At 38.4% G+C, this 62,486-nt stretch overlaps 1 protein-coding gene across 1 annotated transcript; it reads left to right on the forward strand.

Annotated features, from left to right (window-relative positions):
• The first annotated feature begins 25,260 nt into the window (after positions 1 to 25,260).
• On the forward strand, positions 25,261 to 53,546 carry lrrn1 (leucine rich repeat neuronal 1). The gene is made up of 2 exons (XM_007239278.4): positions 25,261 to 25,589; positions 49,504 to 53,546. Exon 2 carries the CDS (start codon positions 49,779 to 49,781, stop codon positions 51,939 to 51,941), a length of 2,163 nt encoding a protein of 720 aa, XP_007239340.3. The 5' UTR covers positions 25,261 to 25,589; positions 49,504 to 49,778; the 3' UTR covers positions 51,942 to 53,546.
• The last annotated feature ends 8,940 nt before the right edge of the window (positions 53,547 to 62,486 follow it).

The following is a 62,486-nucleotide window of genomic DNA, read 5'->3' on the forward strand; positions in this document are numbered from 1 at the left end:
TATAGTGCTTGTTCTGCCATCTTACCGGTGATTCTCAAACACCTACGCTCTGTGTGTGTCTGGAAGATCTCCAAAGGGACAAGCGCTATTCCCAGGGTTGCCAGGTCCAACAAAAATACCCAGCCCAAAATCAGTCTAAAACCCGCCCCTCAGAATCGATTTTGGGACATTTTAAATCGATTCTGAATCGTAGTAAATGAGAATCAAGATTCTTATGTGAATCGATTTTTTGGCACACCTCTAATGCTAAGCTAAGAGAGCACTTCAGTTTCTGAATCAGTTTCTCTGATTTTGCTATTTATAGGTTTATGTTTGAGTAAAATGAACATTGTTGTTTTATTCTATAAACTACAGACAACATTTCTCCCAAATTCCAAATAAAAATATTCTAATTTAGAGCATTTATTTGCAGAAAATGAGAAATGGCTGAAATAACAAAAAAGATGCAGAGCTTTCAGACCTCAAATAATGTAAAGAAAACAAGTTTATATTTATAAAGTTTTAAGAGATCAGGAATCAATATTTGGTGGAATAACCCTGGTTGGTTTTTAATCACAGTTTTCATGCATCTTGGTATCATGTTCTCCTCCACCAGTCTTACACACTGCTTTTGGATAACTTTACGCCTTTACTCCTGGTGCAGAAATCCAAGCAGTTCAAGCTCTTAATTATATTCCAGAGTTTTTCAATTTGGTAAAATCAGAGAAACTCCAGAGCTGTGCTTAAATATTACTGTATATACAGTATAATAAATAAAACTGAAAATACACAATACATGCATTAATTGGCCTCTTTAAGTAGCTTTGCATTTTTAATCATTAAAAGCTATAAAAGCCTAAAGGGCTGTATATTATCCTCTTTAGGATGGAACTATCTTGTCTCCATCCTTTTACTGTTTTAATTATAGAACTTGCACACAGCAGTCTGCAAACATCCTTACAGTATTTAATTCATCATTTCTGCATCATTCATGGAGCCTTTTATTCTAAACCTCAACCAGAGTTGTCAAAATTCCTGTGTGGCTAATAAAATCTGTGTTTGGAGTTAAATGCATGAATGCATGGATGCTCTGTGCATTTCATGTAAATGCTCCTGCATAAATATGTCTCCCATTAGCCACCCTAGATCCATTAGTTCAGCCTGATGATTTCAGTCTTTGCCCTGCAGTAACTTGCTGGCTGTATAAATAGAGAAGAATTTATCAGCCCCAGAAGCAGACATGATTTTAAGCTGGAGTTCAGTGAAAAATCTCATTTACACATCGTCCCTTTAATGTATGTTGTACATGAATGCTGCACATGATGAAACTCTTCCTCATTCTCTGCAGCAGATAGTAAAAGAAAATATTCAGAAAAACGAGTCGATCAGGAAAAGCACCGTGTCTACATCAGCCCGTGAATTAGTATTCATGGCCCCGCCCACCTCGGGACCGCCCACAGGCAGAGCTGAAGCTGAGCAGCGACGCCGTCTCGTCAGATAGGAGCTAAATAACAGCACTAGGAACAGCATGCAGTTCATTCCTGTGTTATTTGCGCGAATAACACATCAGTGTTTATATACTTTACCCAGTAATTCAGAGCTAAGAAACAAATGGTTAGAATTAGTCTATGAAGGAAAAACACCACCAGCCAAGTACAATTGAGATAGGTAGGTGTATGTTTAGAACAGTTCTGTTTACACTAGTTAAAAGTAAAAATCCACAAAATTCCCAGGGTGGATTTTTACTTTCTGGACCTGGACTACCCACCTCTGTGTGTAAGTAACTATAGTTTTAAATAGGATCTCCGGTGGATTTTGTGTTTTACAGAGACTCTAAGACTAGGTCAGTGTCTGAACTGCACTTAGCAGGGTTATTACACATGTTGTAAAGTAACATATGACATTGTAAAGACTATTATTAGTGTAAAAAAATCTTTATTTTAAAATGTTTATAACTGTTGTCCGTCTCGCTGCATTACAGTGCTTTTAGCCAATCAGAGGCAATATGTTTGCATGTATGAAATCTTCAGGAGCTAGAACCGAAATCCTATCATTTCTCCCCACCCCACTCCTCCACTGGACTAAAGCAGTGTTACACCGCATTACCGGATCACATTATTTTTTTCTCACAAAAAACAGCTCACATAGCATTCATTCATACTAGAGACCACAATTAGACATTTTAAAATGTTTGATTAATAAAACTAAAATATGTAGTAAGCTGAAACTTGACAAAAATGGAGATACTTGTTTTTAATTTTTCCAGCGATAATATATACAGCTCTGAAAAATGAAGAGAGCACTTCAGTTTCTGAATCAGTTTCTCTGATTTTGCTATTTATAGGTTTATGTTTGAGTAAAATGAACATTGTTGTTTTATTCTATAAACTACAGACAACATTTCTCCCAAATTCCAAATAATAATATTGTCATTTCAAGCATTTATTAGCAGAAAATGAGAAATGGCTGAAATAAGACCTCAAATAATTGCAAAGAAAACAGAAAAAGTTCAGAAATAATCAATATTTGGTGGAATAACCCTGGTTTTTAATCACAGTTTTTTATGCATGTTGGCATCATGTTCTCCTCCACCAGTCTTACACACTGCTTTTGGATAACTTTATGCTGCTTTACTCCTGGTGCAAATATTCAAGCAGTTCAGTTTGGTGGTTTGATGGTTTGTGATCATCCATCTTCCTCTTGATTATATTCCAGAGGTTTTTAATTTAGTAAAATCAAAGAAACTCATCATTTTTAGGTGCTCTCTTATTTTCTTTTCCAGAGCTGTATGGACTGTATTTAGCTGCATGGTCATAAAATCATTTAAATTAGTTACAAATACATTTTTCAGATTTTATTTTACTTGGTCCTAAACTGTCAGGCATCCCTCAGAAGAGCATGGATGGAATACAGATGGAAGGAAGAAGGAGGAGAGAACAGGAAACACGGTGAACGCTCCACCACTGGGAGAAAGAGAGAAGATCCTTCAAGCGAAGGAATTCACAATTCACTCAGCACTCAACGTCAAGCTCACCGATCTGCCTGACAACGGCGGCTCTAAGAGCTCAGCGCTCTGTGAGGGACCGTGTGAGAATTTTTCCTCCCTGAAGGATTCCTCTCTGTCCTGTTTTAACCTCGTATCTCCACCCTCCCCTGATCTCTATAGAAGAGGTCACCACACGAACCCCCAGCGAGGTCAGCCCACTGACCCCCAACACAACAGACCCTACCCTGAGCCCCAACTCTACATCAGCTGTTTCGGGGGGAGGTGTGTGAGAACGGAGGGCTTGAATGGTAGGCACACACACTCTTTCACACACACACACACACACACGCATTCACACACATTCACAAACAAACAGCAGGACCCAAAACAATGTGAATGTTGACGCTGGGATGAATGGTAGTCATTAGAGAGAAGGCAACAGCTGATCTGAGCAGAGCTGAGAAACATTCACTTTTCACTCTCACTTTTTATCTGCTTTAATCTCAGTGCGGAGGAGATTCCAGTCTTTTTTTGCTTAATTTAAGCATTTACGTCTGAATTTACATATTTTTTCTACACAGCAAATTTGTAGAGTTCAAAAATATGCAATTAACCCTTGTGTGGTGTTCGGGTCTGTGGGACCCGTTTTCATTTTTCATCAAATGATACAAACAATATATTTTTTCTAACTCAGGCCCCGTTCACATGAAGCCGGATATTTCTAAAAACGGAGGTTTTTGTCTCCGTTTTTAAAAATATCTTCGTCCACACGAGCAGCGTTTTCAGAAATATCTCTGTCCACACGGAAACGCTATACCACTCAACAACGCTGAAGTGAACAGGGATTCTAGTCTAGACACTTAGACATTAGACTACTTATTTTTTTTAATTGTCCCACCAATTTTTTCCCGTTCGCGATAGGGTCTGTACCTCCGGACAGGAGGATCGGAAAAAACTGCACACAGCGCATTTTAGTAACGTTACCTCCGCTGTGTTAGGTAATGTGAGAGTAACGTTAAATTAAGCTGTGAACATGTTATTAATCCACACATTGCAGAGAGAAACAAACCAATTTCAGGACGAATCTTAACGTGGCTTAATGTACTAAACAACGAGAAACAAACACCAAACATCTTATTTTTTCACTGCATAATAAAATCACTATAACCCACATTACTGACCCGCTGTAAAATCCAGAGAGATGGGGGAGTAAACAGGCAGGATGAGGAGCTCCAGTAACAGTAAATGATGTATTTTGAGTTTGCTGGTGTATCCAGGGTGGTGTTGGAACAGTATAATTAAAGCTCATACTGATAGAGTAGTGTGTAGAACAGTCAAACACAACAATATCACTGGTCTCAGCAACACTGGTAAAGCGTTTTACTGCGTTTAAAGCTGGTTCTGTGTAATTCCGCGCTGTTCAGTCAGAGAGGGCAGTTAGTTCATTAGTTGGATCAGCTGGGTGTAAAAATGCTTTAAACGGCTGGAGTTCGCTGTTGATGCGCCGAAAAGAGTCCCCTCCAGCTCGCAAACGAAAAGCAGACACACGCAGACTCGCTGTGTGACATCAGCGTTTTCAAAAACTTCAGTTTTCCCCGTTTTTTGCACAAGAAATGCGCACCCTCTCCGCTTTTAGACTCTTTGGCCCATTTTTTGCACAAGAAATGCGCACTCTCTCCGCTTTTAGACTCTTTGGCCCGTTTTATGCACAAGAAATGCGCACCCTCTCCGCTTTTAAACTCTTTGGCCCGTTTTTTGCACTAGAAAAGCACACTCTCTGCGCTTTAAAACTCTTTGGCCTGTTGTTTTGCACTAGAAATGCGCACTCTCTGCGCTTTTACACTCTTTGGTCCGTTTTTTGCACTAGAAAAGCACACTCTCTGCGCTTTAAAACTCTTTGGCCTTTTGTTTTGCACTAGAAATGCGCACTCTCTGCGCTTTAAAACTCTTTGGCCTGTTGTTTTGCACTAGAAATGCGCACTCTCTGCGCTTTTAAACTCTATGGCCTGTTTTTTTGCACTAGAAATGCGCACTCTCGCCGCTTTTAGACTCTTTGGCCCGTTTCTGACACCTGGCATTCAAACTTTGAATCTCACATTATAAAAACCTGTTTAACAGCAGGCCAACTTTCATTCTATTTCTAAAATACCTCGCAGGCCGTAGTTTGGACACCCCTGGTATAATGGATTTTTTTGCAGTGTCTTGTGGAGCAAATGCTTTAATCATTAGAAGCTGTTTCATCAATATTACACAATAAAACCAGGCTGTTTAACTCTGTTTAAGAATAAATCGAGGTTGGAAAGTGGTTGTATAACTGCTGGAGGCTGTTGGAAATAAACACAATCCAAGCACAAATGTTCCAGAGTGGGTTCCTGACCGGAGGCTGAACACTGAAAGAACTCGCGCTCTCTCCTTCATCCTCGTTCAAAGGAACAGTTTAGCAGGTGCTTTCAGGAGGGAGCTCTGAATCGCTCTGGGTTCAGCCGTATTTTAATCTACTCCTCCACTAGACCTTGAGCCGAGGCCACAGAATCCCACGCCCTGTAATCCTTCTTCATTACAGCCTGTGATGGACAGAGGGAGGTGAGGGAAACGTGGGCCGGAGAGCAGGAACAGAACCGCAGTGGCCTCAGGTAGCAGAGAGAACATGAATTACGCTTAACGTCCGGAACCGAACGCCCAGTTCTGAACTGGAGCTCTTAATTCAGGTCAAACAGGGCTGTAGAGAGGAAGTGAGCCGTGTTTGCTGGGAGGTGGGAAAGAGGTGTGTGTGGAGGCTTTGAGGTATGGTGGGTGGAGTTGAAAGATGGAGGGACGCTGTAGAAAAAAAAAGAAAGGAAAAATGTGAGAGGAGTGCTCTGGGCCGTGGAGAGAGGGCATATGTAATGAGTTATGTAAATTGTGCATGAGAAGAGCTGTTTGTGAGTGTTTGTGAGATGCTATTTGGAATATTTAGCTGAAATGGGATAAGATCTCATTACAGCAAGACTGGTGTATCATTAAAAAGTTACTTTATTTTCAGTAATTCAAATGTTCAAAGTGCTGCCTAATATACTGTATCCACCTTTGACATTGAAACCTGTTCATCAATGCTATTTAAATCACCTGTAGGTGGATTTAATATATATAATTTGCATAAGAGTAAATAGTAATATCATGCTATTCACACTAAGGCAATAAAAATAAAGAGCTAAAGCAGGGGTGTCCAAACTTTTTTTGTTGGGGGCCAGAAGGAGAAATATATTTGAAGTCACGGGCCACAGACTCTATAATAAAACAAATAATGAAATATACCACTTTAAATAATACATTTTCCTGATTACTTTCATTTACACACCATTTTACTTGACTTACTATCTTTATCTTTGACAGTGTTGTGTAAACTAAGATTTTTCAAATTGATGTTTCATTTCATGATGTCTCTTAATATTAAACTCCTTAATTACGGCAACTTTTGGACTCTTTTTGCCCTTTTTCCGCACTACAACTTCACCCTCTCCGCTTTTAGACTCTTTTACTCTGTTTTTCTGCGCTAGAAATGCACACTCTCTCCACTTTTAGACTCTCTCCCCGTTTTTCTGCGCTAGAAATGCGCACCCTCTCCGCTTTTAGACTCTCTTCCCGTTTTTCTGCGCTAGAAATGCGCACTCTCTCTGCTTTTAGACTCTTTGCCCCGTTTTTCTGCGCTAGAAATGCGCACTCTCTCTGCTTTTAGACTCTTTGCCCTGTTTTTCTGCGCTAGAAATGCGCACTCTCTCTGCTTTTAGACTCTTTGCCCTGTTTTTCTGCGCTAGAAATGCGCACTCTCTCCGCTTTTAGACTCTTTGGCCCGTTTTTCTGCGCTAGAAATGCGCACTCTCTCCGCTTTTAGACTCTTTGGCCCGTTTTTCTGCGCTAGAAATGTGCACTCTCTCCGCTTTTAGACTCTTTGCCCCGTTTTTCTGCGCTAGAAATGCGCACTCTCTCCGCTTTTAGACTCTTTGCCCCGTTTTTCTGCGCTAGAAATGCGCACTCTCTCCGCTTTTAGACTCTTTGGCCCGTTTTTCTGCGCTAGAAATGCGCACTCTCTCCGCTTTTAGACTCTTTGCCCCGTTTTTCTGCGCTAGAAATGCGCACTCTCTCCGCTTTTAGACTCTTTGGCCCGTTTTTCTGCGCTAGAAATGCGCACTCTCTCCGCTTTTAGACTCTTTGGCCCGTTTCTAACACCTAGCGTTCAAACTTTGAATCTTACATTATAAAAACCTGCTTAACAGCGGGCCAACTTTCATTCTATTTCTAAAATACCTCGCAGGCTGCTCTAAAAAAGGAAACGGGCCGCAAGTGGCTAAACCATCATTTTTTTTTTGCCGATAAAGAGAAATACTGTGCTCTAAAACATAAATGCAGCACATATTTTACTCTCCATAAAATAAAATGTAATATTAGGTAGTTATCTAGTATTTTGGCTGAACAAAAAAATGTGTTGATGCATTTTACTTTTACTTAAATTAAGATAAAAGACATGTACATATTTAACCTAGATTTGGTTGGTATTAATATTAATATTTATGGCCTAAATTGTTTTCTAGCACCAACAGTAACATCACAGACCTCACCGTTCACCACCAAAAACATGCTAAAAATCTGAAGTGCATTGTGTATTGGTCTGGCACTTGTGGAAAATGTGAAACTCATATATTATATAGATGTATTAAACACAGAGTGATCTATATTAAGTAGTTATTTCTTTTATTGTCGATGATTATTATGGCTTACAGCCAATGAAATCCCTAAAAAAAAAAAATCAGCATCTCAGAAAATTTGAATATTATATATTATCGAAGACCAGTTTGGTGCTTTTGGCAGTGTGGGCAGTGTGCCAAGTCCTGCTGGAAAATGAAATCAATAATACATCTTCATAAAAGTTCAGCTCAGTAGAAGAGGGAAGAAGCATGAAGTGCTGTAAGATTTTGTGGGAAAACAAAACTGCACTGACTTCAGACTTGATAATAAAACACAGTGGATCAACACCAGCAGATGACACTTTTGTCAGTGTGGGCAGTGTGCCAAGTCCTGCTGGAAAATGAAATCCGCAGATGACATGTCTCTCCAAACCATCACTGATTGGTGGAAACTTCACACTAGACCTCGAGCAGTTTGGACTGTGTGTCTCTCCACTCTTCCTCCAGACTCTGATCCCTTCATTTACAAATGAAATAAAGTAAAATTGACTGATGATCAGTGATGGTTCATTTTTATCTTTTATGGAGATGAAGATTTTATTTTCCAGCAGGACTTGGCACACTGCCCACACTGCCAAAAGTACCAATTAGTCTTATATAATATTCTAATTTTCTGAGATACCAACAATAAAAGAATAAACACTTAAAATAGATCACCCTGTGTGTTTTAATGCACCTATATAATATAATGAGTTTCACATTTTGAACTGAATTAACTAAAATAAAGTAACTTTTCAATGATATACGTGTGTGTGTGTGTGTAAGAGAAAGAGAGAGAGAGAGCTATAGGAGTCATTAGTTCAGCTATAAGAGAGATATTGTTCTATTCAGGGATCACTGAATGAGCTTCTTAATGGAGACAAATCTGCTAATGATTAATGCTGGGTGATGTTAAGGATGCAGCTGCACCTGGGAGCCAGTGTGAGAAGCGTCTATACTGGCTTTAAATAGGCCTCAGATTTGGATCCAGACCCAGAACCCCCAAATTAGTCCATCCTAACCCACAATCCATAATCAGAATTTGGGATTTAAAACATATTGAGACACATGCTGTTAAATCCTCAGAGCTCTCAGCCCTGAATGCAGCATATCTTTTAATCTACGTAAAATAAAATGTTATATTAGCTAGTTAACTAGTATTTTGTCTTAACAATAAATATATTGATGCATTTTAGATAAAACACATGTACATATTTAATCTAGAAAAGCATAACATGTTAGAAAAACAGCATAATTACCAGTTGTTGTTTTTTTGGGTTGATATCAATATTAATATTTATGACCTAAATTGATTTCTATCTCCAACAGTAACATTACAGGCCACACTGTTCACCACCAAAAAGATGATACAAGTCTGAGGTACAGTGTATATCGGTCTACACTTTATTTTATATTGATTCCAGCAAAGAATCCAGGTAATAACTGGATATAAACACTACATTCCGCTTTATTTTCCAGTGTGAACTAGAAAACAGTACTTCCATTTACTTCCATTGTTAACTCAGCACTAAACGCGTGTATAGCCATGGCCTATGGGTTTGAGAAGCACGCTCGCTTAAAAAAAAATGAATATTGGTGGAGTCTAGCTTTCTATTACTCCCTCAGTCTCAGTTCATCAGTTAATCAATCACTAATACATTTTGCAGATCTCACTCACCTGAGTACTGATCAAGTTCACCTGTGGTTATAAAAATGTTTATTTGGTATTATATTTCCTTTGTCTTGACCCTTATCTTTTATTAGGTTTTATCTTTTCTTGTAATTTATCCCTGAATTTATTTTGAATTCCCTTTTTTTCCCTTTGTACACCTGCTAATATAGTTGGGGCCAAATTAAAAGGCTTGGAAGTCCAGATCAAAGCCTTTAATTATGTATGTTATGTAAAGTTACAAGTGTTTTGATCCACTGGACCAGTAAAAAGTAGGAATTGGGATGTTTTTTATCCGTTTGCCAATTAAATGCACTTCTTCCTTGGGTACTGAGGGGGCTGCCCACTGCTCTAGATGTGTGTTATTACACTAAATTTAGTAGTGTACTAATAATGTACTGCAACTGTGGCTTGCCATAAATTATTCATAAATTAATAAGTAAGAAGCAGTTTTCTGCAGGGTGTACAGGGGTTGGAGAATGAAACTGAAACACCTGGTTTTAGAGCACAATAATTGATTGTGGTGACGGACAGTTCTGGTGGAAACAGGAGAGTTGAGGTGAACATTGAATTCTGCGTGATTTGATCAGCCGTGGTTTTATGTTGTTTGGATACAATCCGGGTTAGCACCCGAACATCCCTTTCAGACAGCTTCCTCTTACAGCGTCCACAGTTAATCCTGTTGGATGTGGTTGGTTCTTCTTGGTGGTATGCTGACATTACCCTGGATACCGTGGCTCTTGATGCATCACAAAGACTTGCTGTCTTGGTCACAGATGCTCCAGCAAGACGTGCACCAACAATATGTCCTCTTTTGAACTATTTAGAGCAGAACTGTGTTCTTACCCTGCTAATTGAATCTTCACACTCTGCTCTTACTGCTGCAATAATGTGTAATTAATGAAGATTGAACACCAGGCTGCTCCAATTTAGCCATGAAACCTAAAATCCCACACTAAAATGATGACAGGTGTTTCAGTTAGTGTTGCAGTACAGCTGATATAAATACACATACAAATGTGTAAAACGTTTGCACAGGTAAATGCAACCATCTATGATAATTTGCACATTAGTGGGTGATTTTCAGGGGCTTTATTTACCTCAGTAGAGCCACTTTTCCTCGAGTAGATTAAAGAACTCGAGGGCATCTTGAGATACAGCTCAGCTCAGAGTAAAGAGTAGCTCGCTGAACTCACCCATATGCTGCTGTCTCCTTTCCAAAGCATCACAGCCTCCTGCCGTCGCTGATGCTCAGCCTTTCTGACAGAGTGACCTCTCGGGCTTTAACACACACACACACACACACACACACTTACACACTCACGCACTGCCCCTTAACCCAAGATCACTGACCACAAACACTCACCCCCGGCTACCAGAGCTATTCCCCACTTAACCCTGTTAAAGAGCCAGTTTGTTGGGCGGGTGAACTGAGGTCGCAGAGCTTACTGTGCATTTAGACACTCAGAAATCTGATATGTTGCCATTTATACACATATATTATAAAGCACTGAACACGTACAGTACCAATCAAAAGTTTGGACACACTTTCTCATTCAAATTAATAGGGAAGTCATCCAGACTATGAAGAAATGTGTGTTCAATACACCAAAATGTTCTGTTATCAAAATGATCTCAGGAGCTGTTAACTTGTGGTTTCTGAGGCTGGTAACTCTGATGAACTTATCCTGTACAACAGAGGGAACTCTCGCTCTTTCATTCCTGGGGCGGTCCTGATGAGTGCCAATTCCATCATAATTTTTTGGTGGTCTTTTTGTGAATGCACTTGAGGATACTTTCAAAGTTCTTTACATTTACTCCACTGCTGTACATATAAATTACAATATGAGAGCTTCTTTCAGGGACATCTATCTATCTATCTATCTATCTATCTATCTATCTATCTATCTATCTATCTATCTATCTATCTATCTATCTATCGGATTTGAGCTCTGAGAGGTCTTGTGCAGCTTCACCAAAGTTCCACAGTGCAGTAGTAGCGTGTCAACCTGCATTTTCCCTTTTAAAGTAACAGTAAACCAGCAACATAATTGTGAAGCTGAGATGCTGAAGTAAAGATGCTATGTAATGTGTCTGTATAAAGTTTTTTAACTGTACACATTTCCTTTAAAAACATCAAATTTCCTCCAAAAGGTCTCATTCTATTTTTTTTTCATTCATTTTAAAATGTTTAGTTGTGTCTCTAGTATGAATGAATGAATGCCATGTGAGTGCTCAGGTGATCCGGTATAACACTGCTTTAGTCCAGTGGAGGAGTGAGGGGGACAATATTCATACATGCAAACATATCGCCTCTGATTGGCTAACAGCACTGCAACATCAGGAGGCAGCAAGACGAACAACAATTAGAAATGTTTTAAAATAAAGACATTTTTACACTAATAACTAATAACAGTCTTTACAATGTCATATGTTACTTTACAACATGTGTAATAATGCCCTGCTAAGTGCAGTTCAGCCACTGACCTAGTCTTAGAGTCTCTGTAAAACACCAAATCCACCGGAGATCCTATTTAAACCTGTAGTTACTTACACACAGAGGTGGGTAGTCCAGGTCCAGAAAGTGGTGGATTTTTACTTTTAACTAGTGTAAACAGAACTGTTCTAATCATACACCTACCTATCTCAATTGTACTTGGCTGGTGGTGTTTTTCCTCCATAGACTAATTCTAACCATTTGTTTCTTAGCTCTGAATTACTGGGTAAAGTATATAAACACTGATGTGTTATTCGCACAAATAACACAGGAATGAACTGCCATGCTTTTTCTAGCACTGTTAGCTCCTATCTGACGAGACGGCATCACTGCCCGGCTTCAGCTCTGCTTGTGTGTGATCCAGAGCCAAAGTGGGCGGGGCCATGAATACTAATTCACAGGTTGATGTAGACACTGTGCTTTTCCTGATCGACTCGTATTTTCTTTTACTAGCTGCTGCAGACAATGAGGAAGAGGTTGAGGAAGAGTTTCATCATGTGCAGCATCATAAACAACTCAGAGAAACCTGCTGTATTTTAGAATAAAAAAGAACAAGAAAAAGAAGATTTTAGCGGAAAGAATCGATGTGTGAAGTGATTCTACTAAAACATATTAAACTGCACAGAATTGTCTAGGATATTCTGAATTCTTAACTGTTCTAATTTAAACTTTATTGAACTTTTTTCTGAAGCTGGTTAGGTTTCTGTCGAGTCATGTTGAGAAGCAAATTAAATCACAGCGCTCTGCTGTTTTACTCCGGCTGAGAGATCCCTGAGGGCGGGTTTAAGATTTAGAGGGAAACCTCCTCCGAAGACGTGGAGGAACTTGATAAATGATACTGTTTACTGCCCGCCTTAATAGGGCTGATCAATAGCAGCTATTAGTATGTTTAAATACAATATCCTGGGCATTAATGCAGGGCAGCCTTCCAGAAGAGTTCATCACTGCCCCCGTGAGCGTGCCTGGTGTAGAAATCGCCCTCGTTGCTCTGAGCTATTAGAAGCTCACTGTGATCCACAGACCTCCTGAAGAGGAATCCAGTCAATCCTGTCCAGTTCTGAGAGGAAACCGGGTTGGAAACGAGACCCGACTGCTTACTGTTTACTTTCCTTTATATCCTCACCAAAACACACCAGACCATTCACACCACGGCGAGAGGCCTGCAGATACTGTTAGACTTATTGATGTTTTCTTCTTCTTCGTGCAGCAGAGCCCTGTGTGAAGTGGATTTCTCCTATTGATCTGTATGTGTGTGTGTGCAAAATCTACACTATAGCGGAGAGTGGGGTGATTTGTGCCAGTTTTTACTTAACCCTTGTGTGGTGTTCGGGTCTGTGGGACCCGTTTTCATTTTTCATCAAATGATACCAAAAAAATATTTTTTATATATATTTTAACTCAAACTCATTGGCATTGGCTCATTTTTTGTGAAAAACATATATCAAAACACATTTTCGATAAACACACACTGTACTGTACTGTACTGTGTGTGTGTGTGTGTGTGTATATAAAGGCATCTCAAATGCTGCACCTACCCACTTAGCATGTGCAGAGCAGCATTAGCCTGAGTGAGAACATTCAGTGTGTTCACTTCACTTCCCACACACCTTCCCTCACACACACACACACACTGACATCTGACAAGCCACCCATCTGTCTTCATGTGTCTGCCGGGGAAGCATAGCTAGCAGCAGATGAGATTGGGACACCCACCTGTTCTGGATGTAGTTTGAGAAAGCACCGGGAGAAATGGGATCGTTTAACTGTTTTTCCAGCTTCTCCAGGCGAGCTGAAACGAGATAGCAGAAGATTAACTGCAGCACGAGTCGGGGACGGTGGCAGAGAAGTGAAGACGGGTTTTGTAATAATGTGACGTCGTGGTTTTTACTTTAAAAAGAATGTAATTCTCACAAGACAACCTCACAGAATGAAGTTCAACTTATTAAGCACCTTTCTAGAAACCCAAGGACACTTTACAATTTACCTGTTTTACACACAACCATTTATACTCAGCACTCATCCACACACCGGTAAGAAGAGGCAGCCAATAGTGCACAGCGTACTCTCAACCGGAAACCACCGTCTACCTGGAGGAGGACTGCATCCAGCACTACAGCATTTTATCCAGGACAGAGTGACAATCCATATCTGGGCACAGTCATGCATATATTTACACACACACACTTACATACATACCACACACTTACACATACACACCAGATCAATTTAGAGTATCTAATTTACCAGATCTCCATGTTTTTGGACTGTGGGAGGAAACCCACACAGACACGGGGAGAACATGGAAACTCCACCCAGATAAGGACTTCAACCCAAGACCCCAGTGCTGGGAGGCTACCGTGCTAACCACTAAGCCACCGTGCCACCCAATGAATGACTGAGTTATCTGTCTGAAAGAGGTCTTTAATTCTATAGCGATTTATTGCAAAAGTCCACTGATGTGTCCAGTTTTCGTACTATTCAAAAAGTACTTAAAGAAGAAATCCAGTGTGAAATTGACTTTTGATGGTAAAAGAGTACTACTAACCTTTGTTAAATAGCTCACCCCTGTTCTCCTGCAGCTTTCTGAGATCCAGTAATTTTGTGCTTTTCGCCCAGCACTCTTTACAACGGGCACTTCAGGGCATCATCCACTTGCCCCTGATAAATCGCTTTTTACACCGTTATCCAGGCTTAAAGTAGCTCCACACCTCCTTACTTGAATCCCTGAAGCCCTAACATTTAAAACGAGGCATTAATAACTTTAGAAGTGCACAAGAAGCTTATTAAAAACACAGTTTACATCCCGTAGCATTAGCTACAGCTCTGGGCACTGCCATATTAAAGTAAAGACATGATCATTACAGTGATTAGGTTACGGTATGGATTGTAAACAGTGTTCTATAGATTAAGTCAATATTCATTGTGGTCTGGGGGAGTGTCATGTGATGCGTCATGTGAGGGGGTGAAGGAGTGATGTCAGTGTGTGTTGCATTCTGGGCAATGGAGTCCAGAACTGGGAGATCCCTGATTGACACAGGTGCAGTAGGAATAGAAGCACAATGAGCTTAGCTAGGCCTTAATTTGTCTTAAAATATCTATTTAAATGAATCTTTCTCCCAACAGTCTTAAAAATGTCACAGACATACTGTAAACATGTGCACATTTAACAAATGTTAAAGTGGACCATATTTTCAGTGTCAGAGCAGTTAAATCTTTATTAATTAAAAAAATTGTAAAGTCTGTAAACTTAAGCTCTATCCGTATGGGATTCGTTTCTCAGGGGGTTCTGGGGGTAATTTTCTCTTTTATGGGGGTTTTTATCCTCTGTGATTTTATTCCTGTCCAGAACGATCATGTTTGTGTTTTTCTCAGACGTCCTCTGAGAAAATTACAGGCTGAATTGTCTACTGTTTTTCTCTGAACTCCGTGGTCCTCCGGTAATTTTAGTCCCGTCCGGACGCACATCTCTGAGTTTCGTCTCCTCTCGTTTAATAAAATAGCTATTTGTCCACTGCCGCACACCGCAATTACACTTTAGGCACGCCACAGTTTCCACAGAGATCTATGTTAAAAAAAAACAACAGGGAGTGGAAATGGAGGAGCTACTGAACGCGGTGATGTCATGTGAGCTTAAAAAAAAACTCACTGGTCCTCCTGTTTTTTTGTTTTTTCAATTGCAGTCCGGATGCAGGAGTTTTATCACTCTAAGAGTAGAAGTGTGAAATATTTTCACAGATGTCCCCCTGAGAAACTAATCCCATCCAGATAGGGCTTTAATATTGATAATGTGGGCATTTTCCCATTTTGTTATTTTGATATAAAAAGTCTTAAAGACCCTAATTTATTTTACTTTAGTATAATACTGAAGAGGCATCTTCTGAAAGTGATAATATAAACCAACTAACACAACAAAGCATTCAGACCAAACCTGAACATAAAAGCTGCAGTGTTTAGAGCAGAAGCTCTCTCAGAAAGCTCTATAAATACATCCCGGAAGAAGATGATTGGTTTGAAGAGCTCTTGATGATACAGGACCTCTCAATCCCTCACTCTTCCCCTGAATAGCTTCTATATACTCACATCTCGATAATGTTAGCATGGTGTGTTTTGACTTCTCGCTCTCACTCCCTCCAAAAATATTGGACCATCGAGACCAATCCATTTATTTCTGCTGTTGGCTAAACCCATTTGGGTTTGACATTAAAAAATAAATTAGAGACAAAAAATAATAATTTTAGCTTTGGTTGCATCTTTCGCTAAATGGAAAGGCAAAATGTTTCTGTTGACTTCTGACTTTATTTTACATCAATGAAGATTATTGAGCCTGTCTCTAAAGAAGCAATCCAAGCTCAAGCCAAGACACTACCTCCACTGTGTTTAACAGATGAGCTGGTATGTTTGAGATCATGAGAAGATCCTTTCTTTCTTCAAACTTTAGCCTTTCCATCACATTGGTAAAGGTTAATCTTGCCTCATCAAGCTATGAGAAAAGAGATTAAAAGTAGATATCTGTATACCTGTTGTTGGAGTTAAACTTTGGAATGATGCTAACATAGGTTTACGACTGTGTAGGTCATTTTCGATTTTCCCAAAAATAGAACAATTTTTGAAGGTCACAAGTGTTCATTGTTTTGTTGGAAAATATCAAAATTTAGCCTTGATTGCAACTTTCTTAAAACTGACATCTGAAAATGTTTCTGTAGAGCTCTAAATTAATTTTACATAAATTAAGTTTAATGAACCCATCCCAGAAGACGCCATGCAAGCTCAAGCCAAGACACTACCTCCACTGTGTTTCACAGATGAGCTGGTATGTTTGAGATCATGAGCAGATTGTTTCTTTGCTCAAACTTTAGCTTTTCCATCACATTGGTAAAGGTTCATCTTTGCCTCATCAACCTAACCTATAATCAGTCCATAGGACTGTCTCTGTACTTCTTGGCAAATTCCAGTGTTGTTTTTCTATTCTTCTTATTAATTAGTGTATTTCATCATCTGTGAAGCCTCTGTACTTATGTTCAAGAAGTCTTGTGTGAACAGTAGATTGTGATTCCTTCAAGCTGATTTAGGGTTTTTCTTTACAGCTCTCACAATGTTTTATTCAACTGCTGTGGTTTTTCTTTGATCTACATGTTTGACATCTGTTACTTAGTACACCAGTGACGACTTTCTTCTTCAGGAGATTCCAAATGGTTGTACTGGCCATGGGCAGTATTTGTGCTCGAATGGCTCTGATAAATTTTCCATTTTCTCTCAGCTTTACAGCTGTTTGTTTTTCCACCCACAGACTCTTACAGCTCTCTCTGGTTTTCATATTGATTATTCCTCTAACAATAAATGCCCAAATTTGAAACTGAACATTCAGACATTTAACACTATTTCTTGTTTAAATAATCTGTGTATCAGGACACACCTGGGCAACAAAACACACCTGACACTCCAAATGTTCAGATAAAAGGTGCTACCTTATGAACTGTGTATAAGAAAGATCCAGATGTAAAGATTTCTCAGATGCACACTTTAAACTGAGGAGTATATGAATCACTATTAAAATGGTGGAACAAATGCCACCAAAGAAATCCACAAATTTCAGTATTTTCCTTGTTAAAAGTGACGATTAGCATTAAATTTTATGTCTGAATTCTTCATAACAAGCCTAAAACAGATCGCTAGCAGTTTGTCTCAGTAGTTAGCTAGCTAGCTAACCTTGCGGTTCCACCTTAAATAGTGTAACAGACAGCAGGGGCTGCAGCATTTAAGGCGGAACTGAAAAATAAAACCAGATAAACGCTAATGAAAGCTAATTTCAGCTCTCCATCACAGCAGGATTAAGGAATGCACAATAATAATGATATATAACAATTTCTGCACAATCTCCCCCCTTTCTGAAGATATCCTCGTATGAGGACATTACATTACTGCTTCTCTTCCGCATAATACTTCATTTTTTAAAAGGTTGACCCTTTAGCCTCATTCGAAGACACCGCCTGTACTATCTAGTGGTCACATGACAACATTGTAGTTAAGTGATTAAAAACAAGATGGCCGGAATCCCAGTCAAAAGTTTCTACATCCAGTCCAGACAGAAACACAGGACACGTAAAAAATATCAAATATCAACATCAAATTTTATGTTTGAAACTAGGTTATGCAATTTCTGTAGAAAGCAAAAAATTAGTTTTTGCACTAATTGGGTCCTTCTGATCCAAAAATGGCAAGGATACATTTTAAAATGTTAACATGAGTACCCTTAATTTTTTATTTTTTGCAAAAACGCTTCCTATACAAAGAGAAAGTTTTTTTTTTTATATATTTTTTTTATACTTCTTAGGTCCTCCGGAATACCTAAAAGAAACTACTAATGCACACCATCTAAAGTCCGGGTCTCAGGAGGATATAAAATAAAATATGGCCTAAAATTAACTACTTAACCAACAATTCTTAGGGGGAGGATTTCACCCCTTATCCTTATAACTCTGTTCCAAAAGAAAGGGTTACACTCAAAAAGAAGAGAGGTAGGGGTAAATGGTAGAGCCAAGGGGTAAAATTGGATTGGGCCTATATAGTATATATTTAATATTTGCAGTGCGTGAAGCAGCAATTTTACTTTCTCATACATTTTTTTTCTGCAAGTCAAAGAATATCACACACACAGATATGAGTTATTTTATGGTGTTTTTATTTCTCACCTGAAAGAGTGGTTTATATTGGCTGCCTGTAATAGATTCAGAAAATGAGGCCATCCTCTCTGTGGTATTAATATCTTTTGGTAGCTGTGTGTGATCATGCAGTTTGCCAGTTGATGGGTGTCATGCCGTATAAAGAGGCTGAATCCAGCTGCAGACAGAATATTGAAATAACATGTGATGAAAGAGTCCAGGGTCAAAGACACAGACAAACAAATAAAGCAAAAAAAAAGCAAAATGCAGAATTAAATGTCAAAGAAACAAGAACAAACCAGAAATACAGAGCTAGACTTATAACAGACATTCGCGAGATCAAAAGTGAAACAGAGAAGCATATTGTGGGAGGTCTTAGGTGCGCATGGTGCTTATTGGTTTTAAATGACAAATGGCAAACCTTTAAATTAACAATAATAGAATATTAAATAAGCATTTATCTAAAGTATAAGCTCCAAAAAAAAAGACATTTTGACCTTGACAAATGTTTGTAACAACATTTAATGCAGATATTCATTCAGGAGAAAAGAATAAAGTAAAGAAATGTCCATTATATGGCAAAAATACTTGTCCATTATAACAAATGCATTATTAAACCATTAGATTAGTAGATGAATATTGTATAAACTGTGGTAGAAAACATTTGGGCCCCCCTGATCATTTTCATTATTTTCCTTTTTAAATCATTGGTTGTTGGGATGAGCAATTTCAGTTAAATATACCATAAAGCAGTCGAACACAGTGATATCTGAGAAGTCAAAATGAAGTTTATAGGATTTACAGAAAGTGTGCAATAATAATAAAAACTAAATCAGGCAGGTGCATACATTTGGAAACCCCAACAGAAAATAAATATATCAATATTTAGTATTAGATCCTCCTTTTGCAGAAAAAAAACAGCCTCTGAACACTTCCTGTAGCTTCCAGTTTAGAGTCTGTTTTTGCTTCTGGTTTATTAAGGTAATTTTGACCATTCTTCTTTACAGAACATCTCCAGTTCAGTCAGGTTTTATGGAGGACCAAATCTGCCAAAATTAAAAATAAATAAATAAATAAATAGAAATATAAGTAATCACGCAATAAAAGTAATATGGTGATTAAAACGGTAAAGAATAATAATGATTAATATAAAAATAAATATCTTAATATTTTGTTATTAATGGGTTTTTCTATATTAACATTTCTTTTTGATTTATTTATTTATTTACATACCTATTTATTTTCTTCATTTATTTTTTTCCAGATTAATTTTTTTCAGTTTTTCCTTGTCCTTATACGATAATGATACAATATTTATTTATTTATTTTGAATTTTTGGTGGCTCACTACAGATCGCTAAAATAGGACCCTTACCCTGCGTTCACACTGGAACGCGACGAGTCGCTTGTGTCGCCCAGCGTTTGTCGCTTGTGGGCGTGTCAAGCTCAACGCCCGCGTTTATCATGGTCCAGCCTCCGACAAGAAAAAAGGCACAAAAAAGGAATCACTTGGCCACTTTATTCTCCAGCTATAACTCCCAAACTTGCTGGACTCTTGTGCGTTTCTGTGATTTAACTGCGCTGGAAACGCAGCCGTTCCCACAGACTGATGTGGGTCCACCCCGTTCAACAGAAAGAACCGGGAAAAAAACTAGAAATTCAGAGAGCAGGAGCTTGAGGACGTCGAACCGCCTTGTTTGTGATTGGTCCAAAGAAAAGCTAGGAGCCAATCGGGTTAGAATGTCGCTTCACCGCGTCATAACTCATTTGCATAGAGTTGAGAAAAATTCATCTCCGTGTCGCTTGTCGCTCTGTCGCTCTGTCGCTTTGTCGCCTCTCGCGTGTCGCGGCGACAAATCGCGCCCTGCCATAGGAAATGAATGGTCGCCTGTCGCTTTGTCGCTTTCCAGTGTGAACGCAGGGTTAGTGTTAAACTAATGGAACAAGGTATTTGTATCCGTACAATTCAATAATCTTTGACCCAAGTAGAAGGAGATTGTTGGGAGAGTAGATGAGAATATTGACAGTACAGACAATGATAAACTGATTGATGCAAAGCAATCTGCAGGTAGCCAATCCCCTTAAAGAAGAGGCAGCTGTGGGCTGGAGGTCAGAGGTCAGTGGACTTTTGACTGCAACAATAAATCTTCTTAACTGTCATGATACAACCTGAAGCACTTTACTAAAGCAAGCTACCTGTATATACGTGTGTATTCTAGTGTTGGATTGAATCCTGAGATTGAGCCGATTCTTTTTTGTTTTTTGCCGCACGTGATTGGTGTGTCTACACTGAGCGAGAGCAGAAGGGGAAGAGGAGTGCTCTTTTTTGAGTGCTGGATAAACATGCTTTATTAGTTACAGTTATACAGTGTATATCTCGTTCAGTTAAAAAGTGTAGTTATGTATATAAAGTGTAATTATCGGTTACCATGCTGTCAAACTGTTTTTATATATATTTAAACTTTTATTCAAAGTTTTAAGATGATACATATAAACCAGAATAGAAGACACCACAAAAAATATACATTAACAAAGAAAAAATATAAAAAAATAGAGAAATATTAACAAGAGGCCAGTGAAAGCTCAGTTTTTAGGTATTTCTTATTCTTAGCTATTCTAAAGGATTTCAAAAGTAAAGTAAGTCCAGTAAGAATATATCAAATTTTCATATTGAAGTCAAGAATTTACAGTGTTGAATGTAGTATTTACATAATAAAATTAAAATATTAATAATATACGCTATATCAAGGTCAGTGTATGAAAAATAATGCATTTTGTATTGTAGCAACATCTGTCCTCTCTTCCAAAACAGGGCAGATCATAACAAAAACAGAATTAAGCCCTTAATAATGAGCTCCTTTTTTTAAATGCCAATCTTTGCTAAAGTTTGCAAAAAAAAAACATCACCTGGATGCTTGGTTTCTTTTTGATTTGCACATTTATTTATTTTTTATTTTGCTGAGTGGCACTTTGTTGATGTTGTTCGGTGCTATTTGTTTGTTTCACTGTATATATAGTTGCAAATTTACAAATATATACACATTTAGAGATTGGACCTGTTTGTTTAATTGAGATGGGCCTTTGTTTTTGTATTTCCTAATTTATTTTTGTATAAATAAATCCATATAAATAATATATATTGTATAAAATGTATGTTTTAACACTAGCATATCATCACTGTCCAATGAAAAACATGTATCTCCAAACCAGTAAATTTACAGGAGAGAGATAAAACATTCTTTCTATGGAGGTCAATGTAAAAATAGAGTTTATTTCAGGCGATTTTGTACAATTTCTATTTGTCCTTTTCTCAAGAAATGTTGATACAGTGACATTAAAAATAACGGCATAGTATCTCATAGTTATGACTTATCTTATCTTATGACTATCTTACAATTATAAATTAGCATCTAATAAATATGACCTATTGTCTCATAATTATCACTTAGAATCTTAAAATAATGACTTTGTGTCTCTTAATTATGACATAGTATATCATATTTATGACGTTGTATCTCATATTTATGACTTTGCATCTCATAATTATGACTAGGCATCTCATATGTATGACTTAGTATCTCATAATTATAACTTAGGATCTCAAAATAAAGAGTTAGTATCTCATAATTATGACTTAGCATCTCACAATTAAGACTTAGTATATCATAGATATGACAGCATCATGACAGCATCTCATATGTATCTCATAATTATTACTTATCATCTCATATTTATGACTTAGCATTACATAATTAGGACTTAGTATCTCATAATTATGACTTAGCATCTCAAAATAATGACTTTGTATTTCATAAGTATGGCTTCACATATCACAATTATGTATTAGTATCTCACAATTATCACATAGTATCTCAAAAATACGACTTATAATCTCAAAATTATGACTAAGTATCTCACAATTACGAATTAGCATTTTATATTTATGACTTAGCATCTCATAATTAGGACTTAGCATGTCTTAATTATGACCTAATATTTCATAATTATGACTTAGTATCTCATAAATATGACTTAGTATTTCATAAAATTATTATTAAAATTAGTATTTCACACTTAGTATCTCAAAAATATGATTTAGAATCTTAAAATAATGACTTTGTGTCTTTTAATTATGACTTGGCATCTCATAATTATGACTTTCTGTTTCATAATTATCACTTAGCATCTTATATTTATGACTTAGCATCACTTAATTATGAATTAGCATTATTTATTTAGAACCTTATATTTTCCAATTGGTGGAATTGTGCTTCCATAAATATGCTTTTAATATAAATGATAAAATCTTAAAGACTGCTGCTTTAAGTTTTGTATTTTTTGTATTTATAAGCATAGACAACACAACTAATTTTTAACAGCAAGGTAGCAAATAACAGATTGCTGTAGTAGAGCAGTGGGTACTGGGACACCAGGAGTCTGTTCTCTTCCATCACCAGACCAAGAAAAGAAGAGAAGAGGAGGATGAGGAGAAAAAGGAGGGGGAAAGCCTCGTGGAGGAGTCTGAGTCTCTCAGCTGTCACTACAGGAGAGCATCGTTTTCTTTGCGTTTTTATCCTCCATCCTCCACACCCTGCGTTATTATACCCCCTCCCCTCGACCTGCGTTATTATACCCCCCAACCCATCCCCGCGTACCCACCCAACCACCCCCTCCACCCTCTCATCCACCCCCACTGCCACCTTTGTTTGGATCATACTTTGTTTGGAGTGAACCTCGAACAGATGGTGCCCTGCTTGGGCTCCGGCGACACGACAACCACCAGCCAGCGACCAATCGCCTGGGCAGGAATCAGCTGACTCGTCTGCACGCGTTCTTTTTTTAACCCCCACCCGTTTTCAGACATGCCCCGCCTCCTGCGCCACGATTGGCTGGAAGGGTCTGTCTGCAGAGCCGCAGATATACGCCAGCAGATTCAGGCAAGTGGTATTCTGCTGCGCATGCGCAGTAAGACAAGCCAACGATTGTAACGCATGTTTCAGTCCAACATATAAGATATCATATAAGAACGTTAATTACTTTTATATTTAGATTTCTGCTGCTTATTATGTTGATTTCTGTTGTTAGTTAATATAAGACATGATTTTTGTATGTTTTAGTTTGTTGCTGTTCATATTATCACTATTTTACGGAGCCCCTAAAGTGACATCATGTAAAAATATATATATTAAGGTGTGGGGACGAGATTCTAATGCGTGGGAATGAAATATTAATGCATGAGATTGAGATACTAATGCGTAGGAACAAGATACTGAGATAATTAAGGCGTGGCAATGAGGTCATTAAGGCGTGGTCATGACTTATTAAGGCGTGGGAATGAGTTAATTAAATCAAAGCCATTAAGGTGTGGATAAAATGTCCTTTTTGCTAAAAAAAGCTCTCAGCTCTCAGGAGTTGTGCTCAAAATAACTGTGTAAGGAAAGTAAACAGGTCTGCATACTGTCTGCCTCTGAGCCAATCAGCTTTTAGTATAAGAATTAAGTTTCTTTTACTTAGGATTATTCTATGTATCACTGCAGACTCTAAAATATTATCATACTTTATTTAGAGATTAAAATAAAAAAGAAATCAATTTACTCTCCATTTTTTACTAAAGATTATTCTTGGATTAAATGAGCTTTGATGTAATATTTAGTTTCTTGATGGGCATTAATTTACAGAAAAGCAAGCTTTATTATTCTCCGGCTAGATTTAATTAATTCGTTCTCATGCCTTAATAAGTCGTGCCCACGCATTAGTATCACATTCCCACACCTTAATTATCTTGTTCCAATGCCTTAGGATCTCATTCCCAATGCCTAATTTTTTTTACATAATGTCATCTTAGGGGCTCCATAGGGCTTCATACTATTTTATTATCTTAATAAAGTTATTATACTCAGTTTAAGTCTGCGTATGTTGTAAGTGTTCACATAAATCCCATGTATTATTAAAACCAGTGCTCAATATGAGTGATATTTTGTCCTCATAATAATTATTATATCCAATTAAGGTATTTAGTTCCTCTGTTTTATTCATGTCCAATTTTGGGATGTCTACAAATAACCCATTAGGTATACTATACAATCTTGTGTGCGCTATTTACCATGTACATGTGTTCGTTTCTATTTGTGTTTGTTTTAGCCCAGTGTTTTACATTATGCTCAGTTTAATTCGTTTTTATTCATGTGATAAGATAAATCAATCATTTATCTATCGCACATATTAATCACACAAAAATATGTGTCTGTGGATTTACAATAAATAAAAAGATAAATAGAAAATTTGTGTAAAAAAAGAGAGAACGTTATACCTTTTATTGGCATAGACTCATTATAAATATAAAATATTGCACCAAAGTTATAATATGATATGTACAGATGTATTGCATATTTGAGGTGAATATAGTTATGGTATGTAATGACCGGAATACCGCCTAAAACTATTAATTAAAAGTGTCACCAGTATAACAATCGCTAAGAAAACAGAAGCAAGTGTCAACGCATGCGCAGAATACCACCGGCCTGAATCTGCTGGTGTATATCTGCGGCTCTGCAGACAGATACCATTGTGGAAGGGGATTGGCTATGGATGGATCATTTCCTGCCCTGTGATTGGATGAAACCAGCTGCTGGCGTCCATGCTCCGCTGGTGTCCTGTTTACCGCGCCAGGATTGGCCACTGGAGTCCCATCTCCTGCGCAGGGATTGGATGCTCCTGGCACAGAAGGGTTTAGGCTGAAAACAGGTGGGATTAAAAAACAAATAACGCGCCTGGGTAGCGTCAGGTGCTGTCATCACATTTTCCTTGGCGACGCAGCGGCAGCAGAAGCAGAAGCAGCAGCACAGCGTTCAAAGCCCCCCCAGTCCTTATCTTCTCCAAAGCGGACCATGGGGATCTTAACAGCGTCCTCGTGCAGAGATTTACACGGTATACAGGTCGTACGGAGCTTGGGAGCGCTGTGATTCAACGCTACAAGACGTTGGTTAATTTGTGGATTTCCATTGCCTGTATTTGACATTTTGCTTGCTTGCTTGAGACTGGAAGCAGGTGCACCAGAAGCACGAGGAAAGAAGGACGCCCGACAATTGCAAGCCAAAGAGGTACACAGATTTTATTCGTGCTTTATTTTGAGATTTAATTATTTTGAGAACCATGCAAATGCATGCATACATGCAGCGAGCGCGTGCATGGGTTGTGTTAAAAGCATGGGCATGGGCTTGAGTATGGGCTTTTTAGCACAGCCCACCTTAACAACTAGTCTACCATGCCAAGCAACCGAGGCTTACTAGATTGCAGCTTGTTAACAATTGCATTAGGATAACAAATGATTATTAAAAAATAAGGTTGTTGATCAACAGCAATAAGAGCAAATCACTCCGCATCAAGTTTTCAATCGTTCAATCATTATTATAGCTTTAAAACCGCTGAAGATCTTTTTTGCTGTGCAGAGGTCTAGTCTAGGTTGGCCACGCGGGCGGGCGTTCATCAGGATGGTACAGGCGCGCGCTGTTTACTGCGCTTGCACTGCAAGGGCGCATCTGCTGTTGCACTACAGATGTTCAAGGGCAAAACCAGCAAAACCAGAACACTTTGCACAATGAAGAGATTTGCTGCGATCCGGCGCTACTGCTGCACACTTGAGTTCTTAAAAACAATCTAAGAAATAAATAATAATAATCAAGCAGCTTCTAAAAACAATATGTGTATATATAAATATATAGTATTATAGCTATATATATATTTAAACCCACCCTCTCACCATCATTTATCATCAACAAACCTACCGTGTTCTAAATATTTAGTTTATCTTCATCTTTTTCTTTATCTACATCGAGATTTTAAGGTTTTGCACAAAGCAAACACAAACTGCACAATCCCGCAGTGAGAGTTGCGGCAATTGCAAACTTTGATCTGCACGCTAGAGCTGTCAATCGTGCGCGCGACTGCGTTCTGGATTAAAACGCAAAACGAAAAAAAAGAAAAAATCCAATGTGATTTGCATGCAAATGTGATGGCACCCCAGCAGATGTCTGGCTAGATGCGAGAACTTCGCAAGAAAGAGAAGAGAAAAGGCGCAGACAATGAACACGGGAAGGCGTGTTTAAGTGAAAGGGAAGGATGCATAATGAGTTATGGGGAGGGGGGGCAGCTTCTTGTATTGTCCTGTGGAGAGACGCCTCCCCTGCTTGCAGCTGTTGCGTCTGCAGAGCCAGCAGAAGTTGTGAGGATGGAGGATGGGCACGAGAAGCTGGCATTGTGAGCCATAGTTAATGACTGTGTATGGAAAACAGCTATATGAAAGCCTGTGTGAGAGAACTGATCCTATGAGAGATCATTCTGTTTGCCCTCAGGACCCAACGAGATTCCATAATTCCATTGTGTTGGTACCAAACTGGTAGCATTGTAGATTCTTGGATTTTACCAAATTGAAAACCTCTGGAATATAAATCAAGATGATGATGGATGATCATAAGCCATCAAACCAAACTGAGTGGCATAAAGTTATCCAAAAGCTGTGTGTAAGGCTGGTGGAGGAGAACATGATGCCAAGATGCATGAAAACTGTGATTAAAAAACAGGGTTAGTCCACCAAATATTGATTTCTGAACTCTTAAAACTTTATAAACATGAACTTGTTTTCTTTGCATTATTTGAGGTCTGAAAGCTCTGCATCTTTTTTTTGTTATTTCAGCCATTTCTCATTTCATGCAAATAAATGCTGTAAATGCCCAGCTGGCACACAACCGACCTTCAGCATTGAAATGTGTTTGAAATATGACTAAAGTTATGCCTTCAGTCATTGAACGTGGAATCAACGTTTAATGTTAAATGGTTGTGCAAACGTTGACATTTTAACGTTGAATCAACATAATGTCCTCAAACTTCTGCCTTTTTATCACATTTTATAACATTTTATCACCATATCATTTCTAAAAACAGTTGGATGGGGAAATGAAAAAGTGTTTTGCTTCTATTTGCAGTAATTTGCTTTTTAATGTAACGCCATGTTCATGTTCTAATATTTTTAGTGTTTTTGAGATCAGATGTTCAGTAATCAGATTGGTAGTGGTGATGGTGGGTAACTTTCATTATACTCTGTAGATTTACTGCAGTGATGTACGTTTATTGTTAAAACAACGTTGCCATATCAATGTTGATTCACTTTTTAAAAACAAAAACAAATTTAACGTTAATTCAACCATAACATCAATGTTAATTTAACGTTGAAATGCCAGCTGGAATGACTGTTTCTATTTGTAATTTGGGAGAAATGTTGTCTGTAGTTTATAGAATAAAACAACAATGTTCATTTTACTCAAACATAAACATATAAATAGCAAAATCAGAGAAACTGATTCAGAAACTGAAGTGATCACTTTATTTTTTTCCAGAGCTGTATGTATAAAGTCTGAGTGAGCTTTCTGTACCACTGGCATCAGATGAATGTAGAAACACTAAAGAATGACAGGTTAAATAAACAGAAGCAGTATTTTACTCCAGCATTTAATATAATATAAATCAACTTTACATTCATCATGTACAGTACATTAGGGGTGTGCCATATCATATCTTAGGGATTTAGTACTTTAATATAATGTGATTTATTTTTTTAATATAATGTTACAAGGAATATCTACATCCAGTACAATGAGGTGGACATGTGGTTAATAAATAAACATATGCAAGAATATGTAAATAAGTATATTTGGCTGTTTATATTGGTATTATATTTGATACATTTCTAGCTTTTGTATGTCGTGTGTTTCCTTTTCCCTTCCTTCTGTTTTTGTCCTGACTTGGCCTGTTTTATTGTCCTATCTCTATAGCCGAACCCTAGCCTTAGTGTGGTCCCCTTGTGTCTTGTTTGTAGCCCCGCCCCCTCGTTTCCTTGCCCAGGTGTTCCTTCTTTTTTGTGGTCAGTCTTTTCTCAGTTCTTTTGTTTCTTGTTCTCTAAGTTTTGTTATCTTTAGTCTTGTCCGTTTAATTAGCTTAATCTTGTCTATTTGTTTTGCATTTACTCGTTTTTTTTGTTTCTGTGTTTATTTGCTGTAGTTTTAATTAATTAAAGTTAAAACTCGCATTTATGTTCATCTCGTCTGCCTCAGTCCATGACAATAGTCTTACATTCTGGTTGTAAACTTACTAAAACAAGTTTTATTATTATTATTTTTTCATTTATTGCCTTTCTGCAACATTATGTAGATCACTATCATGATAAAGCAGTGGTGATTCAGATAGTCAACTTGCTATCAAAATAAAAAAAAGATCTGAAAAATAGTTCCCAAAGAAAAAAATCTAAAGGTATTTTTTTCTACCAAAAAATATAATTCATGCCATTAAAAAGGAATTAGTTAATGTACTGATACGGTAAAGTATTATCACTATTTGTAGCATAGTTGTTTGTTTTAAGTTGGAAAGAGCTTCTCAGAGCTTTGCAATGAGAAAAAGCCTTTTAAAGTTTAATGAATCTCCCTGTTTTTTATAGAACTGATCTCAGCCAAGAGCCATTAGGAACATTTATTGTTGAGTCTGTTAAGTGGTCAATAAACGCAACTCATCAAGAATTCAGACAATAGGAGAGCGTACACTGGAAAGTACAGAGGAGAATTAAACAGATTACATCTTTATTACGTCCTTTTCTGGTAATATTAACATCCATTTAGACCAAATCCTCAAACATTTAAACAGACAAAGCCTCAATGAAGGAAGATGAAAGTGAAATGTGGGTGAAGAAGCGAGATATCCTCGAAAAAAGGCAGAATTAAGGCAAGAAGTGAGTGTTTTGTAAATCTTTAAGTGAGGGATCGTGAAAAGAGGTAGAGTTTTATTTCCAATATGTTTCTCTCTTCTAGCATTGTGCCAATTTATAAAACACAAAATAATATCACATTTTTTTACAAGATAAAAAAAAAAGATTATAGCGATATTCACTGAATATGCTGTACTTTAGTTTTGTGGTAGATTTTTGTTTTTACATTTTATTATTCTATTGTTATTAATATTATTTTATACAAACTGATATATTTTTGGAAAAGTCTTTTCCGTTACAAAATATACAAATATTTATCTTTTTTTTTGTTTGTTTGTTTCTACTGCATGTATGAAACAGTTACATTTATACTAAAAAGTGTTCATGTTTATTTTGTTGCAGTATTAAGTTCTTAAAGTGTAGGAGTGTGTGATATGGCCCTAATATAATATCACAATATTTTAGGGTATTTTTTATTATTGCTCTTTAAAATAACTCTACATTTTTTATTTGTTAATATTTAATAGTATTTGCTTAGTGTTTGTTATTTTTGGTTTATTTTATGTGTGTAGATATTTTGTTTTTGACTCATCATTGTCATAGTTTACTTCAGAGGACTTTTAATATTATATTATTTATTTCTGTACAACAATATATACTTATATAATTTGAGGGTATTTTTTCAATAAATATATTCTTGGTGATATGAAAGAAAACATTGACTAATAAAACAAAAAATATAAAAATTGCTTAAATTTTAACTTACCAAGACGCTGATTTAGTATAAAATAATACCAGTGTTACAAAACACAAAATGTTGTTACAACAAAAGAATTACCACAGAACTAAAAGGCAGCATATTTAGTGCATTTCTTATAGATTCTTATATACCAGTAGAGATTAAATCTCTCACTTTTTCTGGTATTAAATAGCTACAGGAATGTGGGGATTGTATGTGTATAACTATTACATCTTTATTAAATATTTTTCTAGTAATATTAACATCCATTTAGACAAGATAGTCAAAACATTTAAACAGTCAGAGCCTTAGTGAAGGAAGATTAAAGTGAAATGTGGTGGAAAAAATCAAGATATTCTCCAAAAAAAGGCTAAATTTGGGCAAAAATTGTGAGTTTTGTAGATTTTCATTAGGTGAGTGAACTGGATAAGATAAAAGCACATCAACACAACAGTAAACAGTGTGTGTTTATATTCATCAGACTGATTCATACGGAAATACTAAATGCATTACAAAACCCAGCGAGGAGGGGAGGATTTCTTTTCTTTTTCCAGCCCCTCTTTCTAAAAACAGAGGGGGAAACGCGGGTGTTTTGTGTGAGTTGTGAAGATAAGGAGGGAATAGGGAGGGAATGAGGAGGGAACAGGCCGGGCAGCTGTTTCAGTAATAATCTGGTTAAAGAATCTGTAACTCTGACAGCAGGCGAGGGGGGGAGAGACTCAGTGGGGTCCGGGGGGTTCGAGACTCTGCTGTATTTACTGTAACTAAATTAAGATCCAAGAAAAAAGAGCTTTTATAAAAAGAGCTGAGGCTGCAGTACTATTGTTCTGCTGTGGAAATGATCCAGAATTTAAAATACAGGTTTAGAAAAATTAATATGCTCTCATCTTCTTATTCTTATTATTCCTAGCCTGGTGAAAAAAAAAAAAAAAAAAAAAAAAAAAAAAAAAAAAATATATATATATATATATATATATATATATATATATATATATATATATATATATATATATATATATACTTAAAACATATTGCAAAATGTCTAGGAATGCTGTAAATATACTAACAGATTGGTGTATTCACTAAAATATATTAAAAGTACATTAAAAGTATGCTTTCATCAAACGTTTAAAAAGTTAAATTTGATCATACTTTTTCAAAAGTGCATTATAGTGTATTTTAAATAAATAGACTGCTATGAAGTAAGCAAGTTTAATGTAATGTAATTCACTATAGTTTTTTTACTAGGGTATTATGGGAAGACTTTATAAACATATTTTTATTAATATTTTCATGCTATGACAAAACACCGAATTAAAATAAAAATAAAATAAAATATGATATGGCACACCCCTAACTGAGATATTAAAAAATACAAGAATTTTATCCGATTTGTAGCAGAAGTCAATGATCCAGAACTGGGAATTTTTCTTTTGCTAAAAACAGCGAGTTCAGGGTGTAATATCGGTCATGATATTCACAAATATTGGCGATATAATTGCGTACGATACTTTGTTAATACATAAATAAACATGACTAAATTTTTATGCTTAAGAATGAAAGTAAATTAACTGCTAAAAATGAATTAAATGAATTTAAACATTAGTTTAAAAAATGTTGTTATTATCATGAATTAATTGTTGATATATGTTTTTATTAGTGTCAATTAATAATTATTTGAAAGAAAATTACTTTAGAATTTCCAAATAGCTGTCTGTTTTGGACTCTAGTTCTCGCGCTAAAGACTGTATTTCCCAGAATGCACCAGTCTCTAACCTCCCGGACAAGCCTGATCACGTAACGCTTAGGCATTCTGGCTCACCTGATTGTTCCAATTGTCATTTCCTGTCTCTCTTTGTATAAATACCCCTCTGTTTCCATTCCCCTTTGCCGAGTATTATACCTATATCCTTAGCTCTCCTACCCTGCATTTCTTTTGTGTTTTGTTTTTTTTGCCACTGTGTTACAGACCTTGTTTTGTTTTTAGCTCTTTTGTTAGTAAAATAGCTAATAAACTAGATTCAATACCCAGCAAGGAGGAACTGAAACAGAGGGGTATTTATACTAACAAGCCCAGGTGTGAGCAATCAGAAGCTTGGAGAGTTTGAACACTCGTCGCGTCGTGGAAGATCTGGTGGAGGTGCACGCTGGGAGTTGGAGTCTTTAGTGTGTGAATTAGAGTTCAGAGCAATTGCTTAATTGTCTGTACAAATGTTTCAACAACTCAAATCCAACAATCAATGTGCAAAACATAAAAAAGACAAAAACATTTTGGATGGGAAAATGGAAAAATGTACTAAAAATAGCAAAGACAAATGAAGATTCAATCTCTTAAAAGACATATTTACATTTTAGAATGATAAAAAAAAATACAGAGTGTATTTTTGTGGTGTCAAGATGAATTTATGTGTGACTACATAAATGTTATTCACTTCCCATTTCCATTGACGGCCTAAGCTATTATTTTTAATGGCATGTTTCCCACTTTTTAAAAAACATTTTAACTTTTATACTTTAAGTAGTTTTTAAAACCAAGACCTTTACACTTTTACTTAAAGAGTAAAAAGCTTGAGTTGACACTTCTACAACTTCTACAGAAGTATTTTAAACCTTAGTATCTATACTTTTAGCTACAGAGTAATAAATGAGAATACCTTTCACTTTTCTTTTGATAGTGATATACAGTACGTTCCACTTCATTCCACCTCATTTTACTATTCAGTTTCTATCATCCACAGCCTGAGCTGATATAAAATCTCATAATGTTCAGTATTTAAAGCCTCCAGAGAGCCTAAAGAGAAACTTCTCAGATCTTCAGATGTGCTGCAGAAATCTTGGATCTTGGATAATATTGGAAAACCTCCTGTTTTGGATATTCAGGGTCCCTTTGGGTTTTGCCTGTTTAACGATTCTCTTCACACACTTAAAATCTCCCCCAACCTCCCAATCCACCTCCAACCATGTGTCCCTGCAGGCCTCCATATGATCCACAATCAATATCGTATTGTTAAATGTCAGCTCCAATAATCACCATCAAAAAGTGCATTATCTTTACCATTCAATCCAGTTTATAAATCACATGTAATTGATGAGTCTTAGATCAATGCTGAGAACTTTGGATATATCAGCTCTGAACAGACCTTCTTTAATCTTGGATAGAAATCCAGTAACATGAACTTCATGAACTTCTCACGCTGCTTTTCTCTGGAAAGTGTGAAGGAATTTGGATGTTCAGTGATTTTTCTTTTTTTAAAGATAATTAGAATCAGTTCTTACAGAAATTCTTACAATTTTCTACAGTTGTTTGCTTGAAAAGAAGCAGGTTTTAGTTCCAATATGTTTATCTCTACTAGGGATGTGCCACATCATACCACACACTTGAGATAATATCGATAAAAACAGTCTATTTTATTTGCTATTTACTGTATTCACTCTTAATAGTTTGCAGTTTGTATATATGCATGCATGTCACGTCTGGCGTCTGATAAACCAAAGAATACTCGGCTGGGAGAGAGTGAACTAAGGTGAGGCTAATTACAATGATTACTTCCTGGTAGGGCGTGTGCAGAGTCATGTGATCGGATGAGACGTTGTAGTCCAAGTGTGGTGCGACCTAGGTATTGTAGTTTGGTGACTGATGAGTGCAGGAAGAGCTGAGTGAGAGGGAACACTATACAGGAACACTATCAGTGAGGTGAATTGAGCTGTATCCTCTCGCCTGTCTCACTTGTTTTATAGTGTGGGTCTTTAATAGGTGCAGTAGACAATAGTTGGGTCTCTATGGTACAGTAGACAGTAGATATGAGTTATGTAAAATCACTGCAGATGGAATTGTTGGTCCCAAATGTTCTGAGTTGGTATATTTTTGGTATTGGTATATCTTATATTATAATATAATATAAGAGTTGAGAATAATATCTTCTTCTAATAAAAAAAAATCTATTTTCAGTGTTAGCGTAACAATTTAGGGAGTTAATCAAATAAAAATGAGAGTTAAAAAGGTGTTAAATGTTTAACCATTTCAACTGTAGGCTGTTTTGGTGTGTTTGTTCTCCGTTTTTATCAGTCAGTTCCTCTTTCAGGTCTGATAACACAGTAATTATATCAGACAGACACATGCCCTGATCTCTTTTACTCCAGAAGACATACGGCTGCTCAAAAATATAATCATTTAAAATGTAAAAGGAAGCAGGATTGTTAGATTTTCCTGGAACTGATCATGTTTTGATCAAAATTTTACCAAGCACCTGTTTTTTTTTTAACTTATTTTTGAATGTATAGACTTTAAATATATTCACACCTAAGATCTAATCTTTTCAAAAATAATAAGACTAGAGTGTTTATGAGTTAAAAGCATAAAAATATTGATGATTTGAGTTCATTACATGACTTATTAATTATTACTTTGATAAAATACATGGAGAAACTGCATCGGGCGGAGTTATTTTTATTTTTCTTGATAATCAATAATCACACCTCTAGGATACATGTAGATACTAAAAACCTGACACTCAGAGCAGATTATACCTTTCAGTATTTTAATCAGGACACACAAAGAAAACTACAATATATACAAACATTTAAAAATGTTTAGTGCAAAATAGCTACTTAGTACAAATGTGCAAGTAAAATAAAAACTATATAAAGTAGTGCGCACACCATACCTAGCTTTAGTTTGAGTAAAGCAGGTAGTTTCACACTTTTTCTGTGGACACTTTTGAGTCTTTATTTACTGATATTATTTGGTTTGAAACATCATATAAATATGTTTGAAGCTCTAAAGGTAAATAATATTGGTTGGGGAAGGAGATTTTATCACTTTTTTTAGGTGTTTTTCTCTCAATGGGTTTCTTGTAGATTTAACTTTACCACACTGGGATGTGCAGGTTTTCATTGGCTGTAAGCTTCATAATCATCAATAATAAAATAAATAAATGCTTAAAATAGATCACTCTGTGTGTAATACATCTATATAATACATGAGTTTCACATTTTGAACTGAAGCAGTATCATCACTGTAGACTTGTATTGGTTTAGTGCTCAATTTAGGGCCTCTAAATAAAACAAAATCTTAGAGTCACCAGATGAATTGAGCGTTTATTTGTCCACCGTGTTCATAAACCATATTTAATCTGACGTCTGAGTCAGACAGGACCATAAGATGGAAGTCCACACTTCCTGCAGGGGACAGCGCTGCGTCTCACTCTGAAATGCCAGATGTTTATAATGGCGCCAGCTGAATTTCATGGCTGTCATTTATGATTTAAGGCGGAAGGATGTAAAGGAGGATGGACTGGCCAGCAGACAGCCCTGGTCTGGTATCCAGAGGACTGAGATAATCAAGCTTGATTGGCGTAAATAACAATTAATTTGCTCTGAAACTGGAAGACGAGGACTCTTAACCCTTCGGATATTTATTGACCATCATTATAGACCAGGGGTGTCCAAACCAAGGTATTTTAGAAATAGAATGAAAGTTGGCTCGCTGTTAAGCAGGTTTTTATAATATGAGATTTAAAGTTTGAACGCTAGGTTTCAGAAACGGGCCAAAGAGTCTAAAAGCGGAGAGAGTGCGCATTTCTAGTGCAAAAAAAAAGGCCAAAGATTCTAAAAGCGGAGAGGGTGCGCGTTTTTAGCGCAGAAAAACGGGCCAAAGAGTCTAAAAGCAGAGAGAGTGCGCATGTCTAGCGCAGAAAAATGGGCCAAAGAGTCTAAAAGCAGAGAGAGTGCGCATGTCTAGCGCAGAAAAACGGGCCAAAGAGTCTAAAAGCAGAGAGAGTGCGCATGTCTAGCGCAGAAAAACAGGCCAAAGAGTCTAAAAGCGGAGAGAGTGCGCATTTCTAGCGCAGAAAAAGGGCAAATGAGTCTAAAAGTTGCCTTTATTAAGGAGTTTAATATTAAGAGACATCATGAAATGAAACATCAATTTGAAAAATCTTAGTTTACACAACACTGTCAAAGATAAAGATAGTAAGTCAAGTAAAATGGTGTGTAAATGAAAGTAATCAGGAAAATGTATTATTTAAAGTGGTATATTTCATTATTTGTTTTATTACAGAGTCTGTGGCCCGTGACTTCAAATATATTTCTCCTTCTGGCCCCCAACAAAAAAGTTTGGACACCCCTCTTATAGACTGTTCAGACCCATCCTTTAGGTGATCTCTCTGGGTTTAGATGATACGTAGTGCTGTGATGAGTTATGCCTTTTGGAGTTAAGCTTCTGAAAGCTCTTAAAAATTAAGTGCTGGAGAGGGTTCTCTGGAGGAGTGCCATAGAAGAACTGCTCCAGTATGAACCTTTTTGGTGCATGGATGTTTTCAATCTCATCCTCACTGATATTGGATAGAAATATAAAGATGCAAAATCAAAAGTCAAAGAGACAACATCCTTTTCTTTTTTTCTTCAATTAGGAAAGAAGCAATGTGTTTTAATTTTAGAATTAGACTTAATTTTTTATTAAATGCCAACCGACCCCACTTTTTCCCCCCAACATCAGTCAAAGCCTGCCTACAAAAACCCCAAAAACACACTTATTTTGTCTGATAAGGGCGTGTAAAACTTTTTTTTTGTATAAAAGTAATACAGTACATGCACGTGTTAAAGCCCCTATTTAAAATGTAAAGAAAATATACACAATATAAAGGCTGTTATTAACTGAACATCCAATATTTGCCACAGACAATAAGTACAGATCCCTCCTTCAGACAAAGTCTGCTGTCTAATCCTGCTGTGTACTGACCGAGGTTCTCAAACAGCAGACCGCAATGACATTTCTTCAACTGATCTAGTGGGCGGGGCTCTGGTGGGGGTTGACAGGTGACAAGATGCATCCAAAGTCAAAACCTGCCCACAAAAACACAAAACACACTGATTTAATCTGTGTTAATTATTGTGATGTCACAATAAGGGTGGAGAATCCAAAGTCAAAACCTGCCTACAAAACAGAGATGAAAGTCCAGTCAGGCCTAATATCACACTGATTTAGTCTGATAAGGGCTTGTAAAACATTTTTATAAAAGAAATACAGTACATGAACAAGTTAAAAATAATTTATTTTTTTAAATAAAAAAAACTAAGAAATCTACATAGTATAAAAACTATTTTTATTAAACTGTACATACAATATTACTTCAAACATTAAGCACCTTTGCACTTTTGGCATAAAAGCATATAACTCATTATTAGTAAGTTAACTTACATCTCAGTCATCTGCCATTGACTTGCCAAGAACAGTAGTTACAGATCCCTTCCTCAGAAGAAGTCTAATGCTGGCTAAAACGGTTCTCAACCAACAGACCCAAATGGAAATATTTCTTCAAATGTTTCTTGATCTAGTGGGCGGGGCTCTGGTGGGGGTTGACATAGGTGAGGAGTGGAGCCAGGGTGGTTCTATGCAGGTTTCCTGATTGTGATGTCACAATAAGGGAGGAGCTTTATCTAAATAGCTGATAGAAGCAAATGATTTGGACACCAAACTCTTTCGGCTAATTCACTCTATTTTTTAGGAAACCGATAGATTTTTTGCAGTTTGGAAAGTTTATAGGGGCAGTTGAGACCCAAGTGGAAATAAAAAATTATGCAAAATTATGACTGTTGAAGCTGAATAAACGAACAGCTCTTTAAAACAGAAACTATCTGTCCTGGAGTCTTAATCTCTAACCCACATCTGAAATTAAAGCTTAATAATAATTGCACTTTAAGATTTTTGTTAACATCACATGGCGTTATATTAATTTATGATCTCGGGATGATTTGATCCGTCTTATCTGAGGGTTTTGAGCCCCCGCTGTGTTAAATACTAAAATCAAGAGCTGAATCTGAGATTAACCTCAATATGAGTGAGTGTGACATATGATGCCATGTGAGAATAACTGGGTCTGTTGATGTGCTCTGAATAATATTTAGAATATTTTATTTTCAATCATAAACAGTTTGAGCGAAAGGATATTTAATAAAGCTTTAGACAAAAATAAAAAACAGCACGGGGTTGATCTGTAAGTAAGTAAGTAAGTAAAATGTATTTATATAGCACCATTCACAGACAAAACTCACAGTGCTTCACAAAATAATCCATAATACACAATCTAAAATAGACTAACACAACAAAACATATAATATAATAGACCATTATACAATACAAGACCGTGAACCTGATACATTATCCAAAAGCCTGCTTAAAAAGATAAGTCTTTAACCCCTTAACGCCTGTTGTTGCAAATATGCGACTAACCGTTTGACTCAATCAACCTGCCAAGATAGCGCCTGCATTCCCCCAATGCCTGTTAGTGCATATTCGCCACGGACCTAGGAACCTTTGACAATTTACAATTCAAATGAATCTAGAATTCAAATTAATGAAATGTTTCCTGTAATATTTGTGTATATTGTGTTGGTGACAGTAATTGGTGTTATTTATTATTGAATGCCTGCTGTTGGGTGCATAAATAAAACATAGATTTTTCACTGTTATATTACTCTGTTATTGTTATCTTAGTATGGACCATTATGTCTGCTGTAGCAAATTTGCAACATACCAAATTTACCCCAAATAGACCATATTGCCTGTTGTTGCAAATTTGCAACATACCAACATTTCTATTTATTTTTGTGCAAAAGTTAATAATTAAATTAATAATCTCAACAATATTTACTATCTACTTAAAGGTAAAACACACATGAAACATTTTTTCATATACAGCTACATTAATTCAGGCGTTAAGGGGTTAAACGTTTTTTAAAAGACTCCACTTAATCGGCAACTCTTAAAGAGTTTGGTAGTGTATTCCATAATTTCTGTTCCTCTGGCGTGAGTAAAGATGTCAAAAGTAAGGTTTTACTGTATTTCTGTTAGATTAATTATTATGTTTATTTTATTTTTTTAACACAAATTATAGGAGAGACACAGTTAATCTTAAGGCACAATTGCTATTTATTTGCATTTTTTTGTTTTTGTTTTTAAATAATGTATTTAGAAATACAATACATAATTAAAATTGTAAAAAAAAATAAAATAAATAAAAACATGCAGAAAAAAGGAAATCAGAACGTATTATTAAATTATTTACATGATTTGTTGACTTTTTCTGTCATATACTCAACAAATCCTCATTTTACCACAATTCCTCAAATAACTGTAGCCAGTAAAAGTAAAAGATGTTCCCAAAAAAACTATCATGACTAGGGTGTTATAAAAAATCAATATATTGAAGTATTGCAATATTATTTGTTGCAATACTGCAGTGATTTTTAAACACATTTTTTTTTTTTTTTTTTAATTATTAGTTTCGATGTAAAGAGTAAAGATTTGTGTTGTACTCTATGGTTAGATCCCACTGTTCTGACTGGATAACATTGGATTTCTTTTACTCTGTTTTTATAGTTTCCCTAAAATGTGATTTTAACAATTTTATATATTGCAAAATACAGCTCTGGAAAAAATTCAGAGAGCACTTCAGTTTCTGAATCAGTTTCTCTGATTTTGATATTTATAGGTATATATTTGAGTAAAATGAACATTGTTGTTTTATTCTATAAACTACAGACAACATTTCTCCCAAATTCCAAATAAAAATATTCTCATTTAAAGCATTTATTTACAGAAAATGAGAAATGACTGAAATAACAAAAAAGATACAGAGCTTTCAGACCTCAAATAATGCAAAGAAAACAAGTTCATATTCATAAAGTTTTAAGAGTTCAGAAATCAATATTTGGTGGAATAATCCTGGTTTTTATCATAGTTTTCATGCATCTTGGCATCATGTTCTCCTCCACCAGTCTTACACACTGCTTTTGGATAACTTTATGCTGCTTTACTCCTGCTGCAAAAATTCAAGCAGTTCAGTTTGGTGGTTTGATGGTTTGTGATCATCCATCTTCCTCTTGATTATATTCCAGAGCTTTTTAATTTGGTAAAATCAAAGAAACTCATCATTTTTAAGTGCTCTCTTATTTTATTGCCAGAGCTGTATTTTGTTTATTGAATCTCAAACCCTCTTTCAGTAAATATACATTACCAGTCAAAAGTTTGGACACACCGCTTCTCATTTAATGTGTTTTATTTCTTTTTTTTTCATATTATAAACTTAATATTAAAGACAATATTAAAGCTATACAGAAACACTTTGAGAGTGTGCGCATTTATAGCGCAGAAAAACGGGCCAAAGAGTCTAAAAGCGGAGAGAGTGCGCATTTCTAGCGCAAAAAACAGGCCAAAGAGTCTAAAAGCGGAGAGTGTGCGAATTTGTAGCGCAGAAAAATGGGCCAAAGAGTCTAAAAGCGGAGAGAGTGCGCATTTCTAGCGCAGAAAAACGGGCCAAAGAGTCTAAAAGCGGAGAGAGTGCGCATTTCTAGCGCAAAAAACAGGCCAAAGAGTCTAAAAGCGGAGAGTGTGCGAATTTGTAGCGCAGAAAAATGGGCCAAAGAGTCTAAAAGCGGAGAGAGTGCGCATTTCTAGCGCAAAAAAACGGGCCAAAGAGTCTAAAAGCGGAGAGGGTGCGCATTTCTAGCGCAAAAATGGGCCAAAGAGTCTAAAAGCGGAGAGGGTGCGCATTTCTAGCGCAAAAAAACGGGCCAAAGAGTCTAAAAGCGGAGAGAGTGCGCATTTCTAGCGCAAAAAAACGGGCCAAAGAGTCTAAAAGCGGAGAGGGTGCGCATTTCTAGCGCAAAAATGGGCCAAAGAGTCTAAAAGCGGAGAGGGTGCGCATTTCTAGCGCAAAAACGGGCCAAAGAGTCTAAAAGCGGAGAGGGTGCGCATTTCTAGCGCAGAAAAACAGGGCAAAGAGTCTAAAAGTTGTCGTAATTAAGGAGTTTAATATTAAGAGACATCATGAAATTAAACATCAATTTGAAAAATCTTAGTTTACACAACACTGTCAAAAATAAAGAGAATTAGTCAAGTAAAATGGTGTGTAAATGAAATAATCAGGAAAAATGTATTAATTAAAGTGGTATATTTCATTATTTGTTTTATTATAGAGTCTGTGGCCCGTGACTTCAAATATATTTCTGTTTCTGCCCCCAACAAAAAGTGCTGACAAATGAACATAATAGAAGGGTTAAATAAAAATAGATTTATTCAAATTATTTTCATTCTTTTCCATTTTTAAGTAACATCTGCAGCCTGAACTCTGTAAAACACGGTTGTTTATTTCCTAAAATGCAGCGCTTCTTAAAATGCGACGCTTTAAATCCTCCAGGCCTCCAGCTTTAGCGCTCGTGCTGCTCGTGTGATTGAGTCAGCGTTAGCTCCATATGGGCCAGCAGATGCCCTGCTCACCATTCAGGTGCTCGCTCTGTTTAAGACGCGATAACGCCACGGCTATTTCTGAGTCTTTAGCCTGAAATGGAGGCATGTTTTCTCCCTGCATGCTTTCATTCAGAAGATCAAAATATCCCTGCAGAGTTCCTGTAGCCTCAGAAATGTAGGACAAGACAAGACAGCCTGCTGAAGATGCACTCTTTATCCTCAGCGTTTGACTTTATGGCATTTTTGTATTTAGCCAGCAAATTTCTTTATGTTTTGTTATGGATGCATATTAAGAAATGAGACAATAGAAGAACAGAATAAGTGCTTTTTCATGCAGCAGAACAGATGTATCTGCTCGTACGTTTTTGTGCCTATATTACACTTTTTTTTTTGCTTAAAAGTCTCTTTCCGCTAAAATCCACTTTTTTATTGTTCTTTGTGAAATGTTATAGGTCTCTCTGAGTTTTTATGCATGCTGTATTTTAGGGCTGCAGCTATCGATTATTTTAGTAATCGAGCACTCTACTAAAAAATCGATTCAATTAATCGAGTAATCGGATAAAACATAAAATAAGAGATTTTATAAAATAACAAATTTCACCAAATAATAAATGACCAATTGGTTTAATTATTCATTTATTTTTTATTCATAACATACATTTCCACATTGCAAACACAAAAAGAAATAAATAAACACAAAATAGACACAATGGACATTCCAGGATTTTGGTACATTTCAGAGATGGTCACTTCTGAAAATTTGATCTTCAATTTAATCATTTTTAGTCATATATTTATTAAATACAGGTAATAGACTATCAAAAAGTTTGATTCGTCAAGCTCAGGTATCAAAGCAGTTTTTTAAATTAGAATATGCAATATATTTGGTAATTTACAGTAACAGGGTTGCGAGTAACAGGGTTGCAAATCTAGGCTAAGTTGTGGTTTACCCCAGGAACAGATGCTAACTGTAAAATGTAGCTATGTATACAAGATCAAGGACAAACATGGTTATATAAGTATATAAAGTAAATTTTGACTCTACTCATTATTAGTCTTACAATATGAGTAACAGGGTTGAGTTCACTGAGTGACACACACAACTTGGACAAAAACATATTTGGAAAAAAAAAGTTGAAAATTTTTAGAGCACTTACTCTTGGTCTTGCCATGTGGGCAGAAAATGTCCTTGTGATGTCACTTCCTTTGTGCCAGTAGACAAATAGGGAGGGAGCAGGTAGGCGTTTTCTGCTGCAGTGCTCTTAGCCAAACAGAAGATATGTATTTGCATCTATGAATATTCATGAGCAAGAGCCAAAACCTGTCTTTCTTCAGAGACCACTAATCCAGTGAACTAAAGCAAGGCTATACAGAAACACCACAAAACAGCTCACAACTAGACATTTTAAAATGAATTGAAAAACGATAGAATGAGACCTTTAAAGATAAGAAGTGTTTGCACTGTTTATTGTTTAAATATTTTCATTTTATCTGTTTCTACTCTTCCTCTTTTCTCTTGATCAGCTTCTTCAGCATCACAAATTACTTTAAACTAGAGGCAAATTAACGGAGAGAAGAAACTAAAGCGTTTAACTCTCAGTAAATCAACAGCAGTATATTCTACTAACTGGTTTGGATTTAATCAATATTTCTTTCTAACGGACCATTAAACCTGAATCTGTCTCCACTTTTGCAGTTTTAAACTGCTGTTCCAGTCTCTTCCGTATTTTCCACAGTGTTACACCCATAGTATATCGTATATAATAGTTGAATCGCATAAACACTGATATTTTCTTTTCTCCTTGTTCTCTGATCCATTTGATCTGCCTTGTTGAGCTTGTTATACAACATTAACAAAAGCAAATAGCTGGAAAAGTGTGCAGGGTTTTTTTAAGGCATTCAGAGGTGCACTTGTTTGTGTGCTTTGGGTCATTGTCCTGTTGCAGAACCCAAGTACACCTGAGCTTGAGGTCACAAACAGATGGCCGAATTCTAATTATCCTTCAGGATTTTCTGGTGAACAGCAGAATCCCTGCTTCCATCTATTACAGCTATTAAGTTATCCAGCAGCCCCAGACCATGATACTACCACACTACCACCACCATGTTTAACTACGTTCAGTATGATTCAGTCCTTTTTCTGAAATTATCTGTTAATTTATAGTTTCACGTCAGATATAACGGGACACACACCTTCCAAAAAGTTCCACTTTTGTCTGTTTTTTTTTTTATCTTGGAATTCTCCCATGGAGACCCAGATTTTCCCCCAGTCTCTTTCTTATTATTGAATCATTAACACTGACCTTAACTGAGAAAAGTGATATCCTGCAGTTCTTTAAATCGTTAAATGTTGTTCTGGGTTCTTTTGGGACCTCCTGGATGAGTTGTCCATGCCCTTTTAGAGCAATTTCAATCAGCTGGTCACACCTGGAAAGGTTTCTGACTGTCATATGTTTTCTAAATCAATCTTTTTCAGGCTGATAGATGATCAATGACTTGATGATATTTTATTTCCTTTCCTGAGAACCCAATGTGCTTAAAAAAAACAACCATAGACAGAAGGTACAGTGCATAAGAACAAGCAGGCATACAAGCACCTACACGTAACAAATAAAAGACGTGTGCAAGTATTAAAAAAAGAAATGATGAGGAATAAGGTATCCAAGTAAAAGTGTATTAAAAGCAATAAGCTTCCCTAAAAAGATGTGTTTTAAGTAAAGATTTAAGGGGAGCCAAGTGGTCCAGTGGTCTAAAGCGAAAATTTGAACCCCCGCTCATGCAGCTTTGCCATCAAGCTGCCGGTGCAATTGGCCCTGCTCCCTCCGGGTGATGTCTGTAGCACAGTGCATCTGTGAGCTGATGTATGCGCTGTGATGCTACTCGGTAATGCTGCATCAATAATAATAAGCAATAATAATATTTTGTTATATTTTTCGAAGAATAACTGAAACATACTTAAATGTGATATATCATGACATACATCGTTATCGTGAAAAATTCCATATCGTGATATATAATTTTCCCCATATCGCCCAGCACTAGTGGATGGAATAAGATATAGCGGGACAAAACTGTGGAATGAGTTTAACCATTTGGCAAAAAAAAGTTCATCTGTAAAACATTATAAACAATGTTTAAAAGATCATTTGATTAATGTTTTGTGATCACTATTTATTTTTTTTTGTTATATATTTGGAATGTGATATTCTTCTGTTACAATCATTAGAATAGATTTTTTTTTTATATATTATTAAGGTAGAGGCTTTATTTAGGCCCATGTTAGGTTTTTTGCCTTTACCTACACTGTATTTTATAGCTATTTGCAGTATGTGTATGTTGTTGTTTTTTTTTTGTTTGTGCAAAAATAAAAGATAAAAAATAATTAGCGCAAATGTAAATCTGGGTGTCGTCTGCATAAAGGCGATAGCTCAGTCCACGCTGTCCGATAATGTAACCAAGTGGAAGCAAATAGGTGCTACACAAAAGTGGTCTAAGTACAGAACCTTGCAGAACACCACAGACAGGACTGGTACAGGTGGACTGTGTCTTGTTAACTCTTAATTACTGTTGTCTATTACACAGATAGGACTGAAACCAAGAGACAGTGCTGGACCAGTTACACCAATGAGGCTGTGCAAGCGCTCCAGCATAGTTTGGTGATGCACAGTATCAAATGCAGCTGTTAGATCAAGCAAAATGAGAATGCTTAGGCATCCAGAGTCAGCGTTTAGAAGCAGGTGACTCTGACAAGTGCCGTTTCTGTACTGTGATTCTTCCTAAAACCACATGTTTAAGTATTTTGCTCAGAAAGAGGAGATTCAAAATGGGCTAACTGTAGTTAGTTAGCAAATTAGCGTCAAGGCCAGGCTTTTTTAAAACAGGTGTAATGGAGCCAGTTTTTAGGATTGCAGGAATATAGCCAGTAGCTAGTGATTGGTTAACTATGGTGGTAATCGGTGGACAGATTTCTGTTTGATTTGGCATGATTCGAGTAGAGATGTTAGGATAGGGTCATTGCAACAGGTCATGGACCGCATGCCTTTTCTCATCTGTTTTTGAATTTATTCATCTAGAATGTTTTTTTAATGTTTTGTGGATTCATATTATGGATGCATATTAAAACAATAGACAATAGAAGAAAAGAAAATGTGCTTTTTAATGCACAAACAGATGTACCTGCTTGTACTTTTTTGTGCCTACATTACACCTTTTTTTTCTTAAACATAAAAAAGTGTTTGCACTTTTTATTGTTTAAATATTTCCCTTTTATCTGTTTCTACTCTTCCTCTTCTCACTAGACCAGCTTCTTCAGCATCACAAATTACCTTCAGGCCAGGATTTTTGTCAATGGTCTGTCTGACATTTAGACCACTAAATCCTGAGGATTTCTATTCAAGCTTTACATAAAAAGCTTTCATGTTTGATAAGGAACATTATTACTGAAAATCATAGCTGTAGTTGTAATAGTATAAAAATTGTAATATACTGTATAAAAAAGTATTTAAGTAAATCTGCTAATGTCAAAATATAATGGATTGCAGCATAATGTGTTGCTTTTTTAGATCTCTTAGCTGCTTTATTTTTTATTTTAAATGATTTCTTGATTCTACAGGTCTGGCAGTAATCAGTCCTGGTTGTGGCTCGTAGTGAAATTGAAAACATATTTCCCAAAAATGTAGTGAATCACATTTAATTCATTTCTTTTAACACAAGGCCAAGTTGGTTTGGATTGATTTTTTTTGCCTTAATAAGTTAAATCATCATTTAAAAAGTACTTTTTTATATTTACTCAGGTTATATTAGTCTGATATAAAGAATGTAAGCCTGACAAAAAAGCATATGGTGTATTTAATTTTATTTCTCCTAAAATTAATTATCCAATGTTTAAAGTCTTTATTTAATCGTAGTTTTATTTAAATAACAAGCAGTAAAATCTTTTTTATCCTTTACCAGACTAGACAAGCACGACCCATCATTAAGAATGCAGTAGCAGCAACATTTCTTACTTAAAAAATGATGAGTAAAATTTACTTTAAAAAAGTTTCTCAACTTTCTGCATTTGCTTATTTTAAGTAAATTTAATTTCAGATAAATTTAAGTAACTTCAACTCAGTTTTAAGACTTAAATGTTACAGAGTAAATAAGTGAACTGAACTTCAGTCAATCCTTTCTTTTAGTAAACTTTACTTCATTTATTTTTACTGAATCAATCCTTTCTTTTAGTAAACTTTACTTCATTTATTTTTACTGAATCAATCCTTTCTTTTAGTAAACTTTACTTCATTTATTTTTACTGAATCAATCCTTTCTTTTAGTAAACTTTACTTCATTTATTTTTACTGAATCAATCCTTTCTTTTAGTAAACTTTACTTCATTTCTGAATACAATATTACCTAATTACAATTTCTTAATTTATACAGTATTACTCAAATAATTTATGATGCATAATATATTATAATTCCTGAAATGTAATTATTTTTAGTTAAAACACACATATTACACTGTCTCAATACATGGATGGCATGTAACACATTATTTTTAGTATATTAAAGTATACTAGTATTTAGTAAACTAAGAATAATGTATTACATGTCGTCCGTGTGTTGAGACAGTGAGACTTGGTCTGTTTACAAAATAAATGTTTGAGATTATGTAAATATTTGAATGTGTGTTTTAACTAAAAATATTTAAATTTTAGTAATATTGTATGAATTAAGTAATTGTAATTAGGTAATATTGTATGCAGAAATGAAGTAAAGTTTACTAAAAGAAAGGATTGATTCAGTAAAAATAAATGAAGTAAAGTTTACTAAAAGAAAGGATTGATTCAGTAAAAATAAATGAAGTAAAGTTTACTAAAAGAAAGGATTAATTCAGTAAAAATAAATGAAGTAAAGTTTACTAAAAGAAAGGATTGATTCAGTAAAAATAAATGAAGTAAAGTTTACTAAAAGAAAGGATTGATTCAGTAAAAATAAATGAAGTAAAGTTTACTAAAAGAAAGGATTGACTGAAGTTCAGTTCATTTATTTACTCTGTGTAACTCTATTAAAGTCTTGAAAGTTACTTAAAGTTAAAGTTAAAGTTGAAGTTACTTAAATGTATCTGAAATTAAATTTACTTAAAAAAGGAAATACTTTAAAATTTACTTTAAAAAATTACAGTAAATTTTACGCATCGTTTTTTTTTCCGTGTACGTAAGTGTATGTAATGATGCTTGGAGAAGCTAATGATCTGCTCTTCATGAGCTCAGAGGAAAGATGGAAGTGCTCAATCGAATTTGATCTCCTTCCAAGCTCTGCCTCTTCTGTGGGAGCGCTCTGTGTTTCTTCTGCATAGTAATCGTCTGATTTAGCATTTCTTTTGTGGCTTCAGTGCATGATGACCATGCACGTTTTGGAGTGATGATTAATCACTGTTTTAATTCGAGATCATTAATTTGAGCTAATGAATGTGCTTTTTTTAAATGTTGTTTTATGGCAGAAAAAAACTAAAACAAAATGCCCATTATATCAGAAAAGAAAAACTAAGAGTATTTATGGTCAAAATACTTACCGGCCCCTACAGGTACTTTAACTGTACCTATAAATAAAGTACAACCAGAAAAAAAGAGGAACAACTATGTATCTTTCTGAAACTTATACTTTTCCAACACTTATGGTGTAACTGTTTCTTTATATACTATACAAAATACTTATGGGGTCCTACTCGTACTTAAATGTAGGTACAAATAAATCACAGGAGATCCTACAGTTTCCCTAAACCTGTGGTGCAATTTTCATATAAATGAATATATAATCATTTTTTCCTTTGTTTTCCCAATAATTTTACGAGTTTAAAAAAGAAGTTGAGATTTATTTATTTGATTTATGCTTTTAAAACCATCAAGGGTAGGAAAAAGTAGGAAGAAAACGTATAGTCTTTAATGTCAATACTAAAATACAATAATATTTATATATCTATAATCTATACACACAATCAGGAATACTGAGATTTTAAAGAAAATTTAATCATTAATTAATACACAGAAACCACAAGGTTTTATATTAATGGTTAATAAACCCACCTATCACCTAAGATTTGTACTGTTCTTACTCTGTAAGTACACAGTATTTACTCAGTAAATACTCAGAAACAACAGGGATTGTTGGGCTGTATTATGTAGTGTACAGTGTTTTACCATTCTTACTCTATAATTACACAGTATTTACTCAGTAAATACTCAGAAACAACAGGGAGTGTTGGGCTGTATTATGTAGTGTACAGTGTTTTACCATTCTTACTCTATAATTACACAGTATTTACTCAGTAAATACTCAGAAACAACAGGGATTGTTGGGCTGTATTATGTAGTGTACAGTGTTTTACCATTCTTACTCTATAATTACACAGTATTTACTCAGTAAATACTCAGAAACAACAGGGATTGTCGGGCTGTATTATGTAGTGTACAGTGTTTTACTGTTATTACTCTGTAAGTACACAGTATTTACTCAGTAAATACTCAGAAACAACAGGGATTGTCGGGCTGTATTATGTAGTGTACAGTGTTTTACTGTTATTACTCTGTAAGTACACAGTATTTACTCAGTAAATACTCAGAAACAACAGGGAGTGTTGGGCTGTATTATGTAGTGTACAGTGTTTTACCATTCTTACTCTATAATTACACAGTATTTACTCAGTAAATACTCAGAAACAACAGGGAGTGTTGGGCTGTATTATGTAGTGTACAGTGTTTTACCATTCTTACTCTATAATTACACAGTATTTACTCAGTAAATACTCAGAAACAACAGGGATTGTTGGGCTGTATTATGTAGTGTACAGTGTTTTACCATTCTTACTCTATAATTACACAGTATTTACTCAGTAAATACTCAGAAACAACAGGGAGTGTTGGGCTGTATTATGTAGTGTACAGTGTTTTACCATTCTTACTCTATAATTACACAGTATTTACTCAGTAAATACTCAGAAACAACAGGGATTGTTGGGCTGTATTATGTAGTGTACAGTGTTTTACCATTCTTACTCTATAATTACACAGTATTTACTCAGTAAATACTCAGAAACAACAGGGATTGTTGGGCTGTATTATGTAGTGTACAGTGTTTTACTGTTCTTACTCTATAATTACACAGTATTTACTCTCTAAAACACAGGCTGTATTATAAAGCGTTACCATTTTATATTTTGGTATATTATGTATTTTTTATGTATGTTTTCTTTTTTGTCTGACACAAGTTCTTTTGTCTTTTGTTGCTTTTTTTCAGATCTATTCCGGAGTCCTGCGAGATATCAAACTGCAAACTGCAAGAGAGAGATTCAACCCCGTCCAACCCCATAGGATATCTGCTCCTTTGAACATCTCTGAAGTTCTTTGACTCCTTGCTGAAGTTCGAAGTTTTTTTTAGAGGATAAAAGGTTGAACCAGATACACTTCTGCTAAAACACTTGATGAAAATCTTACCACACTATCCCAGTTCTCTCTACTTCTCTGGGAATCCGGACCAGCTTGGATCTAAGAGGATAAATACTGACGGTGAAAATGTCTAGAGGGACTGCAGTCTGCGCTGAGCAGAGCCAGCCTTGCTTGTTTCTTCTGCTGGCAGCTCTTCTCGTCCTCACGCTGTCCTCCGCTGAAGCTACAGATTGCCCTCACCTTTGCGTTTGTGAAATCCGGCCTTGGTTCACGCCCCAGTCCACCTACAGGGAAGCTACGACTGTGGACTGCAATGACCTTCGCCTCACACGAATCCCTGGCAACCTCTCGAGCGACACTCAGGTCTTGCTTCTGCAGAGCAACTACATCGCCAAAACCAGCGAGGAACTGGAGCAGCTCCTCAACCTGACAGAGCTGGATCTTTCCCAGAACAACTTCAGCAACATCCATGACATCGGCCTGACCAACATGTCGCAGCTCACCACGCTCCACCTGGAGGAGAATCAGATCGTGGAGATGCCTGACTTCAGCCTGCAGGACCTCACCAATCTTCAGGAGCTCTACATCAACCACAATCAGATCAGCTTCATTGCGCCCAACGCGTTCGCCGGCTTGCGCAACCTGCTCAGGCTCCACCTGAACTCCAACAGGCTCAAGGCCATCGACAGCCGATGGTTCGATTCGACGCCCAACCTTGAGATTTTGATGATTGGGGAAAATCCTGTGGTTGGAATTCTGGATTTGAACTTTAAGCCTCTTGTGAACCTGAGAAGTTTGGTTCTGGCAGGGATGGAACTCACCGACATACCTGGGAATGCTTTTGTTGGACTGGACAATCTCGAGAGCCTGTCCTTCTACGATAATAAACTGGTGAGGGTGCCTCAAAACGCCCTGGAGAAACTGCCAAACCTGAAATTCCTGGATTTAAACAAGAACCCAGTGCACAAAATCCAGGGAGGAGACTTTAAAAACATGCTAAGGCTGAAGGAACTCGGCATCAACAATATGGGGGAGCTCGTCTCCATTGATCGCTTTGCGCTGGACAATCTCCCAGAGTTGACCAAACTGGAGGCCACCAACAACCCCAAGCTTTCCTACATTAGCAGATTATCGTTCCGTGATGTTCCATCTCTGGAGAGCCTCATGCTTAACAACAATGCTCTGAACTCGCTCTACCTGGCCACGGTTGAGTCCTTGCCTAACCTGCGGGAGATCAGCATCCACAGCAACCCACTGCGCTGCGACTGCGTCATCCAGTGGATGAGCTCCAATAAAACCACCATTCGCTTCATGGAGCCTCTTTCCATGTACTGCGCAATGCCGCCTGAGGTCAGAGGTCAACGCATGAGAGATGTTCTCTCCCACGAATCTGCTGAGCAGTGTCTGCCCATGATCTCCCACGACACCTTCCCCAACCACCTCAACCTGGACATAGGTATGACGGTAGACCTGGACTGCCGTGCAATGGCTGAACCCGAACCGGAGATATACTGGGTGACTCCTCTGGGTAACAAAGTCATGATGGACACTGTATCTGATAAGTACCGTCTGAGCAGTGCAGGAACCCTCCACATATCCAACATTCAGGTGGACGACTCCGGTCACTACACCTGCGTCGCTCAGAATACCGAAGGAGCCGACACCAGGGTGACCGCCATTCGCGTCAACGGTACTCTCCTGGACAGCACTCAGCTTATGAAGATCTACGTGAAGCACACCGAATCCCACTCGATACTGGTGTCCTGGAAGGTCAACTCCAACGTCATGACCTCCAACCTGAAGTGGTCTTCCGCCACCATGAAGATCGACAACCCCCACATCACCTACACGGCCAGAGTCCCCGTAGACGTCCACGAATACAACCTCACTCACCTCCAGCCTGCTACCGAGTACGAGGTTTGCCTCTCGGTCTCCAACATCCACCAGCAGACTCAAAAGTCTTGCGTCAACGTCACGACCAAGCACGCCACCTTCGCCGTGGAGATCTACGAACAAGGCACCAACACGGCCCTCGCCGCGGTCATGGGAACCATCCTGGCCATCATCAGTCTCGGTTCCATCACCGTCTACATCGCCAAGAGATGGAAGAGGAAGAACTACCACCATTCGCTCAAGAAGTACATGCAGAAAACCTCCTCCATTCCTCTCAACGAACTCTACCCGCCCCTCATCAACCTGTGGGAGGTGGACAGCGAGAAGGACAAAGACGGTTCCTCGGAACCCAAACCCAGCCAGGTGGACACCACGAGAAGTTACTACATGTGGTGAACCAGAACTGTTCTTTTAGAGCACAAAGACACATCTTTTGCTTATTTGTGCGAAGAAAGAAGTGGATTTTTTCTCTGCTTTGCTTTAATGGAAGCAACTATACGAACTGATATCTCAGACTTTTTAGTAGAGCGTATTGCCTTTCCCTGTTCTTTGACTCAACTTGGCAGCTTTGTTTAGTTTCTGAGACGTTAGTAGCTGTACTTTTTTCCCGTTCACTTTATTTTAACGGCACAGCATAGATATTGTCAAAGATTTTTCTTTTTTTGGGGTCGATTAATGCTGTAGCAGTAAGTTTGATCCAGTATTGATACGTCTTTGGCAGTATTCAATAGAGAATGCAGAGGTTTCTTTCTCTCTTTTGTAAAACAGTTTATCTGTTGTGCACTGAAATATATCTTAACAATTTTGTCCATGGACTCCAATGTAAGCTGACAAGGTGAGTTTAGACTTGATACACTGTCTATTGAATAATGTTAGCCAATGTTCTGTAATGTTGTATCAACTATAATTTTATTTTTGTTTCATCTTTTTATCTGACATTATGTTTGATTTAGAACTTAAAGGGACAGTTCAGCGTTTTGAAATATATTCCAGGTTTTCTATATATCCAGATCTAATGAATTCACTTTCTCATTTTCATAGCATTTTAACCTTTTCTCATACAGTTCGAGAGCCAATAGTTTAGTTGATATATTTAATTATTACATCATAAATCATTATGATTTATATGAGATTTTGAGATTAAATTATGTACACCATCATTGGTTCATCATGGGTGCCATTTGTGTCATACAGTTGTATATATGTATACAGCTCTGAAAAATAAGAGACCACTTAAGTTTCTCTGATTTTGCTATTTATAGGTTTATGTTTGATTAAAATGAACATTGTTGTTTTATTCTATAAACTACAGACAACATTTCTCCCAAATTTCAAATAAAAATATTGTCATTTAGAGCATTTATTTGTAGAAAATGAGAAATGGCTGAAATAACAAAAAAAAAAAAGACGCAGAGCTTAGAAATCAATATTTGGTGGAATAACCCTGGTTGGTTTTTAATCAAAAAAATTCAAGCAGTTCAGTTTGGTGGTTTGATGGTTTGTGATCATCCATCTTCCTCTTGATTATATTCCAGAGTTTTTTTCAATTTGGTAAAATCAAATAAACTCATCATTTTTAAGTGCTCTCTTATTTTTTTTCCAGATCTGTATGTATGTTCTGAATTTGTACACATCTATATTTAAACGCAATTACAAATTGAAACAAATACAATTTAAACATGAATCATTAATATTATATTAATATTAAAATAGTATGGTAATCTGACTCTGGATGAGCAGAAAAAATGGAATTATTGTCAAAATGTTGAACTGTTGCTTCAAGATTGCAGGTGAGAATTGTATACCAGCAATAGAAATGTGAATGTTTAACGATTAGATCAGTAGAAAATAATGCTTTTTTATTACTCAGATTTGTTTTTTTATTTGCTAGAATCAGTTATTGATCACTTGATTTGTCGTGATTTACACATGCAAAATATGTTGCATATTGAGGCGCAAACAAAAATAAAATACAGTTTTGTTCTGATATTTTTTATACAATGGTTTTCAACCAAAGTGTCATTTTTCCTGTTTATGTGCATCATGGTTTGGTTATCGCTGGAATTTGTTGGAAAGAACCAAATACAGTTGTATATTTTCTTGCCTATAATACTGAAATACAAGTAGGTTATGTTTGTACATCTTTAATATAAAAGCTGCATGTAAGTTTGAAGGGGGCTGATTACTATTCTTAAAAAAATAATAAATAAATAAATTACATTTAAAGGGAACAATAGTTATGCCTCATTTTAAATGGTGCTGTCTGTTTACAATAAAAAAAATATATATATATAAGAACTGAAAATTCGAGAATTGCTTATATATTTAAAGAATAATGAGATTTTTTTTACAGTATCGCCCAGCTCTAATAGACACTAGAGTAGTTTGAAGTTCCCAAAACATTTTCAATCTTTCGAAAAGTAGTTTGAATCCATTTCAGAAATCAAATACATATTATAGCCCCAAGTTTTCCTTGTATCTCTGATACACTCTAAGAAATATAAGTACAGATTTGTACTTAAAAGAGTATAAAGCTTGTCGCTGGGGCTGTACCTTATATTGAGGTACAAAAAAGTACCTTTCAGTGAAAGTCCTTTTTTGTACCCATGGTTTTTGTGGCAGTAAAGATCATAAAGATTATAAACATTATCATCAACTAAATATGGCTCAAAAACTTGATGATCCAAAATTGTCTGGCTTTCAAATAAAAAATGTGCAATTTAAATATATATTGTTCATTAGTACAGTGATACAGAATACTGAATGTACCCTTTGGCAGGTTAAATGGTACAAATTTGTACTTATTGCTGTTAGAAATGACTTTGTACTTCAGAGGGAACAAATCTGACCCCGTAAAGACCAATATTGTACCTTTGAGGGTACAATTATAAAGAGTGTACCTTCGAGTACAAAAAAGTACTCATATCGTACCTCTGTTTTTTAGAGTGTATGTGATTGGGAGTTCTAAGACAAAGTAATATTTTGGTAATATTTGAGAATTGGTAATATCAGGATCAAATAAGCCTTTAAGTCCGTAAGTTGTTAGCTGAATTGGTAATATTTGGGTGAAATAAGCATTTAAAGTTGTTAGCTGAATTGGTAATATTGGAGGCTGCAGCTATATACTATTGTGTAAGGGTTGGCACCCGGTCAAAGCCCCCTCCAGCCACCAGAGGGGGGCCTTGAGTAACACCGGCACCTAATCAAGCTTAACACAACGCACCTGTGTAAGTGCTATTTAAGCTCTGGGTTTCAGTCACACAGTGCTGGATCTTTGATGAATCTTTCAGAGTGAATCTATGCCGGTTTCCTGAGCTGTTTTCAACCTTTCCTGTCTGCTAAAGAGTTAGAGGCTCCAAACCCTTCTGACTCTCTTTCTCTAGTTCATTCTCCAGCTTCCTCTTTTCCTTTTCTTTGTCTGAGAGTTTGAGTGGCGTTCCCTCTCTCTCTCTCTCTCTCTCACTACTCTTAGAAGCTTCCCCACTTCCATGTTATGAAGGGGATCACTCCCTAAGAGTCTAAAACAGGGGTGTCCAAACTTTTTTTGTTGGGGGCCAGGAGGAGAAATATATTTGAAGTCACGGGCCACAGACTCTGTAATAAAACAAATAATGAAATATACCACTTTAAATAATACATTTTCCTGATTACTTTCATTTACACACCATTTTACTTGACCTACTATCTTTATCTATCATTGACAGTGTTGTGTAAACTAAGATTTTTCAAATTGATGTTTAATTTCATGATGTCTCTTAATATTAAACTCCTTAATTACGGCCACTTTTTGGACTTACAGGATTCTTTGGCCTGTTTTTCTGTGCTAGAAATGCGCACTCTCTCCGCTTTTAGACTCTTTGGCCCGTTTTTCTGCACTAGAAATGCGCACCCTCTCCACTTTTAGACTCTTTGCCCCGTTTTTCTGCACTAGAAATGTGCACTCTCTCCGCTTTTAGACTCTTTGGCCCGTTTTTCTGCGCTAGAAATGCGCACTCTCTCCGCTTTTAGACTCTTTGGCCCGTTTCTGACACCTAGCGTTCAAACTTTGAATCTCACAATATAAAAACCTGCTTAACAGCGGGCCAACATTCATTCTATTTCTAAAATACCTCGCGGGCCGCTCCAAAGAAGGAAACGGCCTGCGGGACGTAGTTTGGACACCCCTGGTCTAAAAGCACCTATAAACTTCGTAGTTTAGTTTGGGAAGGTTTCATTTACGTTTATCCCAGTTTATAAGGGGCAGCCAGTCTTCTCGAGTTGCTTTTCTCAGCCACTTCCCTATTTGTGTTCTATTGTGTTTTATTTTTGAGTTTACCTCCTTTGAGGTCTATTGTAATGCACTTGGTTTATTGTTTACTATCTGGTTCAGAGGGAGAGAGCCCAACCACTACAAGATCTCCTGTGTGGTTGTGAATTGAAGGCATTGAAAGGATCTAGGAAACCAATTTTGATTAATAAGATTAAAGCCCCATTTTTCTTTGGTAATCGCCTTGCGGGCAAATTATTAATCAGAGTAACTATTTTATGAATGATCTGAAATTATCTCTCTCTCTCTCTCTATATATATATATATATATATATATATATATATATATATATATATATATATATATATAATAGATCATTAAAGTGAATGAGATGTTACTTTTTGTGGAGTTTAAGTCTGAAAGTTGGTGGTTAATTATGAGCAGTGTGGTGGTGCACTGTCACAGTTAGTGTTTAGTAACACTAGCTCCTCCTACTTCTATATAAAGTGGAAGACAATACTGAATTACAAGCTATACGATCCAAAGGAAAGGACCTTAAATGTTATTGACCTTATTTTTGTAATGGGTTGGGGAGCAGTAGCTCTCCAGCCCAGAAGGTTGTAGGAACCAAGTGCAGAGCAGCAGATCTCAAAGCAGGTAAACCCAAGAAAAAGGGGAAAATAATAATAATAATAATAATAATAATAATAATAATAATAACAATTATAATAATAATAAGAATTAATATATAATCGTAAATATATATATATTAATATTATATAATAATATTTTATATATATATACACACAATTATTATTATTATTAAACCCCGCTCCACGCGGGGATCGAATTCAGGCTGTCGCGGTCGCAGCCCAGTGCTCTAACCGCTGCACCAGCGAGCGGATTGAGATGCGGCCGCTTTAAATCGCCTTTTAAAGAGCCTCCGCCGAAAGGGGCGGAGCCACGAAAACGGGCGGAGAGTAAAAACGGGTGGAAAACAAAACCTCACGCCTAGCGTGAGTGAAAGAGAAGGGGAGAATTGTAAACAAGGCTTGCCGTGGAAGCTACGGCTACCTCTTATGAGATGAGGTGAAGGATTAACTAAACAAAATGGCTTCCAAAGAAAACACACTGAACTGAGGTGCTTATGGATTAAATGCTGTTCCACCACAGAGGGGAGGAACAGCGGGAGAGAGTGTAGGTGAGCAAAACCGCTGCTACACACACACACACACACACACACGCACACACACAGGAGAGAGCACACAGCTCTATCTCCAGCAGACTCGAGAGAGGAAAGGGACAGAGGAAGATACTTCTGCGGGAGAGGCACGCCAGCGATGCTGATCAATGCTCTCTCCAAAGGGACAGCGGGAAAAGAAAGAGAAAAGAGCCGAGGCTCACTCGAAAAACGGGCATAGATTCGCTCTCACGAGCTTCAAAGATCCAGCGCCGAGTGGTTGGTTGGCGTTGCTTTTAAAGAGCTCAAAGCAGGTGTTGGTAATTAGCCAATCAACCCTCGGCGCTGGCCTGGCGCACCCTCCGATGCCCCGGAGGACGCCCCCGTCGGCCACCAGCCCTTACAGGACCCCCCCCTCGAGGGGCGGCACCCGACGGCCCTAAACCCGCCGCACGGTCCCGCCGAAAAGCCCTGACCAGTTCCGGGTCCAAGATGTGGCGAGCCGGTACCCAGGACCGCTCCTCCGGCCCGTACCCCTCCCAGTCCACCAGATACTGGAGGCCCCCGCGTACCCTACGGGAGTCCAGGAGCCGGCGGACGGTGTAGGCAGGGGCACCACCAATGGTACGGGGACCCGGGGGAGCAGCTGGACCCAAAGAACAGAGGTAGGGCTTAAGGCGGGACACGTGAAAGGTTGGGTGGACCCTTCTAAGGGCAGGTGGCAGGGCGAGCCGGTATGACACCGGATTGATCCGGCGAATGATTTTAAACGGCCCCACGTACCGTGGGGCCAGCTTGCGTGGAGTGCCACGCAATGGGAGGTCCTTGGCTGAGAGCCAGACTCGCTGGCCGACCCGAAACGAGGGGGCAGGCCGCCGCCTCCTGTCCGCATGGCGTTTTTGGGTCGCCCTGGCAGACAAGAGAGCAGCCCGGGCTCTTGCCCAAGCGCGGCGACAGCGTCTGACCATCTGGTCAGCCGAGGATATTCCCGTGGTAGTCTCCTGCCCAGGGAAAGCAGGCGGAGCATACCCAAACTGGCACTCGAAGGGCGACATCCCAAGAGACGAGTGCCAGAGTGTATTGTGGGCATACTCCGCCCACTTTAATTGGTCTGCCCAGGTTGATGGAGAGGAGGAAGCCAGACAGCGGAGGGTCCGTTCCAGGTCTTGGTTGACCCTCTCTGTCTGGCCATTTGACTGTGGGTGGAACCCCGAGGAAAGGCTAACCTCCGTCCCCAACAGGCGACAGAAGGCCCCCCAGAACCGGCTAGTGAAGTGCGCCCCACGGTCAGAAACTATGTCCGCAGGAATTCCGTGGATGCGGACAACCTGGTCGAGGACCACTTCGGCCGTTCCCTGTGCAGATGGTAGTTTGGGCATCGCCACAAACCGCCCGGCCTTGGAAAACCTGTCCACTATGACCAATATCACGGTGTTACCCCGAGATGGGGGCAACCCCGTGATAAAGTCCAGGGACAGGTGTGACCAGGGGCGCGAGGGAACGGCCAGAGGGTGCAGCAGACCTGAGGGCCTGGTTCTGGGGTCCTTTCCTCGAGCACATACTGCACAGGCAGCCACGTGGGAGCGTACCTCCCTCTCCATCTGAGGCCACCAAAACTGGCGCCGCAAGAACTCCAGCGTGCGCATCACCCCCGGATGCGCAACCTGGGGTGAGGCATGTCCCCAATCAAGTACCCGTTTCCTGAGGGGGACAGGTACATAGTCACGGCCCTGAGGGCCATTTCCAGGGCCCGGATCGGTCTCTTGGGCCCGCCTGATGGCGTCCAAGAGCCCCCACCGAAGGGGTGCCAGGATCCTGGCCGGTGGCACGATGGTGGAGGGCTCCCCTGGAAGAGGGAGGGGTTCCCACTGGCGAGAGAGGGCATCCGGTTTGACATTCTTTGACCCAGGACGGTATGACAAAGTGAAGTCAAACCGGGTGAAGAACAGCCCCCATCTGGCCTGGCGTGGGTTCAGGCGCTTGGCCTGCTGGATGTACGCCAGGTTTTTATGGTCCGTCCAGACCAGAAAGGGGTGTTCCGCCCCCTCAAGCCAGTGCCTCCACTCTTCCAGAGCAAGCTTCACGGCCAGGAGCTCTCTATCTCCCACGTCATACCTCTGCTCCGCAGGAGTTAGACGGTGGGAGTAGTAGGCACATGGGTGCAGTCGGCCGCCCAGCCCCGCCCGCTGGGACAAGACCGCACCCACGCCTACTTCGGAGGCATCCACCTCTACAACAAATGGAAGTCCGGGGTCTGGCAGTCGGAGAACTGGGGCCCTGGTCAACAGCCGTTTGATGGCATTGAATGCTTCCTGGGCCTCTGTGGACCAGCTGAACCGCCCCGCGGTCTTCCTCGTCAGGGCGGTTAATGGAGCTGCCACAGAGCTAAAATTCTTCACAAAGCGCCGGAAGAAGTTAGCGAAGCCCAGGAAGCGCTGGACCAGGCGCACCGAAGTGGGTTGAGGCCAGTTCTCGACTGCCTTGACCTTGGTGGGGTCCATGCGCAGAGTGTTATGTGACACAACGAAGCCCAGAAATGAGACAGTCTGCGCATGGAACTCGGACTTCTCCAATTTGATGTAGAGGTGGTTCTCCAGGAGTAGCTGGAGAACCCGCCGGACATGGGTAACGTGTTCGTCTACAGAGCGACTGTATATGAGAATGTCGTCTAAGTAAACGAACACGTACCGGTCCAACGCCTCCCGGAGGACCTCATTAATGTACCCCTGGAAGACGGCGGGGGCGTTCATCAACCCGAACGGCATAACCAGGTACTCATAGTGCCCAGATGGGGTGATGAACGCCGTCTTCCATTCGTCACCCGCCTTAATCCTGACCAGGTTATAGGCACTGCGCAGGTCCAGTTTGGTGAAAATGGTGGCCTGCTGCAGTGCCTCAAAGGCGGATGACATGAGGGGTAGGGGGTAACGGTTCTTCACCGTTATCTTATTGAGGCCTCTGTAGTCAATACAGGGCCTCAACCCGCCGTCCTTCTTCCCCACAAAAAAGAAACTAGCGCCGGCCGGGGAGGAAGAGGGTCGGATAAATCCTAGAGCGAGGGCCTCCTGGATGTATTCCTCCATCGACCGGCGCTCAGGACCAGATAGCGAAAACAACCTCCCCCTGGGAGGACTAGTCCCAGGGAGAAGGTCGATGGCCATGTCGCAGGGACGGTGGGGGGGCAGTATCTGAGCTTGCCGCTTACTGAAGACCTCCCAAATGTCATGGTAGTCAGTGGGTACCTGGGAGAGGTCCGGACAACTCAGATCAGGCTCCGTGCCTTTGGGAGTTTTGGGAGGCCGGAGGCAGGAAGACCGACAAGCTGGCCCCCATGTCAACACCGAGCGGGACAGCCAGTCAACGTGGGGGTTATGCCTCTGGAGCCAAGGGAACCCCAGAATCAGCTGCAAGTCGGGAGCGCTGATGATATATAGCGTGATCTTTTCTGAGTGGGACCCGACTCGCAGCGTGAGGGGGCGTGTTTGATGGGACACCACCCCTGGCTCCAGAGATCGCCCGTCGATCGCCGCAATGGGCATGGGCTCTTTTAGGGGAACCAGAGGCAAAGCAAGCCTCCTGGCCATGGCCGCGTCCAGGAAGTTGCCTGCCGCTCCCGAGTCCAGGAATGCTGGGAGGCGTACCTCAGAAGTCCCACAAACCAGTGTGGTATTGAGGAACACCCCCAGCATTCGAGGGGGCCCTCGCCGGTCCGCTAGGGGTCCCTCTCTCCCTAGCGGACATTGGTGTTTTGACCCCAACTCAGGACAGGTAGCGCGCTGGTGCCCTGAAACCCCGCAGTAAAGACATCTGCCTTCCCGCATGCGGGCTTCGCGCTCCCGCCTAGGCAGGCGGGTGTGTCCCAACTGCAGGGGCAAGACCCCGTGGTCTGGCGGGTTTTTGGTAGTTGCAGGTGCACCACCACCCGAGTGCTGACCACGAGGCCCCAGAGGGGGGGCTCCTGTACCCTGCACCTTACGCCTCTCCCTAAGACGGATATCCAGCCTCTGGATGAGCTCAATGAGGTTGTCAAGTGACACAGGAGCATCACGGTATGCGAGCTCGTCCTTGAGTTCCTCATTGAGCCCATGGTGGAACGCACTCACCAGAGCGCTGGAGTTCCACCCGCTTTCAGCTGAGAGCGTGCGAAATTCTATGGCGTACTCAGACACCGGCCTCCTACCCTGTCGTAGGTTCAGGAGACGGGTCCCCGCCTCCTCTCCTCTGAGTGGAAGGTCAAACGTCCGTGCTAGGGCTGCTGCGAACAGTTCCGCAGTAGCACAGACGTCTGGTTGGTGTTCCCACACAGGGGTGGCCCACGCCAACGCCCTTCCAGAGAGGAGGGAGACGATGTACGCCACTTTGGCGCGCTCCGACTGAAAGCGGGACGGCTGCAGCTCGAATGCCAGAGAGCACTGCAGAAGAAACCCCCTGCAGTCTCCTGGCTCACCCTCATACCGCATTGGGGCCGGTAGTGGGGGCTCAACTCGAGGCCCCACAGAGGGTGTGGCAGCAGCCGGGTTTGTTATCTGGGAGGGCTTGGGCCCAAGGGGGGCTGGCTGTATAGACAGGGGCAGATCCTGGGTCAGGACGGCCGTCAGGTCCTGCAGCTGAGCAGAGATCTGCTGCAAGACCTGCTCATGTCGCCCTATGACAACCCCCTGGTTGCCAAGGGCGAGCTTTACCTGCTCGAGATCCGACTGCTCTGCTGGATCCATGTTGGGCTGGATCTTTCTGTAATGGGTTGGGGAGCAGTAGCTCTCCAGCCCAGAAGGTTGTAGGAACCAAGTGCAGAGCAGCAGATCTCAAAGCAGGTAAACCCAAGAAAAAGGGGAAAATAATAATAATAATAATAATAATAATAATAATAATAACAATTATAATAATAATAAGAATTAATATATAATCGTAAATATATATATATTAATATTATATAATAATATTTTATATATATATACACACAATTATTATTATTATTAAACCCCGCTCCACGCGGGGATCGAATTCAGGCTGTCGCGGTCGCAGCCCAGTGCTCTAACCGCTGCACCAGCGAGCGGATTGAGATGCGGCCGCTTTAAATCGCCTTTTAAAGAGCCTCCGCCGAAAGGGGCGGAGCCACGAAAACGGGCGGAGAGTAAAAACGGGTGGAAAACAAAACCTCACGCCTAGCGTGAGTGAAAGAGAAGGGGAGAATTGTAAACAAGGCTTGCCGTGGAAGCTACGGCTACCTCTTATGAGATGAGGTGAAGGATTAACTAAACAAAATGGCTTCCAAAGAAAACACACTGAACTGAGGTGCTTATGGATTAAATGCTGTTCCACCACAGAGGGGAGGAACAGCGGGAGAGGGTGTAGGTGAGCAAAACCGCTGCTACACACACACACACACACACACACGCACACACACAGGAGAGAGCACACAGCTCTATCTCCAGCAGACTCGAGAGAGGAAAGGGACAGAGGAAGATACTTCTGCGGGAGAGGCACGCCAGCGATGCTGATCAATGCTCTCTCCAA

The sequence above is a fragment of the Astyanax mexicanus genome, chromosome 5, assembly GCF_023375975.1.
Source record: "Astyanax mexicanus isolate ESR-SI-001 chromosome 5, AstMex3_surface, whole genome shotgun sequence".
In the NCBI taxonomy this organism is placed as follows: Eukaryota; Metazoa; Chordata; class Actinopteri; order Characiformes; family Acestrorhamphidae; genus Astyanax; species Astyanax mexicanus.

Excerpts from the sequence above, each read along its gene's own strand:
- lrrn1 (XM_007239278.4), top strand. The coding sequence starts at position 49,779 with ATGTCTAGAGGGACTGCAGTCTGCGCTGAGCAGAGCCAGCCTTGCTTG.